Here is a 72,089-nt window from a genome sequence, read left to right as displayed (position 1 = left end):
AGAGAGATGAGTATGCTCTCCTGAGCTATAGCTGGTCATAGACAAAAAGCCTGGAGACCTGTGTCTCAATAAAGCCTGCTTTCTTCACCTCATCCCTAATGCTGTGAGTACCTCAAGAAGCAGGTGAATAGAAGCTGAGTTTGGAAAGATCTTACCAACTTCTGTTAACCAGTCTCCTGCCCTCTTCACATTCACAGTAATTATGCTACCTATTCAAAGAACAAATTTCAGAAGAAAATGTACATCTTTGCCAACGTTTTAGACTGCACCATTTTTAAGACAGTAATTGTCTCAGGCTAAGTTAATTTAAAGCTTCCTCTCGTGCATGTAGAGAAGCCTGAGATCTTTTGGCTCCAGTGCTCTCCCCTTGAGTGTTTCCATTTAAAAAATATCAGAGTGGCAATCACCATAACATGATCATTAATTATGTTTAATAAAATAGACGTATGGCCTTTCTCCTAGGGGAGGTGAGGGCAGGCAAAAGTGTGCTGTCTCAAGCAATTGGAGCAAGGCAGCAACGGGCTCTTCCTATGTGCAGAGGTCCAGCCTTTCCCAGGAAGGAGAGGTTTCAAGTTAATCCACCTCCTGATCTACTCAGTAATTTCCACATAAACAATAAAACCACCTTAGCTTTCTGTTTACAAGCACCAGACACCTGTGGTTGCTGGTGGCCCAGATCTGACTGCCAGTTCCAATAATCCACAGAGCTTAAGACAGGAAGGGAAGGGGGGAGGAGGAGGAGACAGCAGTTTTACAGATCCACTTAACATGAAAAGAGCAAGTTAATCAGAACAACAAGACAAGGGAGGAAAAGAAGGGAAACAACTCTGTCCTCAAGCCCTCTGCTCTTTCTGGTGCAGTTTCAGTTATACATTCCCAGTGAATTAAAGCATTTCTATTTCTCTTTCTCTTCCTACTGCTTGTCAACCTGCTTTCAACCCTGCAACACTTCTGACTTTAAGAGGCAAGTATAAAACTTGAGCCTAATGTGTGATACAAGATCATTGCCACTATGTATATGTGTGTGTATGTTTTGTTTGGAAAATAGGCGTCCTAACACTTGTTACTTTGTTTTTCATGAACATAATAATTATACAGATTTACAGAGGAAAGGTGATACATATCTGAAGCAATGCACCTGTTACAAACTTGATTGATTATTTCTTAGCACACTGTGCAGAGTGGCGTTCGATTGTGTCTAATCTGTGGAGGCTGTTCTCACTCAGGGAGATTTCAGGGTCACCTTTAAAAACAAACACAGTGTTACTCTTTCTCTATAATTTCATCTCAGTTTTAGTATGTTTGTAGTAGTAAGCTATTGACTTCCTTGTGTAAAATCTGGAATGTACCAATGATAGAATATGCTCATAAAAGGTACACTTAAATAACTGACAAAAGCATGAAACCAACTAGCCAGATGACTCACCTAATTACTTTCTCTGAGGCCTCAGTTTTTTAGGAAAATTGAAGATTTCTATCCATTGCTTTCAACCTCACAGGATTGGCAATTTCCCAATATGGTAACAAAAAAAGAAAGATTCAAACTCTCTAAAAGGCACCAGGCAAATCTCAAGATGGAAGGTGGAAATATGTATTTAGTTGGCCAATCCTTTAGCAAATATTTACTCATGAGCTATGTGCAGCACCTACTTAAACATCACTGGATCTTCACCAGTAAACATTTTATATTTTGGTGGAAATTGGCATGAGCAAAAATAAATTGCTACTTATCTAGCACTTGCTAGATTTCGCCACTTATGCAGCACTTTCAAGATTTCAAGGGCTTTGTGCATGGTGGTCTCAATTATTCAACCTTCTTACGGCCGTTATCAACATGGCAGTGGTGAACTGAGGACTGACTACATGCCTGGTACTAAAGCAAATGCTTCCCCTTCACTTACCCATCCTGGAACTTAGGAGAGGGACACATGCATCCAGGGAAGCTGATTCAGGGGAGAGGGCAGTTGTATTCACAGAGCTTGTAAGTGGCAGATTTCCACCCACCTCTACTGAATCCCAGAACTCACAGTTTTAGCAACCAGTCAGAAGACGTTTTTTCCAACTCAACACAGACTGAATTCATAGGGATGCAGATTCAATAAATGATACACAACACAGTGCCACGATTTGAGCCTGATTTTATATCCTTGCAAAGCTTGTCTTTCCTCCTCCATGACACAGTTTAGTAGCCAGACATCAAGAACTCAAACCATTCTGGGACTCAGAATGATAGTATGTGACTTAAAGAGGAATTATCTGAAACAGTTGAGCCTCAGAAAACTATTCTTTTAAAGCCATTTTCTTTTTAAAGACTGTAAGAAATCTTATTTATAGTGTTTAATTTCACATTTCATTTTATTTTCCTTTTTCTGTTATAACCTGCTGATTTCATAGGATGTCTTATTTTATGATGCATCCTTTAATTTTTTCTATTATTTCACACTGGGTGTTTTAATAGGTTTTGAGAAAATTTCCTTTTCTTTCACAGAAAGAGACTTCTTTCTTGGAAAGATTTTCTTTGGTTCATTTCCAGCTGTGGAATAGTCTCCTAAGCAATATCAAAGGTTGTTTGCACTGTTCTCTTCCATAGGTCTATGGAGATGAGCTTTTAATATTTATTTCCAAGGGCTGTTTTCTTTTCTCTGTTTATACCCTGCTGTTGAAATGAGCAGCTCAGTAAACTTCTTAATAAAGGTGATTGAAGCATTTCCTTTCACTTCTATTTCTAGTTTTTTGAGATGACAATGTTATATGCAGTTTCAATTTGAGTGTTTCAAACTTCTAGTGAACTTGAAATGCCCTATAAATGATACTGAAAGTATTAACTGGCATAGTGTCAGCTGAGTTTAGAATTATACTGTTTTGAGAACACAATTCTGCTTTAAAATGATTGTTTTGTAATTAATTCTCCATTGTCTTCTATAATAAAAGTTTCCTCTGGAACGTCCATAGTATATTTCAAGGCAGTAGAAAGTCTGATCCTAAGACACTAAGTGAGTAATTCACCAAAAATACAGTGTTAAAGGGAGAGACTCTAGCACAAAAGTTATTTCTTCATGTTGGGTAAAAGTTATTTCTTCATGTTTTTTGTTTTGCCAAGGCTTGATTATACCTACACATCCATCACCATCTCAATTAAGTCACTCCTTATCTTCCATACAGTTAAATAAATGATAGCCTACTATTAGCAAAAGTATTTACCACAACACAACTTGTTTCTTCTTTTCAATGGTTTACCAGGCTCAAAGTAGAAACTGGCAGAATGTGTCACAGGTTTGTTTAAAATTACATGTGCCAGAAAAAATCAGTAGACAGGTTAAAAGAAGCTTAGTGTTTCCATTATCTGTCCAGGATATACAGGAGTCAACATGAAACTGCGGACTCTGATACATGATCCAAAGGCAAAGTGAGTTCTAAAGATTAAAAGTGACCCAGAAGGGCTGCATAAAGCATTGGCTCTTAATCGCACCAAAGCCATCAACACCATCAATTTTAAAACTCTCTCACAACATGGTATTTGATGAAAACTTTTCTATAGTATAAAAATAAAATTAATGCTATCATGTTTATGCCATACATTACTTGAAGCTAGCTAAAAGAATGTCTCAGTCAAAGCTCTCACAGGATAATAAAATACCCAGTGTTCTGAAATGAAAGTAAAAATCTGTGAAATTTGAGTTCAGTGGTTCTAGAAATTTCTATATAGCAAATGCTAGAAAACCTGCAAGTTGGAACATATCCTCAAGTTCTTAAAAGGATATTGTTGATTGTTTGTGAATAGTGACTGAATAATTAAAAAGAAGAAAACTTTCAATGTGTGCTAAATCAAAGTCACTTAGAGGCAAGAAGTTCTGGAGTGTTACTGTATTATTTGGGGATTATAGAACACAATAATGTACTGTGTATTTCAAAAGCTACCAAAACTGTTCTTTAATTTTTACATAAAGTAGTAAATGGGGAAATGCCTATGCTTATTCTGATTTAAACACTGCACAAAGCAAACATACATCCAACCTGAGAAAAAAATGAAGAAAAAGTTGCGGAGAGTAAAAAAAAATGTTTCTTAGCCTCATATAAACTATAAACTAAAAAATGACATAAAGAAAAGAATGGAAGCTAACCAATTTAGAAAATCATTGCATCACAAGAAAGAGAAAAACCGAGCATAAAATAATAAAATGCAGTTAAAAATATCAGTAGGATGTTCTTGTATATCCATAATTATTTTAAACGTAAGCAGATTAAATTTTCTAAAAAGACATCGAGTATTTGAATACAAAAAATACTTAACTATATTCTACCAAAAAAAGATGTATTTCAGTTTCATTATACTAAATAGTTTTTAAATTTAAAAATGTAAAAGGAAACAAAAATATTTGTTATATAACAATCAAGGAAACTAATCAGCATAAAGACAAAATAGTGATATCATCTACGTACAACTTCAGAAAGTCCAAAGGTAGAAAACATATATTTATTTTCTGGCAATTATTGACTGGATCATTAGCTTTCAAGTCAGTTTGTAAACTGATAGTCTTTAGGTACAATGGATAATTTTCAATGTCTACATTTAACATCTCTCAGTAGCCTCATGTCTGAAGATCTTTTGTAGGGCTACCAGTTCCTTTAGTGAGACAGATGTGTTTTCTTGGATAACTGAAGCAAGGCTAAACATTCGTGTCATCTCAGAATCCAGTTCTCGTGTGGGATCAGAATCATGGGTGGGTCAACCTCTTGAAGCCTCTGTACCGTGCAATTCTCTCTGATGGAAAACCTTGGCCTCCTGTCACAGGGAGAATAATAACACATATTTGCATTCTTCTCTAAGCATCCAGTGTTCCTTAACAGAGCTTTATTTCTCTTTACAACCTATGCCATGGAAAAGTTGCACAAGATGAGAGACACCAGCTGTCTCTCTACTGTGGGGCCAAGATACTGGAGGCAGATATTCTGGCCCAGTGGTGACAAAGTGGTAACTACCAGTCACTTCTTTTATAGCAGATCACTTTCTGCTGACAGACGTTATAGGCCAAGCTAAGGGCCTTGATTATGTTTGATTAGTGGATTTTTGTATGAAAATGACTATTTCCTTTATAATATACTTGGTTCCAGGTGAACTACCAATTCATTAAATTATCAAATGCCACTAATTCTTCTATATGTGAGTGATGTTATAGACTTAGAAATAACCAGAAGCATAGTTTTAGTATGGACAAGTGTACTTTACTCAGGACAAAAAAAATAGTCATGAAGCATAAAACATATATATGTTTCGACTGTGAAAAAAAATCTAGGCAATGAAATAGAAGGGAGAAGACAGTGGAAAGGACTGTAGACTGTGTCTAAACTTGAGCTATTTTTCAACTTATCTACAAATGGAATTGATGGCAAAGGGATACAGAAAACAAATGGCACAGTCAGCCTGTACTAGGTTTTCAGAAACCAGGTGTCATTTTCTCCTTCTTCCTCTTCCTGGGAACAAGCCAGAGAGATTACAACTCCTCCCCAAATGCCTACCATGCCATCGTGTCACACGGGTAAGCCAGGACTGTCTGTGGGGACCACTGATTTGCTCAGCTATAGAAAGTGGAAAGCCTGTGATTGTCTTTGCTGGGGCTGGTGTTTAAGCCTGTCTGGATATACCACTCTCTAGCCAAACAAACCAAACTCAAAAAGAGGGAACTCTGCCAACCCAAACTTTCAAACCCAACATTAAAATCACTGGAATTACTGTCATGCTGCACTCCAATATAAATGTTGTCACATTGGTCCAGACCAGCAGCTTGGGAGGGGCTGAAGGCGTTGGTGGAAAATCCTTCGGCGTCATTGACTAGCTCTTGTTGGCAGAGCCAGGGAATGTTGCTGGCCCATCCAATATTATTCTCCTTTCGTTTCCTTAAAGCCTGTGTTTTAGCAGGGCCCACTATTCTCCATCAGCCAGCTGAAGGACCCAGTTATTCTACCACTGCTTTGCTTCAAACCTTCTCTCTCCTGGGCCAGGTGGGCCCAATAAAATTCTAACTAGTTTCCCTTCTCCCTGTCTTACTCATATATGGTGTTATTGTTGTTGAGGATACACTCACAAGAGCACATTCCAGCCATGTTTATCTTCTCGAAATTCTTTAATGAGTTAGAATTCAAAAGTATCACTCCTTAAAGCTCTGAGCTCTGGCCATGTTTTCCGCACAACTGTGAGGCCATTGTCTCTGGGCCATGTTCCATGGACCTTTTTCATGCACTTCCAGGGGGTCTGGGTTGACAGCCTGACATTTTAGTGACTCTTCTCTTCCTGGGGGTGTGACATCTCTGGAGAGAGGGTTTATGAGACGACAACATATCAGTGAATGATTGCTTGGACGGCATGCAGATGGTTCATGGAACACAGGGCTTTTATGGAGATTTTTTTATAGGGTACAGAGAAACAATGCAAAGAAACTGGACTGGTAAGGTAACCAGAGGTCAACCCCTACTTCCAAAAACTTTGCTCCATATTATTTGTAAAAACTTTAGCTTGTGTTTTAAGAAACTCTGAAGAATCTCTTTACCTTAGACTTCCTAACAGGGAAGATGCCAATCAGCTCTTCTGTGCTTTCAAGAAATGCTGTGTACATTCTCATGTTGCAATGCTTATAACATTTTCTCAGGGATGGTTGTTCCTAAAATCTCTATCCTTCCATAGATAATTGATATTTCTCTTGCTTGTCATTATATTCTCTGAGCTTTCTGAAGGAGTTCAAACAGAAAAGGTTCATTGCCCGTTTGAGTACTATGCATAGTGCCATTGGTGACACTTGTGAACTGTTTATTATTTTTGCACCAGGAACATAAATTTCTTTTGTCTTCACTCCAGAGATATCACGTTCTCCAGGAACAGAGGAGCTGCTGAGGTATCAACACTCCACCAAAAACAACCTCTGACTGCATGCAGAAAGTAGAGATCCTTGACATACGTCACTTCGTATAAGAGATCCTGAGAACTGGGAACAATGGCTAATGCCATTGCCTACTTGAGGGGCTGAGATCTGAGGATCCTGGTTCAAAGCCAGCCCAGGTACTAAAGAGCATGAGATTCGTGTCGCCAATTAATCACTACAGAAGGGGAAGCAGGGCTGTGGCTCAGGGGTAGGGTTGTAGCCTTGAGCTGACCAGCTCAGGGACAGCACATAGGCCCAGAGTTCAAGCTCCATGACTCACAAAAAAAAACCCCACCACCAACAATAAAGAAACATATAGATCCTGGAACTCCTTCATATGGTTTTAAGATAGACACAGCCTGGGCTAGAGAATCTGTGGTCAATGTTATTTAATTTAATTATTTTAATTGATGCTCTGAATAGCTCTGCAAAAAGAGACAGTCTTATTATTCCAATTTTATCACTATTAAAACATATTTTATGTAGCCAATAATCAGTATTAGCTATGATTTATGATGGCAGAATCCAGAATTTTCTGCATGAGAACAATTCATGAATTGAGGCAGTTATCATCTCTGCAAGGCAATTTCTAATCTCTTCAGTGGAATGCTGACATACCATTTGTGAAGTCTATTAGATATCTTTGACCTATGACATGAGCATCTGCTATTCCATGAATAGAGAGTCAGTCTAGTAAAGCTCACCTTCCTGTTTTGCCCGCTGCCCCAGCTTGTAGCCATAATCAGCCCTGAGCTGAAAGCCACAGGAAGAGTTTTCCTACACTGGCACCGTAGCCACATTTGCTTCATGCTTTCCCCTACTCCGCAATGTCCTGAGACATCAGATGGGAAGAATTCACGAGGACAGCATCATTTCAAAGAAACCCCTAGAATAGCAAACATAGTAGACTTCATTTGACATAACAACTTACACCTATCCCTTGCACAATATGTACATAACAGCATATTGTGTTCATCTGTATTATGGGAAATTTTTATGTTGCATTTTAAATAATTGTAGTGACAAGGCATCATCTTGAGAAGATTATCATCCTGGGAAAAGAAGTGAAATCTTATTTAAGTATTGCATTTTTTTTATTTTGGGGGAATTTGTACTCAAGGCTTTGAATATCTCAGGAAAAAACAACATAAACCTGGGGGATAACCCTAACGGTCTCTGCTTCAGTTGCTTTTGATAGTCTTAGTTTGTACCCACGTGAGCTTGGACAGTAGTCCACTTATTTACTCCCGTTGACCAGCTAGGGTGTGAATTATACCATGGAGCCCAAATTCCATTGCTCCAGTTGGCTTTACACAAATTGTTTTGTCTGGACTGGCCTGAATTGCCACCTCTCTAGTACCGAGGATTTCAGCTATGAGCCACCATACCTGCTCTAACATCGGAGGCTTGAAAAAGATAAAATCTAAGGCTCTGTCACAGAGCCAGCGTAAGCATTGGTATCATAACTTGAAGTGAGCACAATACATCTGAAACATATTCTTTTGCTATATATTACATTATCAGTCATATTTGGGATCTTATCTGAGTTAAGAAGACAATTCGATCACCATCTTGAACCTAAGCCACAAAGAGACACATGATTAAGAAATATCTAAAGACAAATAACTCATGTGAGAAATAAACAGTGTTGTGTGGTCTGGAGTGGGTGGGAACAGGGGCTCACGCAGCCTCTAGGGACAGACAAAATAGATGACAGTAGGTGGTAACTGATGTGATTAAAAAGTTAAGGACCATCTCTGGGGAGGTATTATTCATAAACAGGGTACGCAATACTCCTGTGCGCCTTTTCAGTCTGGACAGACACTGGCCAGATTCACACAGTACTGCTTCTATGATATTTAAGGAGCTTTCAAGAAGTGATCACTAAGATGTTCTACATGTGTTTTTCAAAAGCTCTTGTAGCTAAGCCAAATAACCAATTAGACCAGCCTAAACAAATTCTTAACCTTGGGAGAGTTTCCTCTACCTTAGGCACATGTAAACATTTACAGAATTATAAAAATTGTAAGACTGGGGAAATATAACTTAAGCAGCTGTTTGTAAAATAAAGTCTTCCTAACTTTCCATTTCCACAAGTTTCATAATTTCTTTTTCCTAGAGAAGTATCAGGATATTTTAAAAAACATTGCTCTATATCTACCATAAAACTTTAAAGCCATATAGATACTGAAATTGCATTATATATGTATGTTAAAAGTCCATTATTAGACTATAATTCAATCTTAAAATCAACTATAAGTAAAAAAGGAACACACCAGCTTAGAAAAATATATATGGTTCATCAGAACTTATACCCAAGCCTACACTATGGCCAATACACCTTTGTGGTTTCACAAAAGAAATAATTGATTTAAACAATGTTTTCTCCACTACCAATAAAGTCAAATAAAAACTTCTAAAATCCTTAAACTTAGTATTATATCCTATTTTTCCCCTTTTGCCAATCATGGGGCTTGGACACGGGGTGTGGGAGCTGTCCCTGAGCTCTTTAGCTCAAGGCTACCGCTGTACCCTTGGGCCTAGGTGTTGTCCTTGAGCTCTTCAGCTCAAATCTACTGCCCTACCCCATAAGCCACAGCCATACCACTGGTTTTCTAGTGGTTAATTGAACGTAAGAATCTCCTGGTCTTTAGTGTCTGGGCTGGCTTTGAATCTTGATCCTTAGATCTCAGCTTCCTGAGTAGCTAGGATTACAGATGTGAAAAAAGCTTCTACTTACTTTTGCTTTATGTTTTATGAATCATAACTTTATATGTAAATGTGTATCACAGTGATGTTGAAAAATTTACATCTGTTTGTCTTGGCAAAGGCTGTGAAACCAGCTCCTGACAGAGCTAGTTTAGGAACACGCTCTGGACAAATGGACCCTAAAGTGCTCATTCTTGTATCTCTTCTCAATGGCAAACACCACACCCCATTCAGAATTCCAAATGAATTATAACAAATTCAACATAGGACATTTTCTTGAAACCTTGCTTTTAGTTTGAATTTATGCCCATTTAAAATATTCTTTCCCAGTATAAGCCTAATTGTGAGGATAGAAAAGGGAAAACTTAATAACTATTATTGCCTTCTGCTCTCATTTTTGCTGCTCACTTCACAGTATTGAATTTCCTTTTCAAATTTAACTAATATTATTTCAACTATTCTTTCCCAATAACTTAGCTAAATTCATAAAAAAAATACTGAGCAGAAACAATGTTAAAGAAAAGTAAATATTTGTACTATTGAAGATCTTCCATTTTTAAAATATAATTAAAAAAATTATTTGTAAGTGAAAAAAACTAAACAAATAGTTTTTGGCAATAATAATAATAATAATAATAATAATAATAATATACATGTCCTTTAATTCTATTCTTTTCAACAACTATAATATATTTTTCTATAAAAGAGAGTTCAGAACAGCAGATGACTTCTAATTGTACTTGTAATGTAAGATCTTACAAGGGACAATTGAGAAAAATTACTTTGTATTTGTTTGGAAAAATATAGACAATGACAAATTAAAGGACGAGAATGTAGCTTGTGTACATGTCAGACAGATTCACAGAACAGAAAATGTGCCAAGGCATCTGGCAAATCAACTGGCTCTTCTCTTTCCTGTTAAAAAACTTGTTAGCACTCATCAGAGATGTGTCATTCTTTCTGACAGCAGCATAGAATTCCATTGTGTACAAATACCACAACTTGTTGATCCTCTCATCAACGGAGGGACATCTAGGTTGGTTCCATATCTTTGCTATGGTGAATAGTGCTGCAATGAACATTGTTGTGCTAGTGGATTTAGTATGCCCTTGTTTCTGGATGGTTGGGTAAATGCCAAGTAGTGGTATTGCTGGGTCATAGGGGAGTTCTATGTTTAGCCTTTTGAGGCACTGCCACACTGCTTTCCATAGTGGTTGAACGAGTTTGCACTCCCACCAACAGTGTAGTAGTGATCCCTCCTGGCCACATCCCCTCCAGAATCTGTGGTTATTCGTTTTCCTGATCCTGGCCATTCTAACTGGAGTGAGGTGGAATCTTAGAGTTGTTTTGATTTGCATTTCTTTTTTTAATTAATTTATTTTTTTATTGTAATTAGTAAAAGGGTTACATGATATTTGCCAGATAGAAGGTGCATTAATTCACATACATTGATACCCTTTCACATGGCTTGGTACCCGTTTCCCTCCCCCCCCACACCCCCACCCGTCTTGGTTTTCCCCCCTTCCCTATCAAATTTCAAATATCCAAATACAAATAAATTCAATTTATCAGATAACAAAGTGAGATACTATACCAATATGAGATAACCAAGGAACAGCAAAGGAGATGAGAGACAACATACTACATTAAGGACAACAATCATTCATTATATGGCTTTTGTTTCACTATCCTGGAGGTCCTTTCAATTAGCTTCACATTATATGGCCTTATGTATCAAGGTTTTGCTCTATTGCAAATCTCTGCTAGTAGAGCCCAAGGTTTCTAGTGATTATGACGAATGAGGGAAACCATTGAGCCTAAGTTCCTTTGAGTGTGGCTTACTTCACTTAATATGATTTTTTCTAAGTCTTTCCATTTCCTAACAAATGGGGCGATGTCATTCTTTCTGACAGCAGCATAGAATTCCATTGTGTACAAATACCACAACTTGTTGATCCACTCATCAACTGAGGGACATCTAGGTTGGTTCCATATCTTTGCTATGGTGAATAGTGCTGCAATGAACATTGTTGTGCTAGTGGGTTTAGTATGTCCTTGTTTCTGGGTGGTTGGGTAAATGCCAAGTAGTGGAATTGCTGGGTCATAGGGAGTTCTATGTTTAGCCTTTTGAGGCACTGCCACACTGCTTTCCATAGTGGTTGAATGAGTTTGCACTCCCACCAACAGTGTAGTAGTGATCCCTCCTGGCCACATCCCCTCCAGCATCTGTTGTCATTCGTTTTCCTGATCCTGGCCATTCTAGCTGGAGTGAGGTGCAAATCTTTTGATTTGCATTTCTTTTATGACCAGAGATGTTGAGCATTTCTTCATGTGTCTATAGGCCATTTTTGTTTCTTCTTCAGAGAAGACTCTCTTTAAGTCTTTGGCCCATTTTTTAATGGGATGGTTATTACTTTGGAGATTAGTTTTGGAGTGATTCAATTTTTTGAGTTGTTGATATATTTTAGATATGAGGCCTTTGTCCGTTGTTTGGTTGGTGAAGATCTTCTCCCACTCTGTAGGCTTCCTGATTAGTTTACTAGCTATGTCCTTTGCCATACAAAAGCTCTGCAGTTTAATGCAGTCCCACTTATCCAGCCTTTCTCTGATTTGTTGTGATTCTTGGTCCTTATTAAGAAAGTTTTGACCTGTGCCAAGGAGGCCTAGTGTATCTCCTATTCCTTCCTGTAAAGTTTTCAGAGTGTCAGCTTTTACCTCCAGGTCTTTGATCCATTTGGAGTTAATTCTAGTGCAAGGTGACAAAGAAGGATCCAACTTTAGTTTTCTGCAGGTGCTTAACCAGTTCTGCCAGCACAACTTGTTGAAGAGGCTGTCTTTCTTCCATTCTATTTTTTTGGCTCCCTTGTCAAAGATTAGGTGGCCATAGGTCTGTGGTTTAATATCTTGGTCCTCAGTTCTATTCCATTGGTCTTCAAGCCTGTTCCTGTGCCAGTACCAAGCTGCTTTGATAATTATAGCTCTGTAATAGTTTTTAGAACATAATCAAAATTAGGCTAAGGGTTTGTATATCACAGATACATATTAATTTATGAAATAAAATATTATGTCTCTAGAGTCATAGTCAAATCCCTTTCTTTCAACACCAAAATTTCAGGACAAATCTTTCTATCCCTATGGGCATTAAGCCTGTGCACTATAATTCTAGCTACCGAACAAGCTGAGTTCTGAAAAGAGAGGTTCAAAGCTAGCTCAGGCATAAACTGCCAAAAAGCCAGAAGTGGAGCTGTGGCTCAAGTGGTAGGGCACTAGTCTTAAGTAAAATAGCTCAAGGAGAGCACCTAAGCCCTAAAATTAAGCCACAGACCAGCACCTATATATATATATATATGCATATATATATATACATATATTCCTCAAGGGCTTTTCATATTCACAAAAGCAAACATATTTTCAGGACTCAATCTCTGGAAGGAAACTTAATTGTGTTGACAATGAATGCCATCTTATATTTTCCATGTCATAATGCTAAGAATAATTGTACTGCTCCACAACTTATTGTGACAGCTCAGATGTTTAAATCAGTGTTCTTATTCCAAATTATTGTTGCTTTAGGTGACCACACTAAAGTATTTATAACTGTGTTCCCTACTAGGCTGCACAATGGTGTGGATATGTCTGTGTTTAACATTACAGATTTTGAACTAAGCAAAAAGAAAATCTAAGCCCTTCTCTTCCTCAACATATATTAAAAATGACATAGTCTCTCAGCACAAATGCCATATTGACCCAAAAAAAGTCACTTCACATCTGTGTGTTTGAAGGGAAGGAGTTTTATTTTTTATTTTTTCAAGTCTTTTTTATTCTTTTTTCCCATACATTTTTATTGTAATTAATAGAGGGTTACATTATATTCACCATATAGAGGGTGCATTACTTCACATACATTAATACCTTTTCTCATGTCTTGGTCCCCATTTCCCTCCCCCCACCCCCACCCCTCATCTTGTTTTCCCCCCTTCCCTATCCAATTTCAAATAACCAAATACGCATATATCAGATAACAAGGTGAAATACTGTAACAATATGAGATAACCAAGGGACAATAAAAGAGATGAGAGATAACACAGAACATTAAGGATAACAATTACTCATTATATGGCTTTTGTTTCTATATCCTGGAGGTCCTTTCATTTAGCGTCATACTACATGGCCTTATGCATCTATGTTTTGTTCTATTGTAAATCTCTGGTAGGAGAAGCCAAGCTTTTACTGATTATGACAGTAGAAACCATTGAGGGAAACCATTGAGTCTATGTTCCTTTGAGTCTGGCTTACTTCACTTAATATGATTTTTTCTAAGTCTTTCCATTTCCTTACAAATGGGGCAATATCGTTCTTTCTGACAGCAGCATAGAATTCCTTTGTGTATAAATACCACATCTTGTTGATCCACTCATCAACTGAGGGGTATCTGGGTTGGTTCCATATCTTTGCTATGGTGAATAGTGCTGCAATGAACATCGTTGTGCTAGTGGCTTTAGTATGTCTTTATTTTTGGACCATTGGGTAAATGCCAAGTAGTGGAATTGCTGGGTTATAGGGGAGCTTTATGTTTAGTCTTTTGAGGAAGGGAAGGAGTTTTAGAAATCAAATTTCCAGCTCTTATATCTTGGTCATTACTGAACACTCTACCAGTTCATGCTTCTCCAAACGATCTTGTAACTGAACATTCTAATCACAAATGTTCTTTCAATGACTTTCTCCTAAATATTAAGCAAAGGAGCATTACAGGTTGAGAGATGGAATTTCAAATCCTGCTTCTACTTGGGGGCTCATCTATTTGAGATCTTATCCCTCTCTCCCTCCCTTCTTTCTTCCTTTCTCTCCCCAGCCTTCTTTCATTCACCAGTGCTGGGCTGAACTCAGGCCCTGGACGCTGTCCCTGAGCTCTTTTGCTCAAGGGTAGCTCTCTACCACTTGAGCCAAAGTGCTACTTCTGTCTTTTTGCTGGTTAATTGGAGATAACAGTTTGACTTTTCTGTCCAGGTTAACTTTGAATTGCGATCCTCAGATCTCAGCTTCCTGAGTAGCTAGGATTATAAGCATGAATTACCAGTGCCCAGCTCTGATCTTTTGGTAATCTACTTTAGTCCAGAGTCAGATTTGTTGCTATATAAATACTGCCTTTGTCTGAGCACCCTAAATGTAGTCATTATTCCCAAATGCTAAAAGTTCTGTGATGAAGTATCCCTCAAGTGCCATTCTATTTCAGAACCTTTGGGCTCTTGTTCACACTTGCAGAATCATTGAATAAAATGGAGTCTTCTGTTTCTGTTCATTATAAACACTTGGCACTGAGTCTTTAAAAATGTCTTTTACTGATATTTTCAGTATACTTAAGAAAAATTGTCAGTACTTTGTGCTGAACTTTTAGTTCACAATCAAAGGTAAAAGTATAATTATGACATGGTGTGACACTACCTGCCTATAATCTCAGCGCTCAGGAGGCTTAGGTAGGGCAATCACAAGTCTGGATTACATACTCTAAAATGTCTGTCTGTATCTATCATTTGTTTACACACACACACACATACACACACAGCCTCCTTTTGTAACATTTCATTTAATTTGTGTGTTCCATAATGACCCAGAAGGAAAAACAGAAATTTTCCTCTTCCAGCAGTGATGCATAAGGTCCAGTGAGAAGGGAGTGTATATGGTACATAAAAACTGACGGCTGATGGGGAATCTACCCTAAACATCATGACCCAAGATATTATAAGGACACCTGCTCAGCTATGTTCATCTCTGCACTATTCACCATAGCCAGGCGATGGAAACAATCCAGATGCCCTACTGCAGATGAATGGATACAGAAAATGTGGTATGTATACACAATGGAATTCTACATAGCCAACAGACAAGATAAAATAATGGCATGCACAGGGAAGTGGATGAATCTAGAGTGAATCATGTTGAGTGAGACAAGTCAAGACCTAAGGAGCAAAAGGCACATGTTATCCTTAATATGTGGCTATTAAATCCAAAGAGTACAAGAACGAGGACTCAATAACTGCATACCCAAAGTTATGGGCATGGTAATGGAAATAGAAACATAACTATATAGACATAAAAACCTATGACTCTATAGACATGTTTTATTTCATAAATTAATATGTTTTAATGACATACAAACCCTTAGCCTAATTGTGATTAAGTTCTAAATACTAAGTCCCAGTGATTGTAAATAGAGATTCCCTCCTTGAACACTTGTATGTTAAACTTGTCATTTAAAATATGATGTAAAAATCAACTTTAATAAATTCCTAAAAAAAAAAACCTGACAGCTGATGGAGGAGGAAGAATGGTGTTTGATTTTCAATGTCACATGACCACAAGAGAAGATGAAAATACATGTGCCATTCTAACTTGTCCTTGATATTAAATATCTTCAGGCCATCCCTGTCAAAAATAGTTCATGAAACAGATTTTTTTCCTTCTTTCTTGCTTTCTATTTTCTTTCTCATTTTTTTTGGCTGTCCTGGGGCTTGAACTCAAGGCCTGAGAACTATTCTTGGGTTTTCTCAAGGCTAGCGCTCTACCACTTGAGCAATAGCATCAGTTCCAGCTTTTCTATGTATGTGGTACCAAGGAACTGAACCCAGGTGGGTCTTCGTGAATGCTAGGCAAACACTAGGCCAAACTCCTGGTCCCTCTTTTATTTATTTATTTATTTATTTATTTATTATTTATTTAATTGGTTGTGGGACTTTAACTCAGGGCCTGGGCACTGTCCCTGAACTACTTTTGCTCAAGGCTAACACTCTACCATTTGAACCACAACTCCACTTCTGGCTTTTTCTGTGAATAATTAAATATTAGAGCATCCTGGACTTTCCTTTCTAGGCTGACTTTGAACTGTGATCCTCAGATCTCAGCCTCCTGTCTAGCTAGGCTTACAGGCATGAGCCATGGATTCCCAGATTAGGCTTCAAGTTTTTCAGACAACAAATATTAAGGCAGAGAATTCTAGGCCATCATTTGAAGTCCCAGCATTGATAAATCAATAGTAACGGAAATGTAGCTGTGGTTCAAGGGGTAGAGCACTAGCCTTGAGCACAAAAGCTCAGGGATAGTGCCCAGACCCCAAGTTCAAGCTTCAGGACTAGGAAACACACACACACACACACACACACACACACACACACAAACACACACACACAAATAAATTGGCCAATTAAATAATAATAATAATAATAATAATAATAATACGTATTTTCTTTTTTCTCTTTTGAAAAGTTCTCAAATCTGCCAGCTCTATAGACATCCCTCTCCCCTATTTGGGAATATGCAACTATTCTTGGCATAACAACTAATGAATGATTACAAAATCAGAAATTGTTTATTCCAAATTCGAGAAGTTACTGAAATATCATCTTTGGGAAAATAATATCTATAAAGCAATATTAGAAAATAGGGTTAATTTTCAAAGAGAAATGAAGTTTAGAGGTGAGTTTAACCATCTTTTCAAAAATACCTAAGTCCATGTGTCAGATTTTTCTCTGGCTGTTATATCAAATTACTGTAGACTAAGTGAGTTAAAAAAAAAAACAGATTTTGTTTTGGAGTCTGGAAGACTTGAATGTAAGGTGTCATCATTTAGGGTGTCAAGTTCCAATAAAGCTTTCTTCCAGGTTTGCTGTCTGCCCTTCCCTGAAGGACACAGAGCCCTAGAATTCTGAGCACCCAATTCAGGAAGTCTACAACTACAGTACGTAATTGGAGCTGCTTTCATGACTCCCCAGTTCAAAAACTAGCTAGAGGCAGAAAAATAGCTCGCCCTCCACACTTCCATTTTGTATCTCCATCCTTTGCCTTGAACAATTCTCTCTTGCAGTCCCTTCGCAGATATCTTGGAACGTTAGGCCATGAACCAGGCAGCAGGGATGTACTGTAACATGGCCCCACCTTGAGCAAACCTGAGCCAATACATGTCAGACCCTTGAAGCCACTTCTGATGATCAGAATACACCAGTTATGGGAGTGTTTGACCATGTGTAGCTCTCCTTCCCTGTCCACAGTTAACCTGTAGCTTATGTCCATGCCTTGAAGATGGATGCAGAGGGAATGGAGTACTGACTCACTATGGCTAGTTGTACCAAGTAATCCATCTCTTTCTTCCCTTTCCTGGGTCTCTTTATATCTGGTTGTACTTAGCCAGACTAGACTTGTGGAACTCTTGGAGTATGGGTCTGGAAGTGGAAAACAACAGTTTCACAACCTCATAGCCTAATGATCTCCCAAAGACACCCCATCACATTGGGGTTGAGGATTACATGAATTTGGGGAAGTATGCAAACATTTCATTCACTCATCTTAATGAGTAAAAGTAAGGGAAAAAATAAAAGAGTCAGAGAAGGGGAAAGGAAATGGATTAAAGTAAAAAACAAAACAAAACACTATTTGGCCAAGTGCCTGTGGTTCATGTACTCAGGAGTGATTTAAAGTTCATCATGTGGTCTTCAAACCCTGCCTGAAATCTATGTATATGCTCCTCTGCAGTCTCAATTTCCACAGGGATAAATAGCAATGAGCTCATCCCACAAAGTCATGATACATCAGCTGAATACTAAAGACATTTACCTTCTTTTCCAAATAGCTCTAGATGCATCTTAACAAGTGTTTGTTATCTGTAATCTAACCTCTACCTTAAAATATGATGAGGAGGAAGAATAAGAGGAGGAAGAATAGGATGTTGTTACTGGGGAGATTATATGGCTATCATAATTAATTCAAAGAATTTGAGAAGCCATAGCAATTGCCAATCCCTTCAATGATACAGAAGAGAAGGGTACAGGGCCAGGAGTTTGGCCTAGTGAAAGAATGCTTGCCTAGCATGCATGAAGACCAGGGTTTGATTCCTCCACACCACATGCATAGAAAAAGCTGGAAGTGGTGCCATGGCTCAAATGGTCGAGCTCTAGCTTTATGAAAGAAAAGTCCAATGATAGTGCTCAGGCCCTGAGTTTAAGCCCCAGGACTGGCAAAAGAAAGAAAACAAATAAGAGAAGGCTACAGGCATGCGAGCAACAATATAGAATGGGTACTAACCAGAAAAAGATCAACAGATCAAGGATTCTATTCTTTATTCTGACTAAATCCTTGGTATTTTCAATTCTGCTTTATCTAGTAGTCTGTAAGGAGATGAACTTTACTTTTCCCTGAGAAAAATTGTTAAGAACATTACATTGCCTCTGGGTTAAAAAAAAAAAAAGAAAAAAGAAAAGAAACCAACTATGAAAACAAATTACGTAATGCTATTCCTGGAAGAGACAGAGAAAAAAAAATATGTGTACACACACACACACACACACACACACACACACACACACACACACACATATTGTTTTTGCTTTGACTGTCCTGACTTTAACTTAAGGCGTAAGCACTGCCCTTGGGCTTTCTCAAGGTTAGAGCTTTACCACTTGAGCCACAGAACCACGTCTGGCTTTTTCCGTTTTTCTTTTCTTTTTTTTGGGGGGGGGCAGTCTTAGGGCTTGAATTCAGGGCCTGAGAACTGTCCTTGGGCTTTCCTCAAGGCTAGTGCTCTACCACTGGAACCACAACACCACTTCTGGCTTTTCTATATATGTGGTACCAAGGAATCGAAACCCAGGTCTTTGTGCATGCTAGGCAAGCACTCTACCACTAGGCCAAACTCCCAGCTCCACAAGTACATTTTTAAACACACATTTTCAGAAGAAAATGTAATGATATTATCATTTCTTGAAAGGCAGTAAAGATGTATGTATATATATGGGCTGGGAGTTTGGCCTAGTGGTTAAAGTGCTTGCCTAGCATGCATGAAGACCGGGGTTCGATTGCTTAGTACCACATACATAGAAAAAAGCCAGAAGTGGTGCTGAGGATCAAGTGGCAGAGCTCTAGCCTCGAGAAAGTCCAAGGACAGTGCTCAGGCCCTGAGCTCAAGCCCAGGACTGGCAAAAAAAAAAGTATGTATATATGTATGCAATGTATAAATACATATGTATCTATTATGTATATATATATGGCACCTTATTATATTTGTTTTTCAAGGGCAGATGCCCCATTGTAAAAAAAAATTAGGGATTTCTAGTCTGTACAGGTTAGGGAATTTGTCTTACAGTTAGGGAAAAAATCACATAATTTCATCATTTGTCTTTTAAGTAAAAAGTTTTTCCTGAGAATTAAATTGTAGGAAAAATCTGTTCTGAGTTCCGCTCCAATAAGCCTCATAAATATTCAATTCTGCATGTAAATCTAGGTGTTTGGTGTTTAGTTTTGTAAGTACATTTCTGTTCAGAAAAAGGAAATATTTGTGGTCAAGAAGAACTCTCTGGTTTTGCTGCTTTGACAAAGATTCTGGATACTGAATAGAGCATATCAAAGAATCATGAAATAAGGCTTGCAATTTCATAAAATCGAGGGAGAGAACTGTCAGGGAACTGGAAAAATATTTGCTTTAGTATTGTTAGAATCACAGTCATGAAACGAACCTGGGTGTTTTATTTAACTTTCTGTTAATCTCACATGGAAATCATCTTCCACAAAAAAATCCTGCTGTTTGTTCAATTCCCAAGTCAAAAAAGAATTTTTGACATCCCAAGAATTGATCAGGACAGAGCACATGTTTGATGGACATTTGGCTTTACTATGAAAGTATTTCTTCTATGTTTTATATACATTTCTGTCCCTAAAAGGGTTCAAGGCTTCTACACCATGGCCTCTATAATAATAAATAAAAAGTAACCTCTGGTTACTACTATTTTACCCAAATTCTCTCCGCTAAGATCTAGGTTTGTTCACTTTTGCCTTTCTCACATAAGCCACGGTAGCCATTTTATCCATTCTCCAATTACTCTATAAACTTTGGCAGATTTTTTTTTTTTGGTGGGTCATGGGGCTTGAAATTCTGGGCCTGGGCGCTGATCCTGAGCTCTTCAGTTCAAGGCTGGAGCTCTGTCACTTCAGTCACCGCTACACTTCCAGTTTTCTGGTGGTTAATTGGAGATAAGAGTCTCACTTTATTACCTGGGCTGGCTACTTTTTGCCCTGCTACTCTGGCAGGTTTTTTAATCCATTTTTTAGTACCAACAAGCATTTATTAATTGGATTTTCCCAGGGAAAGATAAAAAATAAGGGTTAACATGCATTAAAAATAATTAGAACACTGAAAACAAAGTAAGTGCTGTGATATAGCAAAATCCATCATGAAATAAAGCGCTCTGGGGCCAGGGTTACTTACTTAAAGCTGAAGGGCTCTAGTCTTCAGAAAAGAGAAATAAATAGGGAGGTAAACCAGCAAACAGACACACAGTTCCCCAAACTCTTTCCCCGTAAATTCAGAATTTCATCTGGGTGCCTATGTAATCCTTGCTGCTCAGGAGGCTAAGATCTGAGGATTGCAGTTAGAAGCCACCTTGGGTAGGAAAGTCCATGAGACTTAACTCAAATTAATCACCAAAAAAAACAAAAGGAGCTTGGGGATAGTGCCCAGGTCCTGAGTTTAAGCCCTAGGACCAGCAAATACATACATACATACATACATACATACATACATACATACATACATACGTAGGTACATACAATTATTTCTCTTAAAATGTTCATTCCTAGTAGTAAAAATGAAATTATTTTCATCTGACTCCTATCAAACATTCTTGTTTTTATACTTGTATACAAGTTCCTGAATAATTTGAATATTCCCTTTCCTGGTCCACTGACCCCAATTTCTACATGGAAGAATCTCTGATTACTTTTCTTTACCTTAGGATTAAAGCATAAATATATTTGATCATCCAAACACATCAGTTAAGATCAGTGAGAAGTGAGAATGAGCTTAGCAGGCTAAGAGCAAGGGGTGGACAGGTTTAGCTTAGTTTCTTCAGGGTTTTTGCTTAAGTCATATCAAAGTTCAAAAGATACTCCAAAGAATTAAGTGTGTGTGGACATGAGTGTACAGGTTTTCACTGGAGGGAGATGGTGGGATGGAACTCATTATTAGGACAGATGATCTAGTCCAAAATGAGAACTAGGAAAAGGAGAGCTGAAAAAAAAATAGTGGTTCAAAATGATCACTTTAGGGTACCCCAAACTTTGATGCAGAACTTCTGTCCCAGATGTTTTTTCTAGGTGGCTCACTCCTTTTTTTTTTTGGTGGCTTACACCTGTAATCCTAGCTACTCAGGAGGCTGAGATCTGAGGATCACAGTTCAAAGCCAGAAGAAATGTTTGTGAGGCATTTTTTTTAAATCTCCAATTAACCACCAAAAAGCCTGAAGTGGAGCTATGGCTCAAATGGTAGAGAGCCAACCTTGTGCCAAACAAAACAAAACACTATGCTTTTTCTGCCAGTTTTTTACCTTTACAATTAAACAGGGCTCCCAAATGTCAGCAAGGTAAGTATTATTAAAATCATCATCTTCATCATTGTTCTCATCATTTTTCCAGCTGCAGTGGCTCAAGCCTATAATCTTAGCTGTTTGGGAGAAGGAGAACACTGATATTCATGGTTCAAAGCCAGCCTGGGCATACAGGTGAGTCTCCATGCACACCAATAGCTGGATGTGATGGCACAGGCCTGTCACCCCAAGTTCTCAGGGTGACATGGTTATGCAGTGGCGTGCACAGGAAAGTATACATAGGAATATTACAGTTCAGGTCAGATTAGGTATAAGCTGAGACTTAACCACAAAACGAACCAACTAGCTCTAAAACTAACTCTAGCTGCTTGAGTGGCTATGCTTGTATTTAGTGTACATAGCAAGTAGGAACCATCATTTTTTCTTGTATTATCTATAGTAATTCAATAATTTTATCTGTATGTCTGTGTGTGCTTGCCAGTCTTTGAGCTCAGTGCTTAGGCTCTGTCCCTGAGCTTCTTTGACTCAAGGCCAGTGCACTAGCACTTGAGCTGCAGCTCTGCTTGTGGCTTTTTGGGTTCTTAGTTAGAGAGAAGAATCTCACAGACTTTCTTGCTGAGGCTAGCTTTGAACCATGATCGTCATTAGCCTCCTGAGTAGCTGGGATTACAGGTGCGAGTCACCTGCACCAGGCACAAATGGTAGAGTGCTAGATTTGAGCAAAAACTGCTCAGATATGGGAGTTCAAGGCCAGGCCTTGAGTTAATACAAACCTAAGACCTGCAGCAACAATGACAACAACAGCAGCTGCAGCACAACACAAAGTCAGGTATAAATTCTAAACATGTAATAAGCAGAAAAAGAAAACAGAAAGATGATTTAAAAAACAAAAAAATGGCAAAGAGTCCAGCCTGGTGGCTCAAACCTATAACCCCAGGGTTAGGGAAGAAGAGAAAGAGAAAAAGGAAGAGAAGGAGGAGGAGGAAGAGGAGGAAAAGAAGAGAAGAAATGTTCACATAGACAGCATATATACTAAATTGGAATGCTATAGAGAGGCCCAGGACAGCAACATATATGAATTTGGCAGGCATTCCACACTTTTGTTTAAAATTGTGAGAGGATTCTGAAGTAGGAAAAGAAGATATTAGGGGCTGAAGAACACAAAAATATATTGCATCTTTGAAAGAAGGTAACAAAACAACTCACTGTGTAACCGTAACCCTTCTATACATTACCACAATAAAAATTTCTTTAAAAACTCATTGAAATTTACTGAATAACTGCAGTGAGGAAATTCAGAGGTAATGAGGGAACAATCTCATCAAAATATTTCCATTGCACCAGATCAAGCTGCCATTCCAGTTCCCTTTGAAAGTACTTACGAATGATTAAAGCATTTTAGAGTAAGCAAAGGAAGCTGAGAGTTTGGCCTAGAGGTAGACTGCTTGCCTAGCATTCATGGAGACCGGGGTTCGATTCCTCAGTACCACATACATAGAAAAAAGCCAGAAGTGGAAGAGCTCTATCCTTGAGAAAGTCCAAGGACAGTGCTCAGGCCCTGAGCTCAAGCCCAGGATTGGCAAAGAAAAAAAGAAAAAGCATAGGGAACCAATTAATTTTAATCTGTGTTTTGATTGTGAGTGTGTGTGTGTATGTGTGTAGGACTTGTAGGGCTTGAACTCAGAGCCTGGCATTTTCTTTAAGTTGTTCTGCTCATAGCTGGCCCTCTGTCCCTTAGCCACAACTCCATTTGACTGTTTAAATTTTTTTAAATAAATATTGAATCTACTGAGTTTTCAGTATTTTCCAAGGCTACCTTTCTTTTGGGGGTGATGGGGAGGGCAGTCCTAGAGTTGAACTCTGGGTCTAGGAGCTGTTTCCGAGCTTCTTTTGCTCAAGCCACTTAAGCCACAGTACCACTTCCAGTTTTCTGGTGGTTATTTGGTGATAAGAGTCTCACAGATTTTTCAGACTCGCTTTGAACTGCATTACTCAGATCTCTGCCTCCTGAGAAGATAGGGTTACAGGTGGGACCACTAGCACGCAGTTCCATGGCTCCTTTGTTAATGCCCAGTTGTCACCTGGGCACATGGAAGCCAACACCCATTCACAACACATCTGCCTCATTACAAATTTTTCATTGCAACATATTTCAATTAAAGACAGAAAATAACTCAAATGGGGGGAAGAAGCCCCAGGACTGGCCAGAATAAAAAGAAAAAAGAAAAAAAAGAAAGAAAAGGAAAGCAAAAAGAACAAAGAAATAATGATCATTGGATGATCTGGGATGAGGAGATTTTTAGATTAATGCACTACTTTGCTGAGAATTTAGGATGGAGTCAATCTACGTTTATCCAATAGATATAAATTTGGGGGCTCATAGGAAAGCCCTGGGACTCCAGAAAACACAACAACACTCTCCCTGATGAAGATGTCTTTGGAAATTACAGGTATGTTTGATTACTTGCCATAAAATACTCTGCGGGTGTGATTAGGAATACTCTGCGTGACTTGGGGTGGGGGGAGTGTGTGACGTCATCACGAGGTCCTCAAGAATGAAAAGCCTCTTCTCTCAACTATGGAAAGAGGGCAATGTGACTGTACAAACATGGCCTGGAAGATGTAACACGGGTGGTGTGTGTGTGTGTACGACACCAATCTTGGGGTTTGAACTCTGGGACTGGGCGCTTTCCCTGACCTTTTTTGCTCCAGTGCTCTACCATTTGAGCCACAGCTCAACTTCTTGTTTTATTGGTAATTAACTGGAGATATGAGTCTCATGATGAGCTTTCTTACCCTAGCTAGCTTTGAACCGTGATCCTTAGAATATAACCTCCTGAACAGCTAGGATTACAGATATATAACATGGATAGTTCTGAAGAGAGGAAGAGAGGGGCGGATGGAGACAAGGAACAGAAGCAGACTCCAGAGGCTACAAAAATACGAGGAGATACATTCTCTCCCCAAAGCTCCAGGCATCAGAAACACGTCACCCGTTTCCGACACTTCCATTTTGGCCCTGCAGGACAGAGTCCCATGCACATTTCTGGGCCCAAATCATAGAATCAGAGCCAAGATGAAAAGTGTCAGGAATGGGCTTCGGGTTTGTGATTTCTGACAAAGAGAACAAAGGAATCCAATTAGAGAATCCACTTACCAGAACTGAGCCCAAACAAACATATTTGTTGTGTTTTAAGTTAAAATACGAAAATGTCCACATGTTTATATGGTATTACATCTTATTTTACTGATTTCAATGAACCGACTGCAATGTCTCTCAAGCACAATGGGCAAAACAAATGATAAGTGGGTGTGCAGGTATTTCTATCCCATGCTTGTTTATATTGCTTCAGGGGTGGTGTCATAAGATCATATTAAAATTCTATCTTGGGGCCAGGAGTGTGGTCTAGTGGTAGGGTGCTTGCCTAGAATGCACAAAGCCCTGGGTTCAATTCCTTGATATTACATACACAGAAAAAAACCTAAAGTGGTGCAATGGCTCAAGTGGCAGAGCACTAGCCTTGAGAAAACTCAAGGACAAGGCTCAGGCCCTGAGTTCATGCCACAGCCCGGGCAAAAAAGAGAAGGGGAGAGGAAAAAAAATCTATCTTTAGGACTTTAAAAAAAATACACTTAAAAATACATTAAAAAAATGTCATACACTGTGACATTTGACATGAGACTCTCCAGATTCATTCATCCGAAGGAAAGGTAGAGGTGGGACTCAGGGGTAGAGCCCAGCTTAGCAAGCGTGAAGCTTTGTCCCCGAGGACAAACCCAGTACAATACTGGGAAGTGGCGTGCAATCAAAATTTCCTCATGAAAAAAAACCCCAAACAAGGCCAGAACCCAAGAAATGTAGAGTGTTGGTTTATGAACACTCTGATTTTCACCTAATCTGTCTTTGCCCCAGTTCATCAGGGCCACTGGCATTGTGTTTTGGCACAGGAAGTCTCACGGGGAGAGATGGTTGTTTAGATCAACAGAGAAGAGCCATGTTATATATAGACGCCTCTTGTCTCAGAGGGGTTTCACTTCTTGACTCATTTCTTCCTTTAAAACCTTGCATCCTATGCTTGGTACGTTCATGCCAGCATGGCCGGGGAAGGGGAATCCTATGGACAGCCTGAGCCAGGCGCATTTGACTTAGAGCAGCGCTGCTGTGACCCAGAACAAAACCAGTTTTCTAACAGAGCCTTCCACTCCTCTGTTGAAATATGACTTGTGCTCCTGTGGTACTGTGGCTGTTGGGCCAAAATCAGGATCCCAGCTCCATGTCTGTTCCATAAGCAAGGTGGGAATGCCTGGCTCACCCCTGTCATCTGAACTGCTCAGGAGACTGACATCAGAGGCTCACAGTACACAGCCAGGCAAGGGTAGAGAAGTCCATGAGCCTTTTATTTCCAGTTAACACAAAAAGAGCCAGACGGGGGATGTGGCTCAAGTGGTGGAGCCACCAGCATTGAGCAGGACACCATGCAAGAGCTTGAGGGCCTGAGTTCAAGCCCAGTATCAGCACCAAGAAGAAGGAAGAAAGCGGAGGAGGAGGTATTAACGTGGGAGCAAATAAGTGAGCAACTGTTTGGAACAGTAATTCTGTGTGATCTCTACATGGATTTAACCCACTCACCCTAGGCTGCCTGCCAGCCCACTTGACCTTGACTTACATCCACTCCACCTTCCCTTCTCACCTTGATGGAACCTTTGGCTGGCAAAAGACTGGGGCTTTGAACTGACATCTTGCCTCCCCTCCCTTTTCCCACCTGTGACCCTCCGCACACGCCATCTGTCATGTCTCATGATTAGTGACTTTTGTAGCAGCCCCCACTAGACAACTCTAGTACTCCCAAGGACCCACTGGAAATACCTGACTGTATACAAGGAGTGAGTCCATAGCTCTGGCTGGAGCTCCAGCTCACCGTTTTGCCCCCCTGAAAGCCTATACAGGTGTTAAGCCCCTGTCTTTCCTCCATGGCTTTTGAAGCTGATGCTGTGGTCTTCCAGAACTTGAACTGCGAGAGTGGCAGTAAGGGACTGTGGGCTGGGGGGGTAAACTCAGACACAGCTGTGCTGACGGGTCCACTCCAGGGCCCCAAGAGGTCCTGCTTTACAAGGTCTCAGCATAGTCTTTCTCTTATCCTTCAGGGATTGGGGAAACCATTCATCCATTCATTCATTCATTTTTGGTTTGAACGCAGAGTCTGGACCCTGTCCCTTAGTTTTTCACTCAAGGCTGGTGCTCTACCACTTGAGCCACAACTCCACTCCTTGCTTTTTTGCTGGTTAATTGGCGATAAGAGGCTCACAGACTTTCCTGCTCAGGTTGGCTTCAAACTATGATCCTCAGATCTCAGCCTCATGAGTAGCTAGGATTACAGGTGTGAGCCACAGGGCATACCTAGTCTCTCATTTTTAAGGCCACTGAAGCTTTAAAAGTGTAAAAGATCACATAGAAACAGTCAAAACAAATGCTATTGTGAGTTTTTTGGACTTGAGATAGAGGGGAAAGCCCTTTGCCAATTGAATGAATTTTTGATTTTCTTTTTTCTTTTCTTATTTTAATTTTTGGCATTAGTCCTGGGGCTGGGAGCTATCCTTAAGCTTTCCTGCTCAAGGCTAGCACTCTTTCAACTAGAGTCACAGCTCCATGTCTGGCTTCTTGCTGATTAATTGGAGTCAAATGTCTCAACAAATTTTCCTGCCCAGGCTGCACTTGAACCATGGATCTCAGCCTCCTGAGTAGCTAGGATTACAGATATAAGCCACTGGAGGCCAGCTTGAATTATTTTTTTTCTGGTGGGTTTTTATGAACAGAATCTACTGGAATATCCTTTAGTGCTTATTTTAATTCTAGGGACCCCATGCTGTGAGCCTAAGTTGTACCATTGCACTTATTGTCCTTTGTGGCAAGGTGGGTTCTCTGGGGGTGTGTTGTTGGTTTCTGGAGGTGTTTGCTGTGAGAGGACATGATTTTATTTCTCTCTGATTCTGCGTGCCTTTTTCACCCAGCTGCTGTGTGCCCAGGCAGTCCTGTCCTGAAAGACAAAGACTCTGAAAGCAGCCAGAGTGAGAAGCAGGGTTACCACGGAGCACACACAGTGCCGGGCTGTGGCCAGGGACTGTGCTGTGCCAGTACCAGATGCTTAGGGTGCAGATGTGCATCAGGCACATGCATGGGTGGGTATTATGACACCTGATGTGTTGCCAGGGCGTTGTTGCAGAGATGATGATCTTGGCATCTCCAACAAAGAATTTTGTACACACACACACACACACACACACACACACACACACACCCATACACATATACACAGAGGTGCTAGGAGAATGGGAGGCGTTCATGGGTATGATAGTGGCTGGTCTTAGGGAGATGGGGTTGTGACTTGGATAAATCTGTGCATGTTCTAGTTGCCATCCCACAGCGTTCAGTAAGCTTGAGCCTTAAGTAGAAATTTGTTAGGCAGAGAGAGGTCAGGGTGAGGACTCAAAGGTTTACTGGCCTGGAATTCCTTCCCGGAAGAAGCTCTAAGCATAACTGACCACCAATTACGCACAGCAGGAGCAGCTGTGGGAGGACTAGGGGTGCTTTTCAGGACATGACTCTAGAGGGAGGGGATTGGTTTCAGCGTTCTCTCTCTACCTAAGCTGCCTCCATTCCAGCCTGGAGCCTTCGGTGCTCAACTCAGTCCTCATCCAAATGTGTGTCACTCGTCATTCTTCCTGGGCCCTTCATGTGACTGTGGAACTAAACAAGTCCCTTTGTCCTCCCTTCTGTGTTTCAGAGGCTGGAGCATAAGGAGGTGCTAGTGGGCCTGCTCTTCCTGGCATTCCCGTTCCTTCCAGCCAGCAACCTCTTCTTCAGGGTGGGGTTTGTGGTGGCTGAGAGAGTCCTGTACATGCCCAGGTAATTGTCCTACGTCTGTCCCCAACTTGGGCAGCTGCAGAGACAGTCTACTGTGTATAATGATGCCTGAAGTTGGGGGGAGGGGAGAATTTAGCTTCAAGTGATTTCAACAACAGCTTTGTGCAAATATATATTTTTTAAAGATTTTATTAACACTGATTTTTATATCATATTTCAAATGTCATGTTTAACAAACAAGCATTCACGAAGGGAATCTTTATGCAACCACTGGCACATAGATTGTAGAACATAATTAAAATTAAGCAGAAGGTTTGTATGTCATAGATTCATATTAATCTCTATAATAAAACATTATGCCTATAGAGTATACATCCCATCATAGATTTTATGTCTATGTAGCTATGTTTATATCTCCAAGACCATGGCCATAATCTTGGGTTCCCAAATATTGAGTTATTGCTCTTGTACTGTTTGGATCTAATATCCACATATCAAGGAGACCATGCGCCTTTTGTTCCTTCGGTCTTGACTTATCTCACTCAACATGATTCACTCTAGTTTCATCCACTTCCTAGTGAATGCCATTATTTTATCTTGTCTGTTGCCTACATAGAATTGAAATATATATATATATATATATATATATATATATATATATATCTCCTGTAGTGCAGCATCTGGGTTGACTATTGTGAACATGGCTAAGCAGGTGTCCTTATCATAGCTATTTTTTGCCAGTCTTAGGCCTTGAACTCAGGGCCTAGGCACTGTCCTTGGGCTTTTTCAAGGCTAGAGCTGTACCACTTGAGCCTCAGCACCATCTCTGGCTTTTTTCTATGTATGTGGTACTGAGGAATCAAACCCGGGTCTTTGTGCATGCTAGGCAAGCCCTCCACCACTAGGCCAAACTCCTGGCCCACAAATATAATTTTTATGTGCCAGTACTGGTGCTGGCCCTTCACCACTTGAGCTATCGCTCCACTTCAGGCTTTGCTTTTTGCTGGTCAATTGAAAATAAGAATCTCATGGACTTTCCTGCTTGGGCTGGCTTTGAACTTTGATCCACAGAGCACAGCCTTCTAAGTAGCTAGGATTACAAATGTGAGCCATTTGTGCCTGGCCAAATATATTACATAAAACCATAAGAATTTTTTTCAGCTGGGTGCAGTGGCTCACACTTGTAATCCTAGCTACTCAGGAGGCTAAGATCTGAGGATCAAGGTTCAAAGGCAGCCCACGCACAAAAGACCTTGAGACTCTTGTCTCCAATTAATCACTAGAAAACAGGAAGTGGGGCTGTGGCTCAAGGGTAGGGCAGTAGCCATGAGCTGAAGAGCTCAGGGACAGTGCCCAGGCCCAGCGTTCAAGCCCTATGACCCACCAAAAAAAAAAAAAAGGAGAGAGAATTTCTTCATAAAGATCTTCCCCTCTGAGGTTTTTTTTCTGTTTAAAACCTCAAAAACATTCATTCATGTGGAGGAAACTGATTTTCAAAGAAGCCTTGTACTAGTGACTTACACTTGTAATCAATCGTAGCTACTCAGGAGGCTGACATATGAGGTTCATAGTTCAAAGCCAGCCCAAGCAGACAAACCTAAGAGACTCTAATCTTCAGTTAACCTCTCAAAATCCAGAAGTAGAGATGTGGCTCAAGTAGCAGAGTACCAGCAGTGAGTGAAAAGCCAAGCAAGAACACCAGACCCTGGGTTCAAGCCCCAGTACCAGTACAAAATCAGTCACTATGAAAAACTAACTGGCAAGTATGTTAATGTGGCACTGAAAGCTCACCTAAGACAAGAGAATGGTCTTTGGTAGCTATGTAGTTATGCCAAGCTAGGGAATCCAGAGCCCACTTAGTAACTTTGTACCTGGGCTTATTTTTCAGCATGGGCTACTGCATCCTGCTTGTGCATGGACTGAGCAAGCTCTATACATGGCTGAACCGGTGTGGAGCCACTTTGTCTGTGTCCAAAATGCTGCTACTGCTTCTCTTCTCTTGGAAAACTGTGAAACAGAATGAAATCTGGCTGTCCAGAGAGTCCCTATTCAGGTATGAATAGATGGGCAGATGGTTACCAAGCTGGATGCTGATGGCTCACATCTGTCATCCTCCCTACTCAGAAGCCCAAGGATTGAGGTTCAAAGCCATTTGAGCAGGCAAGTCTAGGAGACTTGTATCTCCAGTTAGCCAAGAAAAAGCCAGAAGTAAAGCTATTACTCACGTGGTAGAGGGCAAACCTTGAGGGCAAAAGCTCAGAGAAGTGTCCAGGCCTTGAGTGTAAGCCCCAGGACTGCCACCAAAAATAAATACATATAATAGATTTCAAACCATGGGTAATAGTTTTGATCCATAAAATTGCATTTACTCCTGGGCATCAGTGGCTCACACCTGTAATCCTGGCTACTCAGGAGGCTGAGTCTGAGGTTCTTGATTCAAAGTCAGGAAAATACATGAGACTTATTGCCAATAAAGAGTACTAAAAACCCAGAAGCTGAGCTGTTACTCAACTGATGGAGTGCTAGTCTTGAGCAAAAGAGTCTCCAGGGCAGTGCCCAGGCCCTGAGTTCAAGCCCTAGGACTGGGTCAAAACCTAGAATAAGTTTTAACTTTAGTTGTTGCTTTTTTTTTCCTCCCCTGATTTGTGTTTTTTGAGTATGTTTGTATGTACTGATATTGAGGCTTGAACTCCAGACCACTCTTCCTTGCTTTTTCACTGAAGGCTGGTGCTCTACCATTTGAGCCACAGTTCCAATCCCCGCTTTTTTTGTTGTTGTTAATTTGAGATAAGAGAATCTTAGGCCAGTTCTTGCCTGGGCTGGCTGGCTTTGAACTGTGATCCTTATATCTCAGCCTTCTGAGTAGTTAGAATTGTGTGTGAGCCACCAGGGCTTGGCTAATTTTAGATTTCCAAAATGATAGTCTAAATGAATATATGAAAATAAGACTCCTGGGAAAGCTTTGTGTCTGTGAATTCAGGTGGAAACAGCCTGCTGATGAGCCAGGCTGTGAAGTCAGCCATAAACAAAATGAAACCAATAAGCCTAATGTCATTGTTTAGTAAAGTGAGTGGCAAAGGCAAGAACCCAGCAAGGAGGAAGAGAAATACAATGCATCTGTATAGAATATTCCAGTGTGTTAAGCAGTGATCAGTTCTAATTGCCTTATTTTGAACACTAGTTTTGAATGAGAAAATGAAAGATTTTTCATCTCCCAGGGTGTGAGTATGTTAGGTATAACCATGTCACGTAAGTGGGGTGTTGGCTCGGACTATGAGTTCCTGGATGCCTGTTTCATATGAGGCCCCAAGGTCATACTTGAATATGTTTTAGATAACCATTTAATAATAGCATCTGAGAATTTCTCTAAGTATTTCTACCAGATGTAGTGGTAGAGAGGGTTACATAATAATGCGTTGTTACTCTGTTTTATTTAGTGGCATTTAAAGCTTCTTATTCTGTTTTATTTAGTGACATTTAAAGCTTCTTACTTACAAATAGGACATATGGCAAGAAAAAAAATGATGGATCATAGATGTTCTTTTTGTGTGTCTGTGGTAGTCCTGGGGCTCAAAGTCAGGGCTTGGGTGCTATCCCTGAGCTTGCTTTGCTCAGGGCTAGTCCTCTACCACTTGAGCCAAACCTCCACTTCTGGCTTTTTAGTGTTTAATTGGAAATAAGAGTCTCATGGACTTTCCTGTCCTAGGTATCTTTGAACCTCATTTCTCAGACCCCAGCTAGGATTACAGGCATGAACACCAGCCATGCTGGTGATGTAGCTGACACCAGTCATGAAAACATAAAAACAAAGGCACACTGATGGCCTCTGGAAGCTTCAGGACATTCCAGAACAACAAGTGGGTAGCCGTTAGGAACCTTTGCTAGGCAAATAGAATATTTTGTTGTTAAAAATAAAGTTTCCAGGGGCCAGGAGTTTGGCCTAGTGGTAGAGTGCTTGCCTAGAATGCAGGAAGACCTGCGGTCGATTCCTCAGTACCACATACATAGAAAAGGCCAGAAGTGGTGCTGTGGCTCAAGTGGTAGAGCTCTAGCCTTGAGAAAGTCCAAGGACAGTGCTCAGGCCCTGAGTTCAAGCCCCAGGCTGTCAAAAAACCCCAAAAGCTTCTAGTATGCTATTTTCTTTTTTGTGATGGGAATCAAAAGTTACACATGCAGCCTCCTGAAAGAACAAAACCTTGACAAATGGTTCTGATCAGATCCAAAGCCAAAACCGGTCTGGTGCTTGGCTCCTCTTGTCAGCTGTAGGCCTCTGCTACTGACTCCACTACTTTCTTGCTGCACTTATACTCACTCCTATTTTAACTTCTTTCTGCTCCCCTCATTGCTATCCCTGGATTTTGCTTGCTGCCTTGCAGCTGCTAGGCCTCCTCAGCATGGCTTTTAGGGCTTCATGTTTTATTAATCCATGGATTCTTTGCAGCTTCTTTTCATCTTGCAACTTCTGCTACCTTTTCCATTGTTGCCACCTTCACGACACATGGTTTGTTGCCTCGTGGTTGTTGCAGGCTCCTGGTTCTGCCTCATGACTCTCCCATGCCATCTCATGGTTTCTTTTCTGCAGGGTTCATATTGTTTCATGGCATCTGCACCCTTTGGGTCCACTGGTGACTTACTACCCCATCCCAGCTGTCTCTTTGCTCATCCACCTCTGAATCAGAATCTCCTAGCCTAGACACCAGAACCCCTCCCTCCACTTAAACATCTGTGTGGTATGTTGTGTCCTCACTCCCCAACCATAGCTATTGACCCGTTCATCCAATTAGTAAGTCTTGACTATGTCCTGTGTAAAATCCTGGCTCTTCCAAGCCGGGACTCCATCTCCCTCTTTCTCCCATCAAAAGACGTTTTTAAGGGCTCATTCCTTACCTGATAACATGTCTGAGCTGCCTAGAATATAAACCTCTAAAGGAGCACAGAGACTGCCCACCCCCTCCTCAGGCCCAGGAAGGAGTATTAACTTTCCAGGGTCCCACTGCTAGACAGTTTTGAACCCAGAACTGGATCCAAAGTTCTCTAATATTTTAGTGCTTTTTAAGAAAACTTGACCTTTTACCTAAATCCTGATCCGTTGAGAACCTGACACTTAAAGACTCTCCTGTAAGACCACATGATGAGTTCATGTGTGAGGGATAATGTTGAGATGAGTCAGGCAGACATTCACCAGTAATCTGAGGTGGACCACCTGGGGCTTGGAGGAGAGGTATGGAGTGGGCTTTGTGACTCTGTCCACAGTTGGATCTTGGATAGGTCTTACTGGTTTGTGCATTTCAAAAGTTAGAATAGTAATGTGTCTGTCTAGGATAGCGGGCAAGGATGCAGTTGTTTGTGAAGAGGCATGAAGTAGTATCTATGCAGGGTAAACACCATATCTAAAGCTTCCAGGACATTCCCATGCTATGTGTTCTAGGATAGGAGAGAAACATACACGGGAGGCACCGGTGAGTCAGGCACATGAACACACTAATACTCTGTAGTAGGAGATACAGAACACTAAGTAAGTGTGGAAGGTGACGAACATCCATCATTCTATTGCAGATCTGAGAGGAGTATTAAAAGATGAGAAAAGGTGGACGTAGAAAGTACACATGTAATCCCAACCACTCAAAAGGCAAGGTAGAGCTAGGAAGATCATAAGTTCAAGGCCAGTTTGAGTGAAGTTGGTGAGACCCCATCTCAAAAACATAATGGAAAACAGAAGTTTTGGAATTGGGGTTCAGGTGCACTTGCCTTGCATGTGAGAAGCCCTGAGTTTAGTCCCCAGTACTGCAACAGTAAGAGCAGGGGAAGGATGGGGGCAGGGATGTCAAATATAAAAAAGCCATAGTGAGCCAGGTGAGGTGGCTCTTGCCTGTAATCCTAGCTACTCTGGAGGCTGAGATCTGAGGATCACAGTTCAAAGCCAGACTAGGCACTAAAGAATGTGAGACTATTATCTCTAACAACTAGAAAACCAGAAGCGGGGCTGAGGTTCAAGGATAGAGTGGTAGCCTTGAGCTGAAGAGCTCAGGGACAGTGCCCGCTGAGACCTGGCTGACCGTGAGATGGTTTGGGCTTAGCAATGCCATGAGGTTCTTCATTGAGTATCTGAAGACAGACCGTTGATTAGTGAGAAGAGAGTGTTGGCCAGGCCCCAGCACTTCCAGCAAGACCTCGTCTCACATGACACACCGCCCCTGACTGTGTTTGTAGATCCAGCTCAGCTGCCCTTCCTAGCTCTGCCTTACACACGTGGCAGAGTTTGAGCTGAACTTTCAAGGTTTGACCCTAAATCTGGCCTAAAACCTCCAAAACAGAAACCTTGCTCTCCTTTTTAAACTTTATTTACCCAGCTACCACTGCCTGGGTAAGAACATTCTTATTAAAAGTAGTGTAAGAGCAGGGTGGTCACACCTACAACCCTAGCTACTGAGGAGGCTGAGATCTTAGGATCGCAGTCCAGACAAGAAAGTCAGTGAGACTCCTATCTCCAGCGAACTCATCAGAAAAAGCTGGCCATGACACTGTGGCTCAAGTGGTAGAGCATTAACCTTGAGTCTTGAATCAAAGCTCAGGGACAGTGCCCAGCCTCCAGAGTTCAAGCCACAAGACTGGCCAAAAAAACCAGTTCCTAGAGTAGGGCCATCTATGTATGTAATATAAAAACCCTGTGCCCACACAACGTTCAAAATTAGGAGCTGGGTCTCACTCTCTTTGTGTTTTCCACTCAAGAGTGGTGCTCTACAGCTTGAGACACACTTCCACTTCCAGGACTAATTGCGAATAAGTCTCCTACTCAGGCTGGCTTCACCCTTGATCCTTAGACCTCAGCCTCCTGAGTAGCTACAACTGCAGGCAGGAGCCACCAGAACGTGGCTTCAGAGTGACTATTTTCTTTCTGGTTTCTCTTCAGTCTTCTTTGAAGAAGAGTTGTAGAGGAGAAGCATGAAATGCATATGTTAAACTACTGAATTAAAGGGTGATTTTTACCAGGTGCTGGTGGCTTACTTCTGTAATCCTAGCTACTCAGGAGGCTGAGGTCTGAGAATCATGGTTCAAAGACAGCCTGAGCATGAAAGTCTGTGAGACTTATTCTCCAATTAACCTCCAAAGAGCTGAAAGTTGACCTGTGGAGCACTAGCCTTGAGCACAGACGCTCAGAGGCAGTGTCTAGGCACTGAATTCAAGCCCCAGGACCAGCATTAAGCAAATGAATGAGTGAATCATTGCAGTTATTAACCAGGCTTTGATCCAGCCATGTGGTGTATGAACATTGCGTTGTTTTTGCAGAGTGTGCACTGCACAGCTGGGCATTACCACAGAAACAAATGGTAATCAGAGCTTGAAGGCAAGGATGGGGTCCCCTGCTTAGGCTCAAGGCTGGGGTCATCTGGCCATTTGCGGGGAAAATGATTTCTTTGGCTAATTGTTGACTTTCACAAGCTATTCATTATACAATGAGATCTGGGAAAACAGCAGAAAAATACCCATGAAGGTCAAGATCAGCCATGGGAACAGCCCTGTGGTGGAGTGTTAGTTACCCCACCCACCTGCCAGCCTGTGCAGGTTTCTTCTCCACCACCCAGCTCCACCCTGACCCCATGCAGGCCTGGGGTTGCTCATGCACCACAGGAAGTCCCACAGAGGACACGCTCGGTGACAGGACTGTGCCAGTGGCATCCCAGTTCATCTGAGAACCTACTAATACCATGCACTGTTGAATTCTACGTGGAAAGCGCTGAAATTTCCATGAATAGAAATTTAATTTTCCTTTTTTTCAGTCCAAGATGGAGACTTGACCTCAGTACCTGATGCTTTTGCTCACTGACGAGTGCTCTACCAACTCAGCCATGCCTCCCACCAGAAATTTAATTTTTTTTGCCAGTCCTGGGCTTGAGCTCAGGGCCTGAGCACTGTCCTTGGGCTTTCTCAAGGCTAGAGCTCTACCAGTTGAGCCTTAGCACCACTTCCGGCTTTTTTTCTATGTATGTTCGAGGAATGGAACCTGGGTCTTCATGCATGGTAGGCAAGCACTCCACCACTAGACCAAACTCCTGGCCCAAATTGAATTCTTTTTGAACTGTTGCATTCACCCTGATCTAGATCCTGTGTGTGACTTCACCCTGAGTAATACTCATTTCAAAATCTGATTTATTTTTATTTTGTGTGCCGTGGAGCTTGAACTCAGGCCCTCGAAGTCTTGCTTCGCTGGTTCTCTACCACTGGAGCCTACCTGCATTTCTGTGACAGCCCCTGTCAGGACTCTGAGCGTCCAGCCTTTCCTCCTTCTACTCTCTTTGTGCATGGCTGCCATTACAGCCCTTCTCTGATGCTCAACTATTAATTCTGGCTTCTATGCTTGGAACCACTCATCCTGCAAAAACTCAAAAGTTGCAGTGGCCATAAGACCCTTTGGTGTCTCCATACTCTTGAGACTTGTCCTTCTGTAATCTGTCACCTGAATTTCTTTCAGTCCCTGAAAAGCTCCTGCTTTTTTTTCTCTGAGTTCAGTGCTCAGAATGGTCCCTTGCCTATTCTCAAAAGTTAATTCAGTTCTTTTTGTGCTTCCCCCCCTCTCCCTCTCCCTCTCCCTCTCCCTCTCCCTCTCCCCCCTTTCTTTTGTTGCTGTTCCTGGTACTTAAAACTCAGAGCCCTGGATACTGTCCCTGAGCTTTTTTTTTTTTTTTTTTTTTTGCCAGTCCTGGGCTTGAGCTCAGGGCCTGAGCATTGTCCTTGGACTTTCTCAAGGCTAGAGCTCTACCACTTGAGCCTCAGCACCACTTCTGGCTTTTTTCTATGTATGTGGTACTGAGGAATCGAACCCGGGTATTCGTGCATGCTAGGCGAGCACTTTACCACTATGCCAAACTTCCAGCCCCTACTTCTGGAGTTTTGGGTGATTTACTGGAGATAAGTATCTTACAGACTTTCCTGCTCCAGCTGGCTTTGAACCATGATCCTTAGAACTCCAATCTCCTGAGTTGATAGGATTACAGGCTTGAGCCACCAGTGCTCAGCTCACTTGTTGTCTTTAAAATCTCAGTTTTCCTATCATTGCCATAATCCTATCACACTTAATTGACAGATGGTGTGCAAATCACTCCAATTGTCTAGCTGCCTTTATCTCGTCACCCCAGGAAGTTCCCAAAAGGGAGATACTTGAACTAATGTATATCTGCATCCCGGGTATGCAGTGCTGCTTACTGCACTGCAGAGGAATGCGTGCAAGCCAATTTTACCAAACCATCAGACTTCTGCAAGAACTTCTCTAACCATTCTACTGGGCTTCATTTCTTCACGTGTGTGTGTGTGTGTGTGTGTGTGTGTGTGTGTGTGTGTGTGTGTGTGTGTCTTTTTTAAAATTGTTCTACACTATCCATTCTAGGGCCACACATGTGATCACTTCCCTGAAGGAACGCCAAATTTTCCACCCACTGTTTTTGTGGGCCCAGTGCTGCAGGAAACTAGAATCAGGGAGAAAGCAAAGGGTCTGCACAGCAGCTCTCATCTCAGCTTTTTCTTTTTGTGGGTCATGGAGCTTGAACTTGACCTGGGTGTTGTCCCTGAGCTCTTCAGCTCAAGGCTACTGCCCTACCCTTGAGCCAAGCCCCACTTCCCACTTTCTAGAGGTTAACTGGAGATAAGAGACTCAGGTCCTTTTGTGCCTGGGCTGGTTTTGAACCTCAGTCCTCAGATCTAAACCTCCTGAGTAGTTTAGGATTACAGGCACGAGCCACTTCGACCAGCTCCATCAGCTTTTGTGGGTACAGTGGCTATGGGCTTTGCCTGCTCTTGTGTGGTGTCCCCTCAAACCATGCTGTCTGTATTGACACACAGAGACCGCTGGGACCCTTTCACTGAGTCTCTGTGTAAAAGCCTGCTCCTGACATAGACATGAAAGGGAGTCAGGTCTTGTCTAATTCTGAGCCTCTTGCAAAGTGGGATTTCTCATCATGCCCTTCAGAATTCCCGAAGCTCCTGCCTCTTCTTTGGGTGAGGTACCCCCAGGTCTGTAACTAGCTCCTGAGAACAAGCCTCGGCAGATGACCACAGTGTCTTCAGGTTCAGGTGTGCCTCCGGCGTATTTTATTTTTAAGCCCTTCTAGCCAGCACCAGTGGCTCACACCTTTAATCCCACCCACTCAGAGGGCTGAGATCTGAGGATCACAGTTCAAGGCCAGCCCAGGCAAGAAAGTCCTTGAAACTCTTGTTTCGAATGAACCACCAGAAAACCAGAAGTGGAGCTGTGGCTCAAAGTGGTAGGGCATGATCCTAGAGCAAAAAAGCTCAGATAGTGCCCAGGCCCTGAGTTCAAGCCCCAGGACCAAAACAAAACAAAGCAACAAAAAACAAAACCCTCTTTTTAAAAAATTTTATTTTATTGTCAGGGTAATGTACAGAGGGATACAGTTACATTAGTCAGGTAGTGGCGAAAAACTTCCTTATAATGCATGTATTTCAGGTCTGGAGTTGAGACTCTGCCGCACAATGCCAAGGTTCATTACAACTACGCCAACTTCCTGAAGGACCGGGGTGGGAACCAGGAAGCCGTGTACCACTACAGGACCGCCCTCAAGTAAGCACGTTGCCAGGAACATGTCCCGGAGGTGGCACCATGCTTGAGCTCTGTCTCAGAAGAGAAGCTCAGGGTTCCAGCCTGCTCTAATGTGGCAATTCTTGTCTATTTCTGATTCAATGTTTTATTTGTTTGGTTTTGTACTAGTAATATGCTTTTAGCTCAGGGCTTTATGCTTTAACTTAACTTTCTCCACTCTACCACTTGAGCCACTGCTCCACATCCAGCTTTTTGCTGGTTAATTGGAGTTAAAAGTCTCACAAACTTTCCTGCCTGCGCTGGCTTTGAACCATGATCCTCAGATCTCAGCCTCCTACATAGTTCGAGTTACAGCCATTGATGCCCTGCTGGCTTCTGTCACACTGTGTAAGAAAGAAGGGTAAATACAGAGATACCATTTTGATAATTTTCTATTTGCTGTGAGTAGAAGCTTGCCCTTATCTTCTTCGTGGAACTTGCTGAGACAGACTTCTGTCCCTCTCAGCTACTCAGCGCCTGCTTCAGCCACCTTCTGCATTCCCCCATTGCAGGAAGAGCCACCAGGGAAGGCAGGTTAAAGACCTTGGGATTTGATATCAGTTCCAGCAGCTATTCCCACTGCTCTACTGATCAGCGCCACCCTAGAAGTTGTGGTGGAATTTGTTGTAAAAGTTGAATCTATACTGTCTCTTGGATGTGTGTGGGGGAGTGTGTGCCAGTTTTGGGCCTTGAACTGAGGACCTGTGTATAGTCTTTGAGCTTTTTTTGTTCATGGCTAATGCTCTACCACTTGAACCACACTGCTGCACTTCTGCCTTTTCTGCTTTGTTTTGTTTTAATGCTTACATTGGAGACAAGAGCCTCCTGAATGGCTAGGATTACAGGCATGAGCCACCAGCGCCCAGTGTAGACTCTTATTTAACACCAAAAAGCCAGAAGGAGAAGTCTGGCTCAAACTGAAGTATACCACAAAAAAGCTAAGAGCTTTGAGTTCAAACCCCAGTACAGCATATATACAAAAAGGTTCACACGAGGGTATTAGCTACTTGCTCCAGCCCAGCAGGATGATTGAAACCCGGTCCCGTCTCCAGAGAATCCACACAGGAACCTGGATATGGCAGCGAGTGCTGGCACGGGTGTGGTGACGGGAGTTTCACAAGCACAGATGCAGATCCAAAAATCACACAGCTGGACAGTCATTCTTGTTTTGTAATTCCTTGTCTGTCATATTTCCATGTACCAAGGCAGTTTTCTACCCATCCTATGATAAGAAAAGTAAATAAATAACAAAGTTCACTGTGGTCACTCTGGGTCTCTGAGAAAGACTGCTTACATTCACGGAGCCATTTAAACAAGTAGTGGCATTCATTCCGTGTATTTCCTCCTACCTCACAAGTTGGGAGAATTCCACCATTAGGAGTGACTCCTTTCCTCAGGACATCTGAAAGCCATGACTTCACTCTCAGAACCTGGGCGCTGGGCTGGGAGGAGGGAGGCCTTTGACATTACTCTTGGAGGTCAGATGACACACCCACCCTTCCAGTGGAGGGTGTGTCACATGTCTCTAACTTGTCCTTGACATTTTGTCCCCAAGGCTGTCTTTCATGACATGAATCAGAAGGGGGTACAGTGCCAAAAATACAGGGGAAAAAAAGTAGGAAGACATACTTTCTAGGTGTTTATGATCATTTTAGACAAGCCGGTCAGGGTGGAAGGAGAACAATTGAAAGGGTGACATTGATCAGAATGTATTGTACGATTCACAGTTGAACAACAGGAATGCCAAGAAGCTGAAACATGCTTTGGGCAGCAGGTGTTAGACTCCCGATTCAGCGGGATGTCTTCCAGATGGAGCCCCCTTCCCAAGGAACAGCGAGACCACGCAGTCGGATGCAATCAGCAAGAGGTTTATTCAGGAACACGAGTACTCGGGGCAACAAGGTCTCCTAGGAGACTTGCGCCCCTAGGCTGGGGAGAGGGGGATATTTATGGGTGGCTGAAGCAGGTTACAGAAGCAGAAGCATAGTTACAGAGTAATGATTGATTATGATCACATTAGGTAAGACTCAGCTAGGGGCTCAGCTAGGGGTTTATTGAATTTCCACTTGGTTAAACAGGCAGTAGACTGCATGTCTTGTTTCTGGCCTTATTTTATTGTTTTACTCCTGGAATTTCCTCCTCTTATTCAGGTTCAGTTTCACTGACTCGAACCAACTCAAACTGCACATCCTGTTGGCTGTTTTTCCAGCCCATTGTATAAACTGCAGCTACTTGCACTATTCTAAAGGCCATTCTTCTAAGACTTTGGATTATGTTTGTGTTGTGAAAGTGGTTGCTATTGGTTACTATTACATTATGGAGAGATTTCATATTTCTCAACATTATGGGGAAATTTCATATTTCTCATCCCCCATTTTCTTATGGGTCGAATGAAATCCTTCATTCAATGAGAGTGGTCTCTCTTTCCTTAAGTTGCTGATACTGTTGAGTGAGCACTAAGGCTTGTACTACAGTTAATCGATCTTTTACAAATTGGACTAGTCTATTTAGGATACAGGGACCCAAGGTGAGAATTAGAATGAGTATAATGAGTGGTCCTGCTATAGTGGATAACAGAGTTGCAAACCAAGGGGACTGATTGAACCAGCTTTCAAACCATCCTTGCTGGGAATGGAATTCCTTTTTTTTCTTTCTGCTAGTCTTTCCCTAAGTTTACTCATAGTTTCCCGTACAATTCCTGTCTGGTCTGCGTAAAAGCAGCATTCCTCTTTCAAAGCAGCATACAAATCACTATCCTTTAAGAAAAGTTCTTCAGACAAGGATGTTAGAGATTTTTACAACCAAGATTGTCCAGGTTAATTTCTGTAAAGTCAATTTCCCAATGAACACCTGGGAGGTGTCCTCTCACTCTAGTTCCAAGTCCAATTTTAGTCTGTCCTGCATTCACCCTAGCACACGCTGGGCACTGGGCAGCCACTTGTTGCAAAGCCTCCTCCTTTCCCAAGAAGTGGCCAAAGTTTTCCTGCCGCTCTATGAGAGTCTTCGTTTTAAAAGTCCACTTTTTGGGCCAAACTGTTTTTCCATCAAAAGTCCATTGTCCTTGTTTGGAGTCATAGGCCGCCCCCATTTTCTTAAGACACTTAATATCCTCTGGAGTGTATGGGAGTGGGGGAAGACTACGGTGAGGCTTCTCTATTATTGGGAGGGCCGGCACTCTTGGTGTCCACTGAAGTGCAGCTTCCCGAGCCGCTCGGTCTGCCAGACGATTGCCTCGTGCTTCCATTGACTCCCCTTTTTGGTGGCCCAGGCAATGTAATGCTCAGTCTTTTTGGTAAAAATATTGCAGCCAACAGGGCTACAATTTCTGCCTTATTTTTCTTTTCCCTCTGAGGTCAATAGGCCTCTTCTTTTATAGATTTCTCCATGTATGTGAGCAGTAGCAAAGGCATATCGACTATCAGTGTAGACATTAAGTCTCTTACCTTCTGCCATTTGGAGGGCCTTGGTTAGGGCAATAAGTTCCGCTTTCTGGGCCGATGTTCCAGGGGGTAGTCCTTCAGCCCAAATTACCTCAGTCTCAGTGGTAACAGCTGCCTCTGCCTTCCGCTCTCCATTTTCCAGAAGGCTACTGCCATCCGTGAACCAGGTGAGCTCAGCATCCTGAAGGGGGTGGTCTGTCAAATCAGGTCGGGTCCCATCACCAAGAGTTTAGTTCCAGTCCTCTCAGTAAACAATTGTGAGGTGGTGGTTGAATCCGGCAGCACAGCAGCTCCAATGGAATGTCACACCTCCTGCTGGGTCGCCTGCAAAATTTCTAAAGAAGCTTAACCTAAGGCCTGACTCTGGTGAATTCTCCCAATGCTTTTCTAGTTGCTTTACCCGAGCACACTCATTTTTGCAGGCTGGCACCCGTTGGTTTTTAAGACAGTATAGGATTGAGAATCCAAAGTAATACCAGGGTGGCAACTTTTAGTAACCAGATTGAACAAGGCTTAGCACTCTCTAGACAGGCACAGAAGACTCGAAACTGTAGCCGTTCCCCACAAGTGCAGTCTCCACTCTTGCACATTTGTTACTATTATTTTTCCATGCCTCTAACTTATGCTGTCTTAATTTTTAAGAAACAACTTTTTGGTCCCTTTATCTAAAGAGGACTGATGGGCGACGATCCATCTTCTATAACTTCTTCAGGCTGACTCAGGGGCGTTGTCTCTATACCTAGCCAGGGACCCTGAAAACTTAGCCTATTTTACCAAGAGGCTGTCAAGATTACATGTCAGGAGTGATATTCTACTCCAAATTGGAGGTCATGTAAAGCATTTAACAACTGCACAAACTTTTTCTTTGGCTACAACAGTGTAGCTTACTTAGCACCCATTTGCAAAGGCATTTTCCTGATTTTCTGGGGAACTTAATTCCTGCACTCTATGCTTCAGTTGCCAGATCTAAACATATAATAGGGACGCAAGCGTCACATCTACCCTGAATTTGTGGCTGGTGTCAAATCAAACTTCACTCAGTTAGGATTTTAAACCATCCTCTATCACAGATGATTGACAAGTTCCTGCCCAGGTATGAAAGGCATGGGCATTAGTAAGGCATGCTTACAAACTATTCTATGACCTCCCGGCTCTGATTAATTTTGAATGGCCAAGCACAAATGACTCTAGGATCTGACACCACCTCTGCCATCCAAGCTGTGGCTTACTGCATTTGGATGCTTCATTGTCCCAGTAGTGTCTCTCCACACAGGAATAAATGTCCCATTGGCATTTCACTTTGTTGGTTGCTGGACTTGAACTCAGGGTCTGGGTGCTGTCTCTCAGCTCTCCAGCTCAAGGCTAGCACCCTGCCACTTTTAAGTCCCAAACACAGGGCCTGAGTGCCTCTCCTCAGCTCTGCAGCTCAAGGCTTGCACTCTGCCACTGAGTCCTGGGCCTGGTGCTTGAGTGCTGTCCCCCAGCTTTTCAGCTTAGAGCTAGCACTCTGCCACTTGGAGCTCCAAAGCAACTCTCAATAGCACTCTGACAGATTAGACACCACAGTCTCACAGGGACTTTGCCTTGCCCGGGCTGGCTCAAAACTGCGGCTTTCAGATCAGTGAGTCCTACAAAGGCCACTTTACTCCAATTAGAAGCAACAAGGTGGTCAACTCAGAAATAGTCTCTAAGCATGACCTTACCTGGAACTTGGTGAGGGCCAAATTTACATCTGAATGAGGATCTGCTGTCCTTCTCCATGGACCTGCTGCAGATTGCTATAGAGTAACTTGCAAGAATAAGCTGAAATAGCAATTAAGCAACCATTTTGGTAGTCCTAATTTTTCTTGTTTAAACAAACATTTAGGATAATTTCAATTTCAAACTTTGTTCAGAAACCCATTTCCAATGTTCTTTAAAACTTTTACTGATATTTGCTTAAACAATTAACACTTTAGCCTTTATGTGCATTTGAAAAATCTTTAAGGGCCCAAGGAACTCCCTTTGTTTCCAGGTTTCAAAACTCCAGCAACAGTTTAAACTCAAATAAGTTTTTCCTCAATGCAAGAACTGTAAACATCATCAGTGCACCAAAAGTCTAAATCTGGACTTAGTTTCTTTCTTTTTCTAGAATGCATCCAATTGCAATGCAGTAGCATGAACCCAAATTATACAGAGATAAACTTTTAAATATTTATTCCTTTTAAAATACTAATCATATTACCCAGATTTTACCATCAGATTTTCAATGTCAGTCTGCAAAGAAAAAGAGCGAAGATGTGGATCTCAGTTCACCTGACCAAGTTAAGTGAACAGCCTTCACTCCAGCTTACCCAAGGCTGCACCTTTGCCAGTCCACCTCTCACCCCCCAAGATGGTCACATAGGACTATCCTAAGTTTTCCCATCCTTTCTCTTAGCATTTGATTACCTAGACAGTTTTGAAAAATAGGTAAGGTCTCTGAAATTAATAAATTTACATTTTAATTCCTAATATTTATCTCCAAATTTCAACTTAAGGGAATAGATTCCAAATTCCCTAATACCTCTGGGCTAAACAGGACACAATGTTTACAATGTAAACAGCTCTATGCATTTCAATATCAAATTATTAATGCAAATTTCATTTAGAAAATACTTTTTTCTACTTTAGAAAAATACTTTTTACCAGTTTCTCTTTAAAACAATGCAATTACCCTTTAAGACATTGTAAAACATTTTAACCTAATAATTTTCTTGAAGTTTAGACTTAGATTTACCCAATTGCCTTTTTGTTTCAAGTATAAAATTTATCCATTGTTTTATACAGCATGCTGACAATTTAACCTTGAACATGTTCACTCACTCATTCACACATTCATACTCAAAGATCTTAAAGCGCGCAAAATTAATATCGGCCGTTCATTTTCCGGAAGTTTGTGTCAAGAGAGCTTTGCCAATTTTACTCTTGCAGGTGAGAACCAGGTTCAGAACAAAACTTTTTACAAGGCAACTTAGCAGTGATTTATTTCTCTAGGGCTTGTTACAACTGCCCATAATACACACACAAAAATTGCAAGGATCCTGGTACCAATTTTGAAAACAAAACCAGACAATAAAAAAACATCTCACAAAACAAGACAGAAGCAGAGACCTTTAAGTACCCCAAATTTTGATGGCATGCATGGCAGCAGTCACAGACTGTCCCATGTTAATAATCAGTCCCAGTCCTGTCACCGTAAACACAACAATTAAACAGACACAAAGGACAACACACTTCGCAGCGCGGCTTCGGTGCAAAACCGAAAGGGGAAGGGCGTTCGAGGGGGAGCTCGGAGTCTCCCCTACCAGACGGACTAGAGAGTCCTCAGACCGAGGCGAAGCCTCGAAAACAGACCGGGGCGAAGCCCCGAAACCAGACGGACTAGAGAGTCCTCAGACCGGGGCGAAGCCCCGAAACCAGATGGGTCAGAAATCTGACCCCAGACACCTTCCGGGACGTCTCCCGGAGGCTGCGGTCGGGAGTACGAGCTCGTCAGCTCCTCCACGGGTCCGCCAGATACAGATTGACACGGCCGAGCCACAGATTCCAGAAATACTCTTAACATAAGACAAGACACACAAAAGACAACAGAAATTTGCTGGCCAGCTTACCTCCCGGAGGTGGGTCGGTGGTCCCTGGGGGGGGGTCTCCTATCTCGCTGGGGCCTCCAAATGTTAGACTCCCGATTCAGCGGGATGTCTTCCAGATGGAGCCCCCTTCCCAAGGAACAGCGAGACCACGCAGTCGGATGCAATCAGCAAGAGGTTTATTCAGGAACACGAGTACTCGGGGCAACAAGGTCTCCTAGGAGACTTGCGCCCCTAGGCTGGGGAGAGGGGGATATTTATGGGTGGCTGAAGCAGGTTACAGAAGCAGAAGCATAGTTACAGAGTAATGATTGATTATGATCACATTAGGTAAGACTCAGCTAGGGGCTCAGCTAGGGGTTTATTGAATTTCCACTTGGTTAAACAGGCAGTAGACTGCATGTCTTGTTTCTGGCCTTATTTTATTGTTTTACTCCTGGAATTTCCTCCTCTTATTCAGGTTCAGTTTCACTGACTCGAACCAACTCAAACTGCACATCCTGTTGGCTGTTTTTCCAGCCCATTGTATAAACTGCAGCTACTTGCACTATTCTAAAGGCCATTCTTCTAAGACTTTGGATTATGTTTGTGTTGTGAAAGTGGTTGCTATTGGTTACTATTACATTATGGAGAGATTTCATATTTCTCAACATTATGGGGAAATTTCATATTTCTCACAGGGGGGGGGTAGACAGACAAATGGAGAAAGTAAGAGTGGGGCAATACTGTATAATGTTCAATGTACATGTTTCAGAAAGGAATGAGGTGACTTGAGATGAGAGGGGTTACAATGGGGAGGCATAAACTGCCATGTCAAATTGCAAGCCCTTTGTACAACTACTTAAAGATAAATACTCAGGGCCCTGGTGGCTCACCCTATCTCACCTCAAAGTCAGCCTGGGAAAGAAAGGCCATGAGACTCTTATCTGCAATTAATGAGCAAAAAGCCAGAAGTAGAGCTATGGCTCAAGTGGTAGAACACCAACCTTGAGTGAAAAAGCTAAAGGAGACCATCCAGGCTCTGAGTTCAAACCCAGTTACCAGTGTCCAAAACATATGTATGAAAACAGGTCAATAAAGTTAACAGATGTACATGGGTGCAGTTTAATCACATGCTCACTTGAATTTTGTGACATGAAAGAATCAAGAATTTTTTAAAATGTCAATGACTGAGCTGATTGAAAATATCCTGTCGACCCTTAAAACCAAAGTTTCATTTGTATATATTTCAGTCTAGGGAAATTTGGCTTTTATAGTTGTTTTTCTTTTCCCCTCTAGACCCAGTGTCCTTTTGGATTATTTTGTTGTTGTCGTTCTACAAGAAGTAGAAAATAGACTTCCGATGGCGCGGGCAGCGCGTGTGCATGGGGCGCGGGGAGCCATGGCACCAGCTCCAATCTTCCCATGGCGGCGAGCAGCAGGCAGCGCGGGTGGAGCTGGGGCCGAGGCTGGGGGCGGTGGTCCTGAGGACGGAAGCCCGAGAGTCCGGGCCTCCGCCCAGAGCGCGGCCGGCCCCGCCCCACAGCCCCCCCCCACTCCTGGTCCCGCTCGCTCCTCCGGGTCGCGCCCCTCGCGCCCGGGCCCGCCCCCTCGCGCCCGGCCCCGCCCCGCCCCGCCCCGTCCCCGCCCTCCTCCCCGCCCTCTGCGGGATTCCCGCAGCTGCAGCGGGGCGGGCGGAGCGGGCGGCAGGTCCCGGGTTCGGGCACTGAGGCGCGCGGAATGTGAGGCCGGCAGGGCGGGCCAAAGCGCGCGCGGACGTCCGCAGCGTCCCTGGCGGACGACCCCTTGCGGACGCCGGGCCGCGGGCGCCCGGCCGGGGACTCGACCTCCCGGCTCGCCCTTGGAATCTCCCGCTGCCCCGCGGCGCGCCAGCGGGACCATGAAGAAGTTCTCGCGGATGCCCAAGTCGGAGGGCAGCGGAGGCGGCGGCGCGTCTGGTGGCAGGGCCGCCGGGGCGGGGGCCGGCGGCGGCGGCGGCGGCGGCTCGGGCGGCTCCTCCGTGGGGGTCCGCCGGCCGCTACCAGGTCACCCTGGAGGAGTCGCTGGCCGAAGGTACGGGCGGCCGGGGAGGCGCGGCTCCGGTGAGGGAGGGCTCCGGGGTGTGGCCGCGGCATTCTCCCGCGTCCTCCGCGTCGACCCCACTCTTCCTGGTTCTGCCCAGCCGCCGGCAGGCTGGGGGAAGGAGTAGCCCGGGGGCCGTTCGCTGCCCGGCCGCCCCGCAGCGCGCGGCTGGGCAGCTCTCCCCGGGACTTTTGAGTCCATTTCGGTCGTGGAAGCGAGGAAATACACACAAGACGTCCTAGCAAAGTGATGTGGTATCTCGATGGAAGCCGTGACTCAGGAGAGGGTCAGATGGAGCGGGCCGAGGCTTGGGCCAGGCCAGCTGTGGCTCAGGTGGGTGTCAGGCCACGCAGGGCACCCAGCATGTGGAGCCCGAGCTCCCTTCAGCCACCCGGTGACAGCTGCATACATCATCTCTCTCTCTCGTTTACTAACGTATATGTATACACACACATCTGTATATGCACACCCGTATACACGCACGCACGAACCAAGTGTGTGGGGTGCCTTGACACCGCCCCAAGCCCAGCTGCCTGGCTTTGGGGGGGGGGGGAGCACGTACACTTGAAGCCCATTTGTGTCTGTTAACTTAGGCACAGGTCTTCTCTGTGGGACCAGGTACCATTCTTGCCGCTGAGGGCACGTTGAAAGATGACCTGAAGCTGGTTAGCTTTTCATCTGAGCCCTCCCCTTCTCTTCCTCCCTACCCCCCTTCCCCCCCCCCCCCCCCCCCCCGTGTTGGATCCTTCACTGTCTGAAACAGACAAAAGTAGTTTACTCAGCATTAGAAACAAAACAGAAAGCAGGTCTCAGACTTAGTTTTCTAATCCTGGTGTAATTGGCTTCTAGGAGACACTTTTATTTTTACTACATAGCCCACTGACCTTTGAGGTGTTTTTTTGTTTGTTTTTTGTTTTTTGTTTTTTTTTTTTTACTTGCAACTGAAGTTGTTACAGACTAAGGATTCATAGATTTTTGGTTGTTGCTGATGAATGGCTCTTCTAAGTTCTAACGTTAGGAGAAAAGAAATCCAAGAGTGAAGTTTTGGGCTTTTCCAAGTTATGAAAATGAGTATGATTGAAAATGATGTGGTCTGAAAACAGAAGAGTGAGATTCTGCCTCTACTTTTTGGAATGTCATCGACAATAGTAAATTAATGCGAGGAAACGCTGATTTTTTTTTTTTGTATAAACTAAGGAGAGGGAAATCTTGGAATTATCTGGAGTAGATGTCCTTGTTTGGCAAACTACTTTCCAGCGTGTTGAACCTTTCTGTATGTTGGAGATGGGGAGGGAATACCTTAATTTTCAAAAGATTGAATTATGGTAATTAGTTTTGCTAGATTTACCACGCTGAGAAATTTATTACATGCAATTTATTATACACGAATTTCAGGTGTTGGTTTAGATAGGTTTGTAGATTTCAAGTGCACATGGATATTACTCAGAGGTTATACTTCTATCTTTTGAGTTGCATTAGTATTTGTTTCAAATGTACCTTGAGCAATGTTAAACTTTCTCACTAAATCCTAGATAAGTTATTTAGTTATTGCCAATTAAATCTAGTTTATGGACTAGATTTTGAATTTGTAACTTTCATTGGCAAAGTATGTTACTCAAAAAGCATGTCTTACACATGAAAAGCAAGAATGAATTTCAAAGGGACAGCCTATATTCAATCATAAAAACAAAAACTCTCTTTAAGTGCTAATATTAGTATTAAAATTACCCATTGGCCTTTTCTAGAAGTTTGTCATTTGTTTTGAAAAATGAATAAGTGCTTGGAGGAAATAAAAGTCGAAGGCTCTTAAAAAAAAAAGAAGTAGAAAATAAACAGGTGGCTTTAGCAAAATTAGCCTCAAATAATGTGTGGAATAGAAATCTGAGTGCCAACTAAGGGTGTGTGAACTCAGAAAAGAAATTACAAATGGTAGCACAGGATCCAATAATATTTGAACAATGAAGTGTTTTATAAAGCACTAAAAGTATACAAAGTAATAACATTTTTACATCTAAACAGATTGTACAACATTTCATATAAGTCATTGATATAAGTATGACACCAAGACTTTAGTTGTAAGCTATCTGTAGGTTAAAGGTTTTTTTTTTGTGTACCAGTACTGGGGCTTGAACTCTTGCTCCCTTTAGCTTTTATTTTTCTTTGTAATTTTTTTTATTGTTGTATAAAGGTTATAGTTATATAAGTCAGGCAATACCACATTTCTTTCTCTCTTTCTCTCTCTCTCTGTCTCTCTCTCTCTCTTTCTCTCTTTCTCTCTTTCTTTTCTCTCCTTTCTTTCCTTTCTTTCTCTCTCTCTCTCTTTCTCTCTCTCTCTCTCTCTCTCTCTCTCTCTCTCTCTCTCTCTCCTTCCTCCCTCCCTCCCTCCCTCCCTCCTTTCTTTCTTTCTTTCTCTTTCTTTCCTTCCTTCCTTCTTTCTTTCTTTCTTTCTTTCTTTCTTTCTTTCTTTCTTTCTTTCTTTCTTTCTTTCTTTCTTTCGCCAGTCCTAGGCTTGAGCTCAGGGCTCAGTCATGGATATCTTAAAAATGACATTTGCTTCTGAAGCTGAGCCCTAGTGGCTCACACCTGTAATCCGAGCTACTCAGAGGCTAAGATCTGAGGATCATGGTTCCAAGCCAGCCTGGGCACTAATACCATGAGACTCCAATTAACTACCAGAAAATGCCTAGATCCTGTATTCAAGCCCCTTCCCCCTCACCCCCCGCAAAAAAAAAAAAGAAAGAAAAACAAACCAACAATAACAACAAAACAAATAGGGAAAGAATTTGATGTAGCAGACTGGGAGGGGAAGCAAGAAGCCTGTGGAAATCATGGCTTAATGCTGTCAATCTTCCAGGTTGTATCCTCGCCATGCAAGCGCTCTGAACAACTTGGGAACACTGACAAAAGACACAGCGGAGGCCAAGATGTACTATGAAAGGGCACTGCGGCTCCATCCCCAACATAACCGGGCTCTCTTCAACTTGGAAAACCTGCTCAAGTAAGTGCAGCACTGGCCAGCCAGGACCACGTGTCATGAGCCTTCAGAGCTTTCACTTAGACACAGCATCTTATGCTGCAACTACTGCTGTTTCTACATGCTGCTGAAAAAGAGTGTTCCAATATTGGGAGAATGTAATATTCATGTGTGTGTGTATGTGTGAGTGCTGGGTCTTGAACACATGCCCTTGTACTCTCACTTGGTTTTATTCACTCAGGCTGGATTTTTACCACTTGAGCTTCAAACTGGTAAACTTTCCTACTTGAGTTGGCCTTGAATCCAGATCCTCAGATCTCAGCCTCTTGAATAGGTAGCACAAAAGATGTGAGCACCCAGCTTATATTTTCCTTTTTTAATAATAAACCTACATTTCAAGTGTATCATAGCAACTACTATATTGGACAGCTACTATATTGGACCTTTGCTAATTTAATAACCTTGACTTTGAAGGAAATAGCATTCACTGTGCTGGAGTGAACCTAAGGAAGACATGATTCTGTCAGACGATCCCGGAAGGCTTGCCTCAGCTCATTTGAATTCTTGGCATCACAGCACAGACAGCTTTAGTCCAGGTCCCAGCGCAGACCTTGCTGCATGTGATCCAAATACATTTAGCCTCTGGTGCCATTTCGTGTGTCACTGAGGCTGTTCTGCTGCTCCATGCAGCTCATCTGTAGAGTGAGTGCCTGGCAAGGACCAGCTTCCTAATTTATATTAATAGCTGTTGGCTTTGCTTGGAACCCAAAGTATGAAAAAAGAAAGACAAGAAAGAGAAAAAAATAGCAGGAAAAATTACAACTAGCATAAAATTCTTATTGATGGAGAGAGCTGAAGTCAAGAGAACATAGTAAAGTGTCTCAATTGCGATATGATCGGTGGTGTTTGCTACTAAAATGGAATATGAGCAGATCTTTAAAAATTATGCAGTAGTTGGGTACTGGTGGCTTATGCCTGTAATCCTAGCTATTCACAAGTCTGAGATTTGAGGATCATGGTTCAAAACCATCCCAGGCAGGAAAGTCTTTGAGACTCTTACCACCAAAAGAAAGCTGGAAGTAGAGCTGTGACTCAAATAGTAAAGTGCTTTCTCTGAGGGGGGAAAAATAAATCTCAAGGATAGCACCTAGGCCCTTAGTTTAAGCCCCAGGCTGGGCACCAAAAACAAAAATAAAAACAAAAATAAACAAAAAAAATCATGGTGTATCTAGGTACGACCAGGGCATGGTGACACATCTAATTATCTAAGATTCCAACTTTGTTTTTGGTTGAAATGATATTATACTTATATCATGGCTGCTAATTAATTGTGCTTGAGTAATGTATAGATCCTGTACATTGCTAGCAAGGGAAGAACCTTGTCCCAGTGTTGCCTTTACCATCGTGGCTGCACTCCACACGGCTAAGGCAGAGGACAGCCACACAGGAAACCCTATGTCCAGAGCAGGCTTTATGAAGCCCTGTTCTTGTTTACATTCCCTTGCAGGATTGGAATGTCATCATTTTTTTCCATGCATAAATATTTTTAGCAGAGACTAATTACCCAGGCCTGACTCCTTTGCCAAGTACAAGAGTTTGCAGGCGTCTCCGGTGCCTTGTAAGTCATCCCTGTCCCCTCAGGCTCCTCATCTTTCCTGGGTTCACTTGTACTGGAGTTCCCAAGGCTAGGAAATGACAGAATGACTTAAAGAGATGGGGCAAGGAGAGAATGATTCAATTAAGGTATAATAGAATAGCAGTAGTCACTGAACATTTCCCTTTTCTTCTGGCCCTAATTCTCATAGCCTTATATAGAGCTAAAGGTCAACTCTACCTTTACACAAAAGGAAAATTCTACATAGAGGTTTCGTGTTTTTTCTCAATACTTGAATTTGAACCTCAAGGTCTTACTTGACCTTTTTCGCTCAAGGCCGGAGCTCTAGTACTGGAATCATACCTCCACCTTGAGCTTTTTGCTGATTAATTGGAAATAAGAGACATTCAAGTTTGTCTTCCCTATGGCCTCCAACCTCAAACCTCAGATCTCAGCCTCCTGAGTAACTAGGATTACAGGTGTGAGACACCAGTGCCTGGTATAGTCAGTTTACTCTTGTAGAGAAATTCTCTTAAGTGTTCTGACATAGCTCATGTGGGACAGACTTCAGGTAGTCAGAATGGGTAGCCGTGGAACAATATTCAGAGGATGAATTATATGAATACAGTACAGTCGTGTGACTGTACTGACTCTGAATGTTGTATTAGAAAACTGAGCACAGCAACAATGATGTCTACTCTGTGAGGTGTTGTGTGAGAATTAAACGAATAATGTGCTGTGACATTTCATGATATACAGTCATTACTGAATCAATGGAAAGGGAAAGCATAAGCACACTGTTCTGTGGTGTTAATGCTTAAGCTGGCACTATAGACCATGCACTCTCCAGACTTCATTATAATGTCTAGTGCTAAACATTAATTACATCAGTGCTTGTAGAACTGCAGTCATCGCAAAATTATCACTGCCCAGCGTCTGCGTCTGACTCAAAGACATTGAATTCAGGATAACAAGCCAGTGTCTCTCCGTGATACTGCCAGGAAAGAGAACCATCACACAAGAGAAAGTAGACATTAGAGCTTGATCCTCCATAAGAGCAAGTACAATCGCTAGGTAGAGACCTAAGTGCAAAAGACAAAACAAGGCAGAAAGAGAGCCTGGCTGGGCCGTCAGGGCAGAGGCCCCTCCTGCAGGTTCTGCATTCCCCACTACGTCTTTGAACAGCCCTGTGCGCGGGCCTCTAGATGTCGGGTCACCATGGCAGTGAGCAGTCACACACACAGGCTCTTGGTGCATCTCTTCATGACCCATTGCCTTTGAAAGACAAGACTGACAGAGGTCTTTGCTGAAACAGGCACCAGTTAGAGGGACTAAACAATGCACAGAGATCTGTGGGCTCTGTGGAGCCTCTGCTTGAGTCTGGGGACTTCTGTCCAACGATCTTGAGAGTCGCGTAGCTCTCTCCTAGAGTTCCCTTATTAACCTTGTTCACCGTGACACCTCTCCTGTCTAACGGGAACTCTGCTTATCATTTTCTTCAATGAGTCTTGGCCATTTTATTTCTCCCCTTGTGTCTTTGAGACCATCAAGGCAATCCAGACAAAGGTCATGCAGGTTTTCAGCATCACAATCAGCCCAAGTTTTTAAGAAAATGTTCCTGAGGGCTGGGAGCATGGCTAGTGGTAGAATGCTTGCCTAGCATGCACAGAGCCCTGGCTTTGACTCATTGGTACTGCATACACAGAAAAAGCTGGAAGTGATACTCTGACCTTGAGAGCTAGCCTTGAGAAAGCCCAGGGATGGTGTCCAGGCCCTGAGTTCAAGTCCCAGAGCTGGCAAAAAAAAAAGAAAAGAAAAAAAGAAAAAAATAGCTCATGAGGGTGGGGGATGTGGGGGGAGGGTAATGGGTACCAAGACATGTGAAAGGGTATCAATGTATGTGAGTTAATGCACCTTCTATCTGGCAAATATCATGTAACCCTTTTACTAATTACAATTTTTAAAAAAAGCTTAAAAATAGCTCATGATTCTTTGACAGCTGGTGGTCACACCATTTTCTGCTTTCATAAATTATATATGCATTTTTTTTCTTTTTTGGTGGAACCAAGAAAATAACCTTGGCAATTTGCCCTGGCTTATCCTGGATTGGTAGCTTGTTTTCCATTCAAAATTGTGTCTACCGTGGTAGAAAGAGGAGTTGAAATCATCTCCATGTCGTTGTTCACATTGCCACTGGTTTCACGCCACCCAAGTGGTGTCACCCCGTGGCCTCCCATAGGACCAGCTCTTCCTGTTCACAAACTCACAGATGGTTCAGGGAAGATTAGAAAAAGTGCAGAGCAGAACACAGAGGTAGAATTTGTAGATTCTTCCACAACTTCACATTCCTTTCTAATGAGAATTCACTCTCAGGAAAAATCTATTATTAGTATATTCACATGCTGTGATTTCATTCACATACAGCCAAATCCAGAATGAATTGCCTCATGTTTGATTGAAAAAGTGCAAATTCCAGATCTAATCAGAGGATTTCTGCAAAGTGTTCAAAACAGATATTCTTTTCCTTCTCTGTTATCTTTAGATCCCACGGGCAAAAAGAAGACGCCATTGCCCTACTGAAGGATTCCATTAAATACGGCCCAGAGTTCACAGATGCATATTCAAGCCTAGCTTCACTACTGGCTGAGCAGGTAAATTTTCTTTCTCTCCTTTCCTTCCTTCCTTCCTTCCTTCCTTCCTTCCTTCCTTCCTTCCTTCCTTCCTCCCTCCCTCCCTCCCTCCCTCCCTCCCTCCTTCTCTCCCTCCCTCCCTCTCTCTCTCTTCCTTCTTTCCTTTCTTTGTTTCCCATCCTGGGGCTTAAACTCAGGGCCTGGGCAATGTTATAGTTAGATTAGGATACCATAACATATAAACATAGAGGATTAAGAAATATTCATCACTATCACTAACATGAGACGCTCTTGTCAAAGCCCAATTTACAGGGCAGCCTGTCTATTCTAAGATATAGATGATTTGAGATGGAGTCTCATTGCCTTTTCTGTCCATGCTAGATTTGAACTATGCTCCACCAGAGCTCAGTCTCCAGAGTCACTAAGATTACAAGGCTTAAGCCACAGACATCCAGCTAATCTCTGTCCTTTGAGTTTCTGTCTTGGATGGCTTTTGGGGGAAGTTGTTGGCCTGCGGTTCAGTGATTCCTAGCTTCCTGGTCCCTGGCTGTGGCTGCTTCCTGTCCTGAACTCGAGTGAAGACACCTCACAGCCCCAGGGACATGATGTCAGCACTAGCACAAGCTTCTTCTACTTAGTGGAAGACTGTACTCCATTTGCAACTGTGATTGTCCACTAAGCCTATAGTTGGCAGTCAAGTGTAAAGGAGTCTTCTGGGATCCAGAAATCTGCACACATGAAAAATACCTGCTTCTTTCGATCATATTTTTTGAGTCCAAGGTAATTTGCTAATGGACATCTGATGAAACTACAGTTCTGGAAAGGCTGGTAAAATATTCTTCCCTCTCCAGCGGAATCCTAGGGGAGTTTCCTTCCTGTATTTCAATCACCCACAAAGACTACAGAGAGACACGTGGAAGCAGGGACCAGTGGCTCAGGGCTGTCGTGCGCACTGCTCAGGCAGCTGAGCCCTGAGGGTCCCAGTTTAACCATCCTGGGCAAACAAACCCATCAAAGAACCAGCCAAAAACCACTCAGAAGGTAGAATGCCAGCTGAGGAAAAGTGTGTAAACCAGAGCAGGAAAGAGAGAGAGAGAACCAGTACAAGAAGGCAAAGCCCTCTCTGCCATCTGGATCACATTCACCATCTCTACTTTGAAATACCTCCAAACATGTTGAAAATATAAGTAGAAAAGACAGCTATTCCTGTCCCCAGGCTCCCTGTCTTCCCGTTCAGTTGCTGTCCCAAAGTATCCTTTTGCATTGCTGTACGGTCAGTTTTCATTAGAGGCAAATCCTGTTCAAGCCACGGCTTTCAGGCCTTTTCAAAACATTGATCCTATTCCATTGTCTGCCCAAAGGGAACTAAACACAGATGGGAATTATAAGTGCAGTAAGCCTGCCTTAGTCTAGGATTTATTGCATCTGAGTGGGGTTTTGTTTTTTTGGGGGTGCCACTATTTGGGCTTGAATTGAAGGCCTTGCTCTCTTGCTTGGCTTTTTTGCTCTAGGCTAGCACACTAGCACTTGAGTCCCTCCTCTACATCCAGCTTTTCACTGATTAACGAAATAAGTCTCGAGGACTTTTCTGCTTGGCCTTCTCAGAGCTCAGCTTTGTAATTAAGTAGGATTACAGGCATGAGCCACTAGTCCCCAGCAGTATCTAGTTTTGACCAAGTGCAGTCAAATAACAATGATAAAATGTTAATGAGAAATTTAAATAAGCAAATAAAATCTGAAAGAATGGTTTAAAAAAAATCAAAAGAGCTTCCAAAAGCAGTTTTTAAATCCTGTGCCCAAAGCCCAGCTCAGATGCCACTGAGAAGGTATCAGCCATCTCAAGTAATTGCTTATTGCGATTAAATCATTATGATCTGCTAAAAATGTCATTTTGTGAATTCCCCCTCTTCCCAAAAGCAAGGTGATAGTGAACGAACCTAATTAACACGATGGAGTGAAAAGCTGAGATGTGGTGGAATGTGGCAGGTCTGTAGAAGATGTGTGGGAAAGTGGACCAAGCAACCAAAACACAGCGCTGGCCCATGCAGCCTGAGCATGCCCAGTAGTGCGAATGAATATGCGCCATGCGCATGTGTGGTTCAGCGTTGATCCCTGACCACCACACTGAGCTCTGCGTTCTGAGCATGCGCAGGTCTTGTTCCTTTGGTCTCCTTGGAGCCACGTGTGGACCCACAGAAACCACTAAAGCTTAATCATGTTGGCTACAGTCCAGGGATTCCAGTTCATAACGATGCAGCTCAGTAGCTGACTTCTTCCCATCCCACCCCACTATGCAGGTCTTTGTTTCTGTGTATTGATTTTTGTGAAACTTTCTGATTTCTTTCTCTTTGTTCACCGTTGGAAAGGCGAGATTTAAGGAAGCTGAAGAAGTCTACCAGGCTGGGATTAAGCACTGTCCAGACAGTTCAGATTTGCACAACAACTACGGGGTTTTCTTGGTCGATTTTGGTAAGTGAAATTCAAGAGAGCCTGTTCTGTGAAGATAAACATGCTCTATCAAGCAAAACGGCTACAACTCAGATTATCCTTCAGGAATGAACTCCACTAGCCCAGCAGAATGTTCCCAGTTGGTAGTCACCCAGAGACCTTGGTGCTCTCATTTCCCACATGGCAGGCAGTAACCTTGATTTATAAGCTCTGGTTTCAGGCCAGCCTGGAGAAAAAGCTGGTGAGACCCCATCTCAGTAAGCACACTGGGCTTGAGTTTGCTGATTCCATTCCAGGTGCTCTGGAAGGAAAGATAGAAGTATTCACTGTTGTAGGGCATCCCACACAGAAGATAAGACCCGATCTAAAACAATGAAGCTAAACTGGTCACAGGTATGGGTCCACCAGTTAAGTGCTTTCCTATCCACATATAATGAATACCTAGGAGTAATTCAGTGACACATTTAATGCAAAAATACTTGTTCTTATTTAATAATAGACCGGCTACCCTGCAATAAAACACAATTTCAATTATTTTTTTCAATAGATAATGCTTGAAAATATTTTTCTAGGGAATGTAAAACGTGTTTTATGCAGTATAAATTTACATTCTGGTACCTGGAGAAAAACTTTTGTTGCATACAAATTGGTATGCAATGCCCCCTGCTGGTGGATGAGCTACTTTACAACAAAGCAAACTTACCTGTATGATTTAAACCTCTGCTTTATTGCATCAGTGCCCCCTAAAGTGAATGACACCTGGATGGCCTCTGTGACATAATGGCTTTTGGTGTCTTCTGTTCAAAAAAGGCATAATCGGGATGATAATGTGATCAACAAAAGACCAGCTCTGTGTAGAACTTGAGGCTGTTCTAAAGCCTTGGCACTCCCAAGCTTCTCTGGGGGGCTAAGAGACAGTAACTAGGCCCTGAGTTCAAATCGGGACACACACACACACACACACACACACACACACACACACACACACACACACAATTGAAATCTCCTTGGCAGTATAAACGTGTTCCCCATCCCTGGATCCAAGTGAGGCCACTATGATTGTGCTTCTAAAAGAGAGCCAGAGCCATGCAGTGACCACGGCCTTTCCTTTTCATTCTTCTCCTGGTGGCAGGGTCTCCAGAGAAGGCAGCTGCCCACTACCAGGAGGCCGTCAGGCTTAGCCCAGGCCATCACGTGGCCATGGTGAATCTAGGCAGACTCTACAGGTCCCTGGGAGAAAACAGCCTGGCTGAAGAGTGCTATAAACGGTACCGTTGCTTTTCTATACTGTTTAACTTTCCTAGATACTTTTGCAATCTCACACTAACTTTTCAGTAAGTTGAAACACACAGGCTCTCAGAATAGGGACAATTATTGCCAATTTGAGCTACACCAATTCTTGTTTCCAAAGAGAACAATACAGTGGTATAACTAGTGTCCTAAGAGTGACTTCTGTCTTCCTGCTGGTTAGACCAGGGGAGGAATCCGTGTCTGTGGTAGTGAGTGCAGAGTGTTCTGGATTCCATTTCAGAAGGGATGGTGGATGAGGACTAGATTGGCCTCAGAACACCAGCACGTTCATCTCCATTAAGGAGACTGTCCTGCTGCGGCTAGGACAGTCCAGCAGAGGGACAGCTGAGGTCGTTACGTTCTGGGCTGCTCACGACCAGCTTCTTATTAAACCTTGATCTGGACACAAAAACACTAAAGAGGAAGCCAGCCACTTGTGCTCATGCCATTATCCTAGCTGCTCAGGAGGCTGAGATTGGAGGACTGAGGTTCAATGCCAGTCTAAGTAGGAAAGTCTTGGGGACTCTTATCTGCCAAAACCTGGAAGTGGAGGTGTGAATCAACTAGTAGAACGCCAGCCTCAAGTGAAAAAGCCAAGCAAGGACACAAAGCCCTGAGTTTACTTCCCAATACCAGCACCAAAAAAAAAAGAAAGAAAGAAAGAAAAAGAAAAGAAAGCAAAAGTTGAAGCAGAGTCTCAAAGCCTAGAAGTCCTTCCTCAATCTGCTCGAGGATGCCCTGCACATTTACAGGGAAGCTGCAGCACTACAGCCTTCGCAGAGGGAGCTGTGCTTGGCACTGGTGAGGGGCAGGAGAGGAGGGGCGCTGGGGATAGCCCCTTATGCACACACACGGGGCTGCAGGGACGGTGCCAGAGACAGCATCCCTTCTGTCCAAATTCCTGACTGGGTGCAGCCACCAGACACTACATCCATAGCACTTACGGCAGTTTCAGGACTCTCTTTGTCTCCATACCTCCCTCCTTTCGTTTGTCTCCTTCCTTCCTTCCTTTCTTTCTTCCTTCTTCCTCTCTTCTTTCCATACTTCTTTTCTTCCTTTCTTTGTTGCCAGTGCTGGGAATTGAACTCAGGCTTAACACTCTAGTTTGACTTTTTGCTCAAGGCTGGTGTCCTACCAATTGAGCCATATCTCCAACCTGGCTTTTTGCTGGCTAACTGGATAGAGAGCCTCAAGGATCATTTCTGCCTAGAGTGTCTTCAAACCACAATCCTCAAATCTCAGCCTCTTGAGTCAGCTTCTTTTTTACTTGCAGTGCTAGAGATTGAACCCAGGGCCTTGCACTTGTTAGGCAACTGCACTATCAGTGAGCTAAATCGTTGGCCATAATTACTGATATTGTGTATATCACCATATCTATGCAAGCATGTATACATGTACATGTTCACATGTGTGTATTTATTTTCTGGCCCATGTGAGAATTACATATAGGTATCATTTTCCCCTGAGGTCTAAATATGTTAGCATACAGCTCTGAAAAAGGAGAAAATTATGTAGCATACCTGCAGGGGTGTGTGAAAGTCAGAAAAAACAGCTGAGCGCTGATCACTCATACCTATAATGCTAGATAATCAGGAGCTTATTTGAAGCTAACCCAGGCAGAAAAGTCCAAGAGATTCTTTTCTTTATTTAGCTAACATAAAGCTAAAAACACAGTTGTGTGTCAAGTAAGAGAGCAGCATTCTTTTATTTTTTTTTTGTTTTTGCCTGTTCTGGGCTTGAACTCAGGGCCTGGGCACTGTCCTTGGACACTTTTTGCTCAAGGCTAGAGCTCTGCCAACTTGAGCCATAGAACCACTTCCAGTTTTTTCTATGTATATTGTACCAAGGAGTTAAACCCGGGTCTTCATGCATGCTAGGCAAGCAGAACACCATTCTTGAGTGGAAAAGTCATATAGGAGTGCGAGTCCGTGAATATGAGCACCAGTACACACACACACACACACACACACACACACACACACACACACACACAAATCAACTTTGATACCAATAATAATTTTATTTAAATTTTGAAATCTCAATTTTTTAGATGTATCCAAATTATACTAGCCTTTTGATTACAATATTGTGTTAAAATTATAAGAAAATAGCCAGGAATGGTGGTCCACAACTGTAATCCTAGCTACTCAGGAGGCTGAGATCTGAGGATCGAGGTTCAAAGCCAGCCTGGGCACTCAAGATAATGATATCCAGTTAACCACTAGAAAACCTGAAGTGGTGCTGTGGTTCAAGGGGTAGGGCGGTAGCTTTGAGCTAAAGAGCTCAGGGACAGTGCCCAGGCCCATAGTCCAAGCCCCACGACTGACCCCCAAAAAAAGGAAATTAGAGTTTTCTGCCACTTGAGGCATAGTGCTACTTCCAGCTTTTCTTATTGGAGATAAGTCTCTTGGACTTACTTTCTTGGGTTGGCTTTGAATTGTGATCCTCAGATCTCAGCCCCCTGCGTAGCTGGTATTACATACGTGAGCTACTCGTGCTCAGCTTTTGTCACTTTTTTTCTGAAGAGGCAAAAGGCATTTCTCTGGACTAATGCTGTCATTCCTGCCAGTGACAGGCCTTGATGTAGACTCATGCCTATAACTGGACCTACCCAGGAGGCTGAGATCTAGAGGACTGAGGTTCCAGTGCCAACCCCTGCAGGAGACACCTTGAGAGACTCCTCCAAAATAAGCAGCTGTTTTAGCCTGGCTGCAGTTGTGGTTCAAGCAGTAGAACACTAGCCTAGAAAGGAAAGGGAGCAGATGGGAGGCCCTAAGTTCAAGCCCCAGTACTAGAAATAATTCAGCAACCAAGCAAGCAAAGGCATGCACCCTGAGACATGAGAGCCCCGTGATTTTGCAGGCACAGGTTCTGGCAGTGATGGAGCAGACAGAAGAAGCAGAGCACATAGTGAGTCTCATGGTGGTGGAGGAGGCAGAGTGCCTCAAATGCTATCGCCTCCTGTCCACCATTTACAGCAAGCAGGAACACCACGACAAGGTACAGACCAAGCTGGGCCTGAGGAAGAGATGTGCATGTGTGTGGGTCTCCAGCTGAGTCCTGGTCAGAGGAGGGTGACTTCGTTAGTATTGGATCTTAGTAGCTTTGCACAGGTATCCCTGAACTCCTGCGCTCCTTTGAAATATGCTTAGCTCCTTCTTGGTCTTGCTATCACCGTTTTCTCAGGCTAACTCTGGAAAGTGTGGTATTGGTGGGCTATATCTTCTGCCTGGTACTGCGTGGAGTCCTGTCACAATCCCTTAGGGCATATCCATTGACCACTGCCAGGATTTTCTCAGATAGCCAGTCCACTGCTGGACTCATGCCTGCAATCCTAGGAACTCAGAAGAATCATGGCTCAAAGCCAGCCTGAGTACTAAGTCCACTGACATTTTTTTTTTGCCAGTACTGGGCTTGGGCTCAGGGCCTGAGCACTTTCCCTGGATTTTCTCAAGGCTAGGGCTCTACCACTTGAGCCACAGCACCACTTCTGGCTTTTTGCTACGTATGTGGTACCAAGGAACCGAACCCGGGTCTTCGCGCATGCTAGGCAAGCACTCTACCACTAGGCCAAACTCCCAGCCCCTCCACTGACATTTTTTTTGGCCAGTTCTGGGGCTTGAACTCAGGGCCTGGCACTGTCCTTGAGCTTCTTTTCCTCAAGGCTAACACTCTACTACTTGAGCCACAGCATCACTGTCAATGTTTTTCTGTTTATGTGATGCTGAGGAGTCAAACCTAGCGCTTCATGCAAGCTAGGCAAGCTCTCTACCACTAAGCCACATTTCCAGCCCCCCCTTACTGACTCTCATTTCCAATTAACTAGCAAAATGCAAGACTGGAGACATGGCTTATATGGTTGAGCACCAGCCTTGAGAAAGAATCTTGGGAGAAGCTTTGGGGCTTAGGAGAAAACTAAGATCTGTTGGTGCTATGAGGGAAGTCTGCTCCACCAGAGGGCAGTGGGGACTGGCCCATGAATAGAACACATAGATTTTTGTCAGGGCCGAGAATGCTGCATGAGGAAATCAGAGGAGATGAAGAGTGTGGTTCACCCGGCTAATAGATGTGAAGAAACAGACTGAATCTCATCATCTCTGCTAGGCTTTCTTGATCAAGCTCCATTGATCAGTTCTCCCTATGCTACCTCTGCAGGCGCTCAGTGCAATCGACCACGCTCTGCAGCTGAAACCAAAGGACCCCAAAGTGCTGTCTGAACTGTTCTTCACCAAAGGAAACCAGCTGAGAGAGCAGAACCTTCTTGACAAAGCATATGAGGTATGACTCTTAAAATGATGCCAGTACATTTGTTGATTCAGATGAAGAATTCATAGTCTTGTGTGTGTGTGTGTGTGAGCACCAGTGCTGGGCCTTGCATTCTTGCTTGGCTCTTTTGCTCAAGGGTCGTGCTCTAACACTTCAGCCACAGGTCCACGTCCATCTTCTTCATGATTGGTTGGAGATAAGAGTCTCTCAGATTGGTTTATGTTGACTAGTTTTGAACGGTACCCTCATATCTCAGCCTCTTGATCATCCTGGATGTTAGGTATACGGCATCAGCACCCAGCTTCGCATTTCCTATCTACAGGTTTGAGATAAGATTTCTGCATAGTATGAAATCAAGAAATAAATTAAATACAAACATTATGAAAATGCCACCACTCGTCCTGGTATCTGATAAAGTCACCAGTTAAAATTGCTGATGTTATAAAATTACACTAAACACAATACGGTAGATAGTAAAATATCAGGTCATTGTGTGAGGAAGCTAGCAAATGACTAGTTATTGAAATATTATTTGCAAACATCAGTGGCTCATACCTGTAATCCTAGCTACTCGTGAGGCTGAAATCAGGAGGATCAGTGTTCAAAGCCAGCCTGGATACAAATGTCTGAAGACCACTCCCATCCCTAGAATCAGCAAAACGTCAGGCTGGAGGCACAGCTGAAGTGGTAGAGCGTCAACTGAGCAAGTACGTAAGAAACTATGAGCTTAAGCTCTGGTACTGGCCAAAAAAATGAAACAAAACAAATGAAAAACTATCCCCTAGTACAACACATCGTGGCATTAATCCTAGGTTAAACTTCTTAAAAATTCTATGTTTTGGGTTTCTTTTTAAATTGTATTATAGTTTTTCAGTGCTGAGGATTGAACCCATAGCCTCATGCACGCTAAGCACCTGCTATATAATATGCTCTGCTTTGGCCTTCGGATTTTATGATTTTGAAAAAAGGTATTTTATTACCAACTCCATTTATGATAGAACATGCCTAAAAGAGCAGTTTTCTTATAGGTGGAGAAAGGTGTATGGGAAGTGCATTGTTACTACAGAAATCACCTGATCACCAGCAGAGGGCTTGCATTTCCTTTAAGTCCACAATGACAGTTATCAGCTTTGAAAACCAGAAACAACATGAGCCATGGCTCAGGCCTGTAATCCTAACTACTCAGGAGGCTGAGATCTGAGGATCGTGGTTCTTAACTATCCCAGGCAAATAAATTCATGAGACTCTTATCTCCAGTTAACCACCAAAAAGCCAGAAGTGGGGCTCAGGTGGACGTGGTGGAATGCCAGCCTTGAGCAGAAAAGTCAAGCAGGCTCTAAGTTCAAGCCCCGCCCAGGCACACAAACACATGTCAGACACTGACTTGGGTGGAAGGTGTTTCTGCAGTCCCGCTGGGTTAAATGCAGGCTCTCCTTTCCTAACCTGCTTTCCTCTTGGTGTCTTTAGAGCTATCAAGCAGCTGTGGAATTGAATCCAGATCAAGCCCAGGCCTGGATGAACATGGGGGGTATCCAGCACATGCAGGTAGGAGTATTGCTGCTGTCTTCTCTTCTGCTTTCGTCTCCATTTTCCTGCCCATACTAGTGTTTCATCTCAGGACTTGGTTCTCTCAGCTTTTGTTTTTGCTCATGGCTAGTGCTCTTCAGCCACATCTCCACTTTTCACATTTTGCTGGTCAGTTGGAGATGAGAGCCTCACAAACTATTCTTCCCATGCTGGCTATCAACCAAGATCCTTACATCTCGCCTGAGTGGCTAAGATTGTAGGCAGGAGCCATGGGGGCCTGTTGTACTGGTACTAAGAGTTGATTACAGGCCATCGCCTTCTCATTTGCCATTTTCACTCAAAACTGATGCTGTATTTTTGAGCCATACCTCTACTTCAGGCTCATTGGTAGTTAATTGGAGATAAGGAGTCTTTTACATTTATCTGCCCAGCCTGACTTGGAATGTTGATCCTAAGAGCTTAGCTTCCTAGGAATCCAGATATGAATCACCAGCATCCAGCCATACTGGCACATATACCACACGCCTGGGGGGGCAAGCAGATTGGAAGCCATCTCCATGTCAACTGTTTACACATGCAAAGCCTACATTAGAAGTTTTCTTTTAAGTTGAATGTTAGACTAATTCTTACTAAAAAGATCATATTTATTGATTCTTGTTTTCAGCAGTGGCTCCTTTAGATTTCAAAGGACAGTGCTCCAGCCTTTGGAGTCCTGAAGTCGTGGCCTCATCTCTGGATTCCTAGAGTTGACTTCTGTTTCTTTTCTATTTCCCTAATGGCGTGACTTGGCTTTTCAGATGATCTGGTGCTTCAAACAAACGGATTCTTCCTAAGCACCAAGCTGCTGGGGTGAAATTACAGGCAGGGCCTGGTCCCCATCTCCCAATCCTCCAAGGGGTTCTGAGAATCAGGTTGAATTGTTCTTCTTTTCCTCCAGGGAAACTATGTGTCTGCAAGGACTTATTATGAGAGAGCCTTACAGCTGGTTTTCCAGACAACAAACTACTGAAGGAAAATCTCCACAAATTGCATCACCTAGAGAAACGATTGCAAGAAGTTAGAAGGAAGCACCACACATAGCCTGCTGGAATCCGCTCTCTGGGCCAGCACCGATGATTGGAGAGACCTAAGGCTCAGGCCTGCTCCACACCCCCACAGTACATCTGGACTCTGCCGCCCGGCACTCACTTCCTGCCCCGGGGCAGCACGGGGACATCCACTGCTGAGCCAGCCAAAGGACTTGCATTCCATGAGAAAGAACAGAGAAGGTGAAGAGTGGACATCAAGGCCTGAGGAGGATGGGAATCAGCAAGTAAACGTCTTACAGGTGGTTGTTTGGTTTCTCTCCCAACTTCGCTTGACATCTTCTCGTGAGTCGTTCTGACTAGAGATCTAATTTCAATTCTTCATTTAAACAAATTCACAACAGCTCACACAAGTTCAAAATGCTATAAAGGCAGAGTACCTCTTCCATTTGGGGTAAGGTAGTTCAAAGAGCAGCAACAAAATCCCTCTAGGATCAGCAGATGGGAGAGTGGGAGGTCCATGGGGACATCTTCATCGAGGTCTGAGATCTAAGAACCTTGCAGAATCTACAGAAAAGGGCACTGTTCAGTGAGCTTTATCTAACATCCTCCGAAGGCTATTATTACTAAAGGTCTTCTGAGCAGTCATAAAATTCCCTTTGATGTAAGTTTTTTTTTTAACTTACATAATATATTAAAAGGGAACCTTCTAGATCTGTATGTGGATATCTTTATCCCTACAGGAAAATGAAGGAGCTTGATACTCTTAATTCTTTATAGAAATGTTTTAAATCATTTTAATTTTATTCTGAGTATTACTAGAGGAAAGATTATACTCTTAACATTACAAAAGTGCATTTCAAATTATATATGTTGCTACCTTGAAATATAATCTTATTTTGGTGGAAAAAAAAAACAATATTCTACATAGAAAGTATTGAAGGTGTTAACTGAGAGAAATCTACTTTATTATCTTAATTTCAAGAAATCATGAGATTATTTTTTTTGAAAAATATATTCAACCAGGGAGGAATCTTTACAGTGCATACAGAAATATTCATAGATGCTTAAGTCGATAGAAAGAACGCTATTTCTCTTGTCAGGCCCGAGAATTCCATGATTACATGAGTGACTGAAATGCAGAATCTGTCTACATCGATAATTTTGGAGATTTCATTGGGAATACTCCCAACAGGGGGAAAAATATGTAATCTCATAATTTTGAAAAGGTATATTTATGTTTAAAATATAAGAAAGGTAAAGATGAACTTACAGTTTAACATTTATTTTTAGAGTTATTTATTTTATAACTTATAAAATATTTAATATATAAATATATACATATATACATGAACACTATCTTCTCTACATAGTGGTTTTCATAACAGCTCCCAAAATAAATCATCAAAAGTATAAATCCAAATGACAATTTACACTTTAAGTATCTGTCAAAATAATTGTATTGATAAATTGCCAGCTACAATTAAAGAAATTAGGGGTCAGATTAAAAGAAAAGACATTTGAATAACTTGTCATCACCAAACTTGTCATTATAAAAAGCAAGGATAATTGCTAGTAGCTCCTATCTATAATCCTTTCCACTCAGGAGACTGAATCCAACCTGATCCAGCTAACAACCAAAAAGCCAGAAGTGGAGCCGTGGCTCAAGTAGGAAAGAGCCAGCCTTGAGCAATAGAGCTAAGGGAGAAGAAGCAGCCCTGAGTTCCAGCCCCAGGGCCTGTACACACACAAAAACAAACACACAAAATAAAAAACACTGCCGGCAGTTGCTGTCCTTGGTGCTGACCAGATGCAGTTGCCTGAAAGCCAATAATCTCTCACCTGTGTAGGCCAGGGCAGAGGTAGACATTTCTGCTTTGTATATGATAGAAAAGGCATTTCCTGTCTGTGAGATTTTTGAGGACAAGGCAAATAGAAATGAATGAGAAAGCTGCTTTGTAAAGAGATGATGGGAGCTGTTTTAAATGCAGGATGACAGAATTTGAATTAGCATGCATCTGTTTCTATGCCTCAGTTATCCAATATTGTATATATTGCCTCTGTGGCCTTCCATGTCTGATAGTGTTTCAGTGTTGCATACCATAAATGTACCCAACATCTTCAAGTACTTACTCTTGTGAAATTTTGCTTTTAGATTCCTAAGGTCCCCCCAAAAATGTGCTGTGGTGTTTATTATAAAATAAACCCCAAATTCCCAAATCAAAAAAGGGAACCTTGCTTAAACAGCAAGGAGGATCTGGGTACAACTTCTCAGAATATTTTCTAGCCAAAGCTCATGCTCAGAGCGTACATAAAAGACGTGTGCTAGTGACTCATGACTGTAATCCTACTCAGGAGGCTGAGATAGGAAGATTGAGGTCCAAAGCCAGCCTAGGCAGAAAGGTCTGTAAGTCTCATGATCATTTAACTAGTGTGGGGTGGAGATATGGCTAACAGTGCCAGCCTTCAGAGAGCCCTCCGCCTCCCCTGAACTCAAGCCCTCGTAGTAGCATAAAAGTAACAGGAAATTTGAACCTTACTTTTCGGAGCAATTATGCCTTAAAGTGCTGCTAAACATCTGAGTATATATGTGTTTTGATCATTGAAGTGACAGTTGCATCCTAAAAGTTGAAGGGAAAAGATTACATGTCCTCTCCACCCTGGCCTCCCTTTCCTTCTGTTTGCCATTCTGTTCAGTCTCCCCACACCAACACCTCCTTGAACATTCAACATAAGCACTGCTTTTTTAGATCAGATATTTTTCTTTACTGTAATATGATCAATGAAATGGTTTCCATATTTGAAATAGTTCTGATAAGAAAATAAATCACATGCTATTTTTCAAATTGTTCAGTGTATCTTGTAATATTTTAGTTTGATCCTTACAGCACAGAATGGTAAGTGGAACTCATCCTTATCCTAGTCAAGATGGAGAGCCACCACTGAGGTACCGTCCTCTGCCCTTCGTGCCAGTGTGATGGGGGTGTGGGTATGCCTTCCTGGATTTGTGCTTGTCTAGCCTCCAGCCGTCCTCCAAGCACCCTTTGCTTGGTCAAATGGTGTGCTGATAATTCGTTTTTGGTTTGAGGTGATTGAACTCAGTACCTCTGACTCCACTTTAAGCCCATAGGTGGTACTGTACATTTGAGCCACAATTCCAGCCTTGCCTTTTACTGATTAACTGGACATAAGTGTTTCAGGGAATTTTCTACTTTAGGTGACTTCAAACCAAGAGCCTTCTGATTTCTGCCTTCTTAGTGGCTAGGTGTGAACCACTGGCATTGGCCTGAAATTATTTTTGGGCAGGGGGAGAGGGTCAGTAGTGGGGCTTGAGCTCTAGGCCTGAGCACTGTCCCTAAGCTCTTCAGCTCAGGCTAGTGCTCTACCACGTGAGCCACAGCCCCACTTCCAGTTTTCTGGTGGTTAATTGGAAATGGGTCTCATGGACTTCAATGCCTGGGCTGGCTTTGAGCCGTGATGGCACTGAGGCCAGGCTACACAGTCAGGAAGGACTGCCTAGAATCAGATTAGTTCAAGGGGAGAAACTGTCCCTGAGTTCCTCATCACGTCTTCAAGGCTAAGCATCATGGATTTGGAATTATTTTCACTGAGATCATGTTAGACAAAGGTATGAACAAAACTCTGTCCATCTATTTGTGTGTGGGAGTGCGCGCTTATGTGTATGCGAGCGTGTGTGCGTGTGCACTCACTCATAGATGCACATCTGTAGCAGTGCTGAGTCTTAAACTCATCTATGCACCTCCACCTCCACGGTCATTTTGTAGATTGAATGGGCACTCGGCATTGTAGGAAAAAGCATCCTTTATGAGGAAGCCCAGGGAATGGTGAAAAGAGAAACCATGATGACCTTTTATCTTGCATTGGTTTTGTCCCCCTGCCCCCCATTTTATACCTATTAACCGCACAGTAGCTTTTTGCCTTACTGAGCAGATCAAGAAAAGTTGCAGAAAAGGACTGACATGAAAGTTATCCCTGAGGCTGCTGATGCCGAAAAAATTGTCAATTTACACTCCCCCCCCCTCCCAATCCTGGGACTTGAATTCATGGCCTGGGCGCTGTCCTTGAGCACTTTTGCTCAAGGCTAATGTTCAACTACTTGAGCCACAGCTCCACTTCCAGCTTTTGATGTCTTTGTGGTACTGAGGAATCGAACCCAGGGATTTATGCATGATAGGTGAGCACTCTAACACTAGACCACGCTACTGTCCCCTATTGTCATTTTTAATGACCATGAGGTAAGCAAGCCTCAGTGGCTCCCTGCTGTCTTAGATGCACAAGACACTGAGATCTAAGCAACATCATTTGAAGCCAGCCCGGGCAGACAATTCCTTGAGACCTTTATTCCAATTAACCAGCAAAAAGCAGGAAGTGCAGGTGTGGCTCAAGCAGGAGAACACTAGCCTTGGATAAAAAAAGGTCAGGAAGAGCATGAGTTCAATTCCCAGCAATAGCAAAAGTACATCTTTCTTATATTTTCTCTTCATATATATATATATGTATATGTGCATATACATATATACATACGTTCATCTGGTGTCAAGTACTATGCTCTAGTACTGGGAACAGAGCAGTGAAGAACAAGAAAGCAGTCGGCAAGACCCAACACACCTCTGCCCCCAAAGCCTCAAAAGCAGAAACTTGTTGCAGAGAGTGCTTTGGGACGAGAACTCTGCTGTTCTGCTCACCCAAGGAGCGGAGGGACTGAGGTCCTGAGATTCCTTTCCAATCTGCAGCCTCAAGGCTCTGAGAGGCCGCTCCAGCCATGGTTCCACAAGAAGAGGCTGCAGAGTGAGGCCTGGTGGTGAGAATGACCTCGTGGGGGAGGCTGGCCCTCTCCTTCCTTTCCTGTCAGCAGTGTTGTGTCCTGAGCTGGCAGGATGGACCGGCCCTGCACACACACACAGTGCAGGTCACCACCACAGGTCATAGAATTTCAGGCTTTCTAATGACATCTATTATTGAGCTAACAGCCAGGAGGAATGGAGTGAAATATCGTATTTTATTCAACAAAATTATATGCTATATATGACTTCGGCATGTTTCAATGTAAAATATTCTATACTCTATCTTTGTGGATTCTTACATTTCTTTTACAATAAGTGCTATATTTGATATGTAGTTTTGAATTACAATATATCTCCATTCCCATTTTTTTGCAAAATATTTAGCTTATATGTTTTCTTTTTCTTATATTTATTCACATTTCCAGTTTGCCAATTATGGCATTTGTAACAAAAATAATAAAGTTCACTATTGCCATAGAAGGTAAGTGACTGCAGTGTGGAAAATGACACATAAATATCCACTCACATGGTAAAAAATGAATATACACAATAATTATAAAACTATATTAACTCTTGCATTTTCCCAAGTTCCATACTGAGGACACTTGTCTTTGTCAGTCCTTACCACCAGCCCTTCCCCTCAGTGACTCAGCAGGAATTCTCTTTCTTGGTTCAGGTTTGATTCCACTGCTCACATCAGTCTCCCTCTGTGAGCTCTGAACATAACAGTTAGTCCCACGAAGGCTGGGGCAGACTTCAGTGTCCTCTGACAAAGGTGGACCATGAATACACTGTCATTCAGCTTCACACAATCAGTATCACAAATACAATGATATATTATGTTTTGGAGATAATATAATCAACAGCAATGTAAAAAGTCCATATATAAACTAGAAAGCCTTAGGAAATATAAAGTAACCTTATGAGAGAGGAATGTAAAGGTATTCCATTGCCCCAGTTGGTCTCTGAGGAAGTTTGTT

General features: G+C 42.6%; 1 protein-coding gene across 1 annotated transcript; it reads left to right on the top strand.

Annotated features, from left to right (window-relative positions):
* The first annotated feature begins 26,959 nt into the window (after positions 1-26,959).
* Positions 26,960-66,359, top strand: LOC150066369 (protein O-mannosyl-transferase TMTC1-like). Its single transcript, XM_090352693.1, is given in 16 exon segments — positions 26,960-27,037; positions 27,843-27,899; positions 28,771-28,892; positions 30,739-30,903; positions 39,310-39,423; positions 51,405-51,548; positions 55,661-55,769; positions 58,115-58,217; positions 59,329-59,469; positions 59,701-59,708; positions 60,156-60,287; positions 62,349-62,486; positions 63,642-63,764; positions 65,220-65,297; positions 66,217-66,267; positions 66,270-66,359. Coding segments are annotated over 16 exon segments (1,653 nt in total).
* Positions 66,360-72,089: the final 5,730 nt, after the last annotated feature.

This window comes from Megascapheus bottae, chromosome 2 (genome assembly GCF_031878675.1).
Source record: "Megascapheus bottae isolate mThoBot1 chromosome 2, mThoBot2.hap1, whole genome shotgun sequence".
NCBI classification, from domain to species: Eukaryota; Metazoa; Chordata; class Mammalia; order Rodentia; family Geomyidae; genus Megascapheus; species Megascapheus bottae.
The sequence above is the reverse complement of the archived record's forward strand: the minus strand, read 5'-3'. Positions and strand labels throughout refer to the sequence as shown.